The sequence below is a fragment of the Capra hircus genome, chromosome 2, assembly GCF_001704415.2.
Source record: "Capra hircus breed San Clemente chromosome 2, ASM170441v1, whole genome shotgun sequence".
NCBI classification, from domain to species: domain Eukaryota; kingdom Metazoa; phylum Chordata; class Mammalia; order Artiodactyla; family Bovidae; genus Capra; species Capra hircus.
The window spans coordinates 25,484,465-25,556,553 of NC_030809.1; positions in this window are offsets into that span (position 1 = coordinate 25,484,465).

A 72,089-nucleotide genomic window follows, 5' to 3' on the forward strand; every position below is an offset into this window, starting at 1 on the left:
AGCAGACTCTCTCTTCTCTCTATTCATTTGCATGCATGCTAATTCCCTTCAGTTGTGTCCAACTCTGTAGCCCTATGGACTATAGCCTGCCAGGCTCCTCTGTCCATGGGATTCCCCAGATAAGAACCCAGGGATCAAACCTGCATCTCTTACATCTCCTGTATTGGCAGGCGAGTTCTTCACCACTGGCGCCACCTGGGAAGCCCCTCTGTTCATTTAGTTTTTCTTTTCACTCATGAATATCTCCTCCAAACTTTGCATTATGCCTTGATGTTCATTGCTTTATAAATTTTTAAGTAGTTTAGTAATGACTGGACTTGAGAACTTCTACTTCCAATGAAAATTGAATAATAGGGATTGGATTTACCCTCCCTCTTGAAACAACTAAAAACTGGATAGTGAAATGACAACCCTCAAGGTACTGGACATCAGGCAACCAAACCTCCAATACGTGATAGATAGAAAGCAAATAAAATGATCTTTGCAACTGTCCCAGTTTATTTTCTTTAGGAAGTTTCTAGATTTCAGTACACAAATTAGAACACAAGGAGATGTACCCAGTCTATTGTGAGTTGAAGAGGCAGTCTGGGGAAGACAATGCAGCTACAATGGGAAGGACAGAATACCAAACATGAGAGATCCTAATGGGGAAAGAATGCCAGAGGTTAGCAAGCGTGTGGGAGAAAATTCAGGGCTGGGAAAGAACCATTCAAGAGCATTAAAGAAAATAGTGTCTGAGGCTCACACAGGGCCAGGAATAATACCTGTTCCCAGTGGCCAGAGTGGAAAATCTCATAATTCAGGAGGTATCAGTTAGAGTACTAAGAAGGATCTTTTCCTGAGTATCAGAGAAAATAAAATAAAACCTAGACTAAACCCTGTTCCAGTTCTACCTAACTCAGCAAGGCCCGAAAGGCTCAAACTGTTTTCAAGTAATTTATCTACACAGAATAAAGTTCAAAAATATTTATAGGAATACAAAAATAACTAACATCTAACAAAGTGAAGTTCAAAATGCTGGTTCCCATAAAAAATTGTCAAAATGCGAAGAAGCATGCAAATACGGCAAATAATGAGGAGCAAAATCAATCAAAACTGACACTGAAATGACACAGATGACAGTGTCAGTTGACAAAGACATGAAAGCAGTCACTATCACTGTATTCCATATATTCAAGAAGCCAGAAGAATTTATTAAGTAGAAACATGGAAGATATGCAAATCATTCAAATCAGTTTTCTAGAGACAAAAACCATAGTGTCTGAGATGAAAAAAAAAATATGAAATGAGATTAATCATAGATTAGATATTGTAGAAGAAAAGACCAATGAATTTGAAGACACAGCAGTAGAAACTACTAAAAATGATACACAGAGAAAAAAGACTGAAAAGACCAGAACATCAGTGATTAGTGGTACGACTTCGAATGGACAAGCATGCATGTAATTGTACTGCCCATGGTGAGGATGTAGAACGAGGGAGGGCAGAAAATATAGTGGAAGAAATGATGGTTAGAAAGTTTATAAATTTGATGAAAACTATATATTCACAGACATAAACAGATAAACAAATTCCAAGCATAAGAAACTTGAAAATTACATCAAAGCACAAGACAATCTATTTGCTTAAAACCAGAGATAAAAAGAATATGTTAAAAGTAACAACTGAGCTTGAAACTCTTCTGTTTTCCCCAGATCAGATCATATACTCAGATACACACACACATTTTCCCTCTCTCTCCTTCATAACACACACACACTCTTTAATTAATTTGAATGAAGTCCTTCTATCCCCAGCATTTGTTTTGATTAAAACTAAGCATATGCTTTGTGTAACTACAGAAGGACAGCCTTTATTTTAAAAGTTAATTCGTCTGATCTGATTTGGAAATAGCATATCCCCTTAACTATAAGAACTTAAACTCCAGGGAGACAGCTGTTTCCATGTTCTTGCCTGGGAATCAGGCCCCCAGCAAATGTTTCACATGCATGTACATTGCCTTTAAGCTCTTGATCATTATCTACAGCAATTAGGGTGCTTTGACACCTGGTGTCTCCTTGATGAGATCTTTCATGAAAGTTCTAAAGCGTTAAGAAACAAAATGGTAAGGATGAGCAGCCTCTTTGATGGAACAAAGGGCCCTTCATCAGATCAGACAACTGTTTAGGAATATAACAGACATTTCTAACCGTGGATGATACGGGGAGGCATTGAAGAATCACGAAAAGAATGCAAGAGATCAGTTTGCTTTCTCTTGCTTCCCCTGTGGCTCAGCTGGTAAAGAATCCACCTGCCATGCAGGAGACCTGGGTTTGATCCCTGGGTTAGGAAGATCCCCTGGAGAAGGGAAAGGCTACCTGCTCCAGTAGTCCATGGGGACGCAGAGTGGGACATGACTGAGCGACTTTCACTTTCACTTTCCTATAGTTACAAAATAACAACAGAAGCCCCAGGAGTATCTGAAACTTGCCTTGTTTCTAGATTAGAAATCACTGACTGACTTAATGAAATCCCAATTTGACCAAATTATTTGATCATCTCCTTCATATTGGTTGCAGTGGAGCTTGTGCCCAATGTTATTGCCAGGTAAACATTTCAACTTTAGTCCTTGACCACTTGAGGCCCAAAGTCCCTAACAATGGCTCCAAAAAACTTATTCTGAAATCTTCAGACCACTTTTAAGTACTTTGATTCTTCCCAGTCCACACTCTATGTTCCTCCATAGTCTGTTTTCTCCTCATGTCTCTGTACTTTTGCAATAGCTGTTTTCATAAAGCCAAATAACATAAAACAAACGTGAAAATGCCAGCTTATCACTGAACAGCACATACGCCTTCCTTCATTTTGTTGCTTCACAGTTTCTGCTGAGGCTATTATGTGTCCAGGTAGACGGAGTACCAATCTTGCAACCATGGTCAAGATTACTCATCAGGCAAGAACACCACAGAGCCTACTCCCATATCTATTGGTATAAAATCCAAGGAAAATGAAGTTGAGATACTAATAATATCTACAATATGTGAAATCAAAACTGAACATTTCTGTTATTTGGAATCTTTAATTATAGAAGCACCACTTACATGCATTTTGGTCAAAAAAAATTAAAATGATCACCACACCAGAAATGCTTTTTTCTTGAGTGAAGCTTTTTATGACTTCATTTGGAAAACGATTTTAAATGCGTACTTCTCTAGAAAAGTTCTTGGGTTCTCATGTCAGTTGCTTCCTAGAGTTCTCTGATAAGCGTTCTCTGAGATTTGTACCTGGTGGTTGCTGGCTTTTTCTTTGACCTTCAGCAGCTGGGGTAGACATGAGGGAAGATGCATAATTTCACCAGGAAGGGAGTCTTGAGCCCAGACTTGGAAGTAATTAATCCAGAAAACACCACAGTTGTTGAACCCAGAGTCAGGAGAGTTGCCTGAACATCCTCGTCATCTGTGAGGTGGTCATGTCGCCAACATGAGTTGTCACCTCATCCATACAATTATCATTCTTTCTATTTACCCTCCCACTGGCTACGCAGCACTGTTGATGAAATCGCTGCATTTTGTGCGACTGTATCATATTCCCACGCTGCAGTCCCTGGGGTAGCAAACAGTCTGGTAGGACTCGGCCATTGAACAGCAACGTTATACTGCAGCAACTGTCTTTCTGACGCATGCACAGAACTCTTCAGCCCTTAATCCTGGGCTTAGGGTCTTGGTGCTGAGTCTCCCGAGTAACCCAGTCAATTCAAGGACTTCTGGATTGGGCCTCTTCTGTCCAGATTAGGTGGGGGAGAATGATGACATTCACAACAGAAATCTTAATGCTCAATTGTTTTCTATTCTTTGTGATTCTTTTCTATAGTTTTTAATGCTCTTTTTTTTTTTTTTTTTTCTGGACTGGAATCTTCCCAAACTAATAGATCATTATCAAAACATAATTTGAATACATTATATTTTCAAAAGTTGAAAAACTCGTAAGTCCATGTTTATATGAAAGAAAACAACTCGAAACATTTTTGTGCAAAGCTGCAGATGGTATTTTTTGAAAACAGAAACTCTATACATCTGCCTGTAAGAAATGTCCTCCACTAACAATGACTAGGGACCAGGATTATTCTGTCTGTTTTCTTTTATTGCATTTTCCTGTACCCCTTGGAACCACACAAGTGGATAGGAACCATTTTAGCAATTGTGATAGGTACCTGCTCAACCATTCGGCAATTCCTCTAGCCTTGCTCGCTTTCTGTCTGCTTTGCTATATCTCACTGAGGGCTGCTGCGGCTTCTCTCATTGGTTTCCAGCCTTTGGCTCTGCTTCTACTTAGCAAACTTGGATTTGAATCAGTTGGCTTTAGCTTATGTGTGTGTGTGTGTGATGTTCATGTGGTTTATGTGCTTTGTGTACTATAACCCTGTGTAAGAACTGACCCATTTATTTATACCTTTATCCAGACTTAACCTTACCTGTTTTCCTGACAGGAGAAGAAGGCTGTCATAGTGAAGTGAAATGTCTTAAAATACCTGGAAATGAATCAACACTTCTCATATATCTGTCTCAATTGTTTAGAGATATTTTTAAGAACTTTGGTGGATATAGTTATTAAACTGAACTGTAGAATATATCAAATGCAGATACACAAAACAGAAAACAGTTTTGCATTCTGCAGGTTTTGCTGAGTCAACATTCACTTTATCACAAACAAATTGACCCACTCATTCACGGGAAAACCTCTCAAACATGTTTGAGGTGCTGCGCTCATTGTCATGGGATTATGCCTCTCTTATAGCACTTGACTGCATTAAGCTTGCTATTTGTGCAGTGGTCACCTCTGCTAGTCTCTGAGTTCTCCCAGTATTGGGATTGTGCATAAATGAATTTTACAAATTTCTTGGGTTGGTAAGGATATGGCAACCCACTCCAGTATTCTTGCCTGGAAAATCCCACGGACGGAGGAACCTGGTAGGCTACAGTTCATGGGGTCGCAAAGAGTTGGACATGACTGAGCGACTTCAGTTTGTTTGTTTTGGAATCTGGTGTCTAGTTTTCTTCCCAAGTTTCCATTACTATTACAGGTAATCAATTATGATGATCTTTATTTTTTCATGTAAAAATATTTATTGTGGGAGATAACATTGCACGGAAATCTTTGTAAATGGATTATATGTAAGTAAAAATCTGTAATGTATTTAAAAAAATTTTGTTGGCGGATAACTGATTTATAATACTGAGTTAGTTTCAGGTATACAGCAGAGTGAATAATTTATACATATACATCTATCCACTCTTCTTAAGATTCTTTTCCCATATGGGCCATTACAGAGTACTGAGTAGAGTTTCCTGTGCTATACAGTAGGTCCTTATTAGTCATCTAGTTTATATAGAGTAGTATGTATAATTTATCATGATCTTTAAAACCTCTATTTTTCATTAATAATAATCTATTACCCTGATCATCACCTATCTCAAATAAACTCGATGTTCCATCTTCCCTCTTTTTGATACCTAGCATCGTCCCAGCTACTCTGAAGCAAAGACTCAAACACATTCCTCTCTTTCCTCTTCACTGCTTCCTGCTGAGTCCATCCAGTCCAAATAGCAGGGTTTCTTCCACATGATTTCCTATATTTATTCCCTTCCTTTTCATGTCCCTTTTTAGCTCGTTGACTCATCCCTGAGTTCATTCATACTTTCTTGTTTTTTTTTTCTGGAAAACTTTAAAGTGCCTGTGTGTGCTTTGCAGAGTAATCTTGCCACTGAAATGTAAAGATAATTAAGATACAGTTTTCATTCTTTTGGAGTTTGGCGACTAGCCACAGTGACCAGTATATAAAGAGTTACATTCACAGTTCAGTGGGAGATAGAGGCAGGTTTGCAATCCCTGGGTTGGGAAGATTCCCAGGAGGAGGGCATGGCAACTCACTCCAGTATTCGTGCCTGCAGAATTCTGTGGACAGAGGAACCTGGCAGGCTATAGTCCATGGGGTCGCAAAGAGTTGGAGACAACTGAGCAACTAACCCTTCCACTTTTTTTTCTTTGTAGAAATTTAAATGATTCTCCTCTAGGAAGTATCCAGAGTGTTTGCACAATTAAATACAAACTCATCACCCAGGCATCAAATGTTTCTATAATATGGCATCAATCTAATTTTGCAACTCCCATTTTTCCTATGTGGTACCATAGGCTGCAGCCAGATTTTTCCTCTCTGATTCCTGAAAATATCATCAAATATCTGCTGTCTCTCTCTTCTGTGGAATCTCTTCCTCTGCATTTTCTGTGAAAATGCCACCCACAATGCTCCCTTGGAATGCTACCTCCTGTCTTTCCTCCCTTCTTGGTGTGATCTCTCCCTCCTTTCAATTCACAGAGCATATTTTTCACACATTTTTTATGTCATTATGTCATTCCGATGTTATACTTATGTACATGTTGGATTGTAGGTATTTGAAGCTACTTATCTTTGTTGCTTATATGCTCAAAAATGCATTAGATTGAATCATACATTTGAGAAGAAAGAATTATTATATAAAAAGAAGGCTGAAAAGAGTGAGAGTGTTAGAGTCAATTTTCCCACCAGTTTGTGGCACAGACTCCCCCAAACTGCTTAACCTCACAATCTCTATATACTTACTAACAAAATGGGAACATTAATACCTGCCTTATTTATCTTTTAGGATGGTAACACAGAAAAACTTAAAATGCAGATATGAAAATACTTGAAAAGTGTTGAGAAATCTGTTGCTGATGATAGCACCAAGGTTAACAAGGATTTCTATGGAAAGTTTTAAAATATGTCCAATACAAAAACGCATACTTAGTATACTAGGTAGTATACTACTACTTAGTAGTTTTTAACTAAGTCTATGTTTCAAACGCTTTGAATATCCAGGAGCTGTTGTACAGATCCTAAAAGGTTTTTGCAAATAAATTTTGATCTGAGAACTTCTGCAACCAGTTCTTTGTTTCTGCTTAGCTATAAACATATGATCCTTTCTCGAAGTTCAGGTCACATCTTACTTTATTCAAATAACATAAATTGTAGTGTGTTCTGGAGCGGTGTCTCTTTCAACTGGGAATGTTCCATCATCAACTGACTTCTGCATCCTCTAGCATTTGTCATCACTATGGTTATAAGCAAGTTTCTTGACTCTTACTGCTTCTTTCTTTTCTAATCATTTTTCTGGAGCTTAGAGTTTTTGTTTGTTTGAGTTAGCTTTTTCTTAAAATACCCCAGCATTTCCATAGCACTTGCAAGAAGTCTTCCTTTTCATGTCACCTCACCATGGTTACTTAGGTATAGCTAAGATGAAAACACTAATAGCATAATCAAGAAGCAAGGCATTGGCATGTATTGAGTAACCACCGTGACAGAGGCTTCATGCCAGACAATTTACATACTTAATCACACATAATCCTCACACTTACCCCACTGAGTAGGTGTTATTATCCCCACTTTATAGAGGAGAAATCTGAAGCTCAGAGGGATTAAGAGGCTCTCCCAGGGTATGTCTTGATTCGAGTCCTGGTTTGTCCTTTGATGATTCCAAAGCCAGGACTCTTATTTTCTATGGTGCAATGCCTCCCAGATTTTCTTAAACTGCAGAGATACTTCTTCAAGGGCCGTCTTAACTTTAGTCTATTGTAAGTTTGTTGATGATAAACTTTAGGATTTTCTGCTTTTATATCCTTCAAAGTCCTTACTCCCTGGTAAATGTTGAATAAAGTGTGTCAAGGAAAATCTTTCATCTTTATAAGCTGTGCCTCAGCTACATTAATCATTTTGTTAACATTATCTTTTCCTTGATCTGTTCCCACAAACTAATGGATAATCTTTAAGTTTTTCTATGATGACTTATAACCAGTTAACTTATGCGTCGCCTCCTTGGCTTTGTATGCATGCATTGTTGGTTGCCTGAGACCATCAAGAATGTACTCAACTTCATTTGATTTGAAAAAAGTTTCTGAAACGTTTTATAGTCAACTGGCCCTTTGGTACAGGGTTTCTCACCAGTAGCACCATTGACATTTTGGTCTGGACAACTCTTTGTTGTTGGGGGCTGTACTGGCAGGATGTTCAGAGCATCCATGGCTATGCCCACAAGATGCCAGTAATTCCTCCCATGATGGGACAAAAATGTCCCCAGACATAGCCATATGCGCCCTGGGGAACAGCATCTCCCAGCTCCAGTGGAGAACTTCTCCTTTAGTATATTGCAAACACGTAGCAAAGTAAAGGAGAGAGAAAAAAACAACAAAGACTTGGTCTCTACAACAAAACCTAGACTTCCTATTCAAAGGTGTCTTTTAAAGAAACTGAATATGTCAATGCTTAAAAGTGGATTTCATTTGCTTAAATTTGAAGCCTGAAATTAGATCAATAGCCACTTTTCCTTGACTTTGTATGATACTCACTGGATTGAAAATTAGGTAAATTTTTATCTATTATAAATTTAAATCTCCTATTCTGTGATAAATAATCCTAGGATATTTTTTGATTCTGCTACCTCCCCCTTCCAAACTGTGCATTTCAATCATATTATGAGAGTTGAGAATATGGTTGTTACTGACAAACATTCAGAGATACTTAGGTCAAAATGACTGTGATTTGTCTCTTTCTGAGTTAATTTGACTCCACCCACCCCATTTGTTATTCCATCTTATTTTTCAGTTTGAAGCCATTTTTCTCCTTGACATATAAAATGTACTTTACCAAATGGAACAGCTAATTACCCAAAGGGGAAACACCCTACCTGGGCTGAAATCTGGAATGAAAAATGATTAGGATCTATGTTTTCACTAAGCTGTTAAATCTATTTCTGCCATAATTTTGGCAAACCCCTGATTTTCTGCTGAAGTCTGCATTCTGATTGTAAGATTGATAATGAATGTGGTTTCAGAGTATTAATCCTATCTCTTTCAGAGTAGTTGTTCTCAGTGTTTACATGTTTTGATAATAGAGCTGTCTTAATTATTAAGGGATTATCCAATTACAGTGCATTTCTCATTCTTCAAGCGTTCAACATACTTTAAATACAAAGAACATATCTTTAGGGTAGTATTTTAAAATTTGGGCAGCATTATTTCATTTAGTTTTCATAAAAAGTCCTGTCAGATAGATATTTTTATTGTCAAGTCAAATAGTGAAAATGAAAAGAAGTTTAGCCAGTTTAAATGTTGGACCCAAGAAGCCACAGTTTTTATAAATGTGTGAATGCATATGTGTTTAATAAGTATTGGCCACCTAAAATGTGCCAGTTATAATTTAAGGTCAACAATGCTCTATAGAAATAGAATGTAAGCCACATAGGTAATTTAAGCTCTTCTAGTCATATTAAAAAATAAACAAGTAAAATTAATTTAAATAACATCTTATTTAACCTTATAGATTAAAAATATTATCTTTTGTTGGTAAATATTATCGTTTCAACAAGTAATCAATACAAAAATTATTCATAAGATATATTTTATTCTTTTCTTTCTATAGAGTCTTTGGAATTAAAGAGTACAATACATCCCAATTCAGAAGAAGTTGAATCACCATGGATGGTGACTGCAGCCATGAAATTAAAAGACACTTGCTCCTTGGAAAAAAAGCTATGACCAACCCAGACAGCATATTATAAAGCAGAGACATTACTTTTCTTACAAAGATCTGTATAGTCAAAGCTATGGGTTTTTTCACTAGTCACGTACATATGTGAAAACTGGACAATAAAAAAGGCTGAGCACCAAAGAATTGATGCCTTCGAACTGGTGCTGGAGAAGATTCCTGAAAGTCCCTTGGATAGCAAGGAGATCAAATCAGTCAATCCTAAAGAAATCAACCCTGGATATTCACTGGAAGGACAGATACTGAAGCTTAAACTCCAATACTCTGGCCACCTGATGTGAAGAGCTGACTCATTGGAAAAGACCTTGATGCTGGGAAAGGTCTTTACCACCAACCTTTGGAAATGGCAGGAGGCAGGAGGAGAAGGGGACAACAGAAGATGAGATGGTTGGGTGGCATCACTGACTCGATGGATGTGAGTTTGAGCAAACTCCAGGTGATGGTGAAGGACAAAGAAGGCTGGTGTGCTGTAGTCCATGGGGTCGCAAAGATTTGGACATGACTGAGTGACTGAACAACAACAATAATTCAGAAGAGCAGCTATTCCGGTGTTGTAACTTGAGGTTGTAATTTTTGGCAGCACCTCTCCAGGCACCAATCTCAAGGGCTTCCCTGGTGGTTCAGAGGGTAAAGTGTCTGCCTACAATGCGGGAGACCTGAGTTCAATCCCTGGGTCGGGAAGATCCCCTGGAGAAGGAAATGGCAACCCACTCTAGTATTCTTGCCTGGAAAATCCCATGGACAGAGAAGTCTGGTAGGCTACAGTCCACGGGGTCGCAAAGAGTCAGACATGACTGAGCAACTTCACTTTCACTTTTCTACAGGCACCAAGGATGTGGAAGCATCTAAGACAAGCTCTCTGGTTTCACAAGGCTTTCTCTCCCAGTGCAAGAGTCAGATAGTAAACAACAATGAGTGAGCAATTGAAGTAAACCCATATCTTTCCCTGGTGGCTCAGAGGTTAAAGCGTCTGCCTGGAATGCAGGAGACCTGGTTTCAATCCCTGGGTCAGGAAGATCCCCTGGAGAAGGAAATGGCAACCCACTCCAGTACTCTTGACTGGAGAATCCCATGGAGGGAGGAGTGTGGTGGGCTACAGTCCATGGGGTCGCAAAGAGTCGGACACGACTGAGCCAATTCACTTTACTACACTTCACATCTTTTGACTCAAGATCATCAACATTTTGGGAAAGTATGGTGCAGATTTTCAGACTGAGCATCTGGGCTGGGGTTGTCCAGTGAAAAGCGGAAGTGAATTGTCCGCTGAGAAATGGGAGTGAAGAGCTAGGGTGAGTCGAATGGATTGTGGGACTGGGTGGCTTTGGGTTTGGTGAGGAGGGTGCTCAAATCTGAGACTTCAGGGAGCTGACAGATGGAAACAGGAATGGGTATTTAAGAGGAGAACATCCTGTTGGAGGCCACAAAATGTGGGAAACCCTGAAGCTGAGGCCCGGGGGTCAGGGACAGAGAATAAAGACCCACCATGGACGGACACTTTCTCCGAGAGCCTGGCAGGCAGTTGTGGGCTACACTGATTCCCCATTGTCTGTCTGGAAATCCACCAGCTTTCAGTGGACAACCTATTGTTGATCATCTCATTTAAGTGGTTTCAAAAGAAAAGAAAAGGCTACTGAGAGTGTGCCTTCATTTTTTTGTTCAAAACTTTTAAAGTCTCTTTCATTATTTGTTGTTGTTCAGTTGCTAAGTTGTGTCTGACTCTTTGCGACCCCATGGACTTCAACATGCCAGGCTTCCCTGTCCTTCACTATCTCCCAGACATGCTCAAATTCATGTCCATTGAGTTAGTGATGCCATCCAACCATCTCATCCTCTGTTGCCCCCTTCTCCTACCCTCAGTCTTTCCCAGCATCAGAGTTTTTTTCCAGTGAGTCAGCTGTTTGCATCAAGTGGCCAAAGTTTTGGAGCTTCAGCTTCAGCGTCAGTCCTTGAAATGAATATTCAGGGTTGATTTCCTTTAGGATTGACTGGTTTGATCTCCTTGCAGTCCAAGGGACTCTCAAATGTCTTCTCCAGCACCAGTACATTCGAAAGTAAAATTGCTGAAAAGGCACCACTAACTGAGAATGAACAAGGACGTGGTAAGTCTTTTTGTTTATACCTTTTAAGATGCTCACCCTTTCTTTATTCTCTTTCATGCAGCATTTTGTTTCTGATTTCTCCTGTCCCTTGGAAAACCCCCACTTAATACGTGTCTCCTTTTGCTTTGACCACACACGCTTGCATTGACCTATGCAAACTGGCTCTTGAATTGCCACATGTGCTCACCTGCTCAGTCACCTCTCTGTCTTCATTACCCCAGCCTTATCAGAGAGAGGGAAGAGACATGTATCCAATCCCATAGCATCCTGAACACAGGTAGAGAGGGGTGAGTCTCAGCCAAACTGTCAAGAAGTTGCGCTGCAAGTTCTCTTCTTCCTTCCTTACTCAGTCTGCCTCTTCCCCCACCCTCCATGGTCCTTATTTGATGGCATCTGCCCCTTCAGCAGAACAACCTTAGCATTGGCAGAGACTCATCCTTGTTTAGTTCCTGGCAAAACTTGGGCCAAGAGAGCACAGAAGCATGTGGTGGCTAGGCCGGTCTGATACAAACTAAGAAACTTGGAATAAATGCTTGGGTTGATGGGAGTGGAGTTTGGAGGAGAACAGATACATGTATATGTATGGCCGAGTCTCTTTGCTGTCCACCTGACGCTATCACAGTATTGTTGATGAGTTATACTCCAATATAGAATAAAAAGTTTTTTTAGAAAAAGAGACAAAGAGACTTGGATGGAATGTGGAACAGTTGTGAGAAGAGGTCCAGATAAGACCGCCTCTCTTCTCCTGATCAATCTCCATATGGCTGAGATCTACTTTGAGCTCACGCTGAAATAGTTGCACTGGAATATCCTAAGAAGTGCATTTTTACAAGGCTTGTGAAGCCCATCACTTACCTTTTAGAGAGAGATTCTCACTGTCTAGCAGAGCCTTGGGCGGGGGTAGGGGGGGTAGGCTGGGGTGGGGGGTGGGGGATGGGGTACTTCCAACACACAGCACATCTATCATTATGGGCGGAGCTCTTGTGCCAGAGTTGGAGCTGGGCAGATGGAAAGCTGTTTGGTATTGCAGCTGATGGAGCAGGTCCAGTCCTATTTGCATTGCGGGAATGGCAAGGGTGGTCCTGCCCCTCACAGGAGGAGCTTACATGGTGACTTCCCTCTCAGGGACACCTGTGTCCTTTGAGGAGCAGGACCAGTCTCAGGAAGGTACCAGCATTCCTGAAGGGTCTTTGTGCTATTCCTCCAACTTGTTGACAATACTTAGCTACCAGCTAAGGTAGTAGAGAAGAGTTGTCACATGGTACAGATTTCTGGCAATGAGAAACAGAGCATTCTCCATAAATGCTTCACTCCTGATCTCTCCCTGGTGGAGTGGATGCGTGTGTCACATATGTGCACTGGAAGAGTATTTCCACACCAGCGGGTCACTTAATTTCCACTACCAGGGACTCATTTTCTTTTTGTTTCCATGTGCAGCCCTTGGTTGGAAACATTTACCAAAGCAAAGGACCCTCTTGCATGTATTAACGAATTAAAAAATTACAACACAATTGATGCTCTTTGTCCAAATTCAAGCCATATAAGAGTTTAGAGTAGAAAACATAGGCAAAATGCTTTCTGAAATAAATCACAGCAGGATCCTCTATGGCCCACCTCCCAAAGTAATGGAAATAAAAGGAAAAATAAACAAATGGAACCTAATTAAACTTAAAAGCTTTTGCACAATGAAGGAAACTATAAGCAAGGTGAATAGACAGTCCAGAATGGGAGAAAATAATAGCAAACAAAGCAACTGACAAAGAATTAATCTCAGAAATATACAAGCAGCTCATGCAGCTCAATTCCAGAAAAATAAACGATTCGAGTGAAAAATGGGCCAAAGAACTAAATAGACATTTCTCCAAAGAAGACATACAGATGGCTGACAAACACAAGAAAAGATGCTCAACATCACTCATTATCAGAGAAATGTACATCAAAACCACAATGAGGTACCATCTCACGTGGGTCAGAATGGCTGCTATCAAAAAGTCTGCAAACAATAAATGCTGGATAGGGCGTAGAGAAAAAGGAACCCTCTTACACTGTTGGAGGGAATGCAAACTAGCACAGCCACTATGGAGAACAGTGTGGAGATTGCTTAAAAAACTGGAACTAGAACTGCCATAGGACGCAGCAATCCCACTGCTAGACATACACACGAGGAAACCAGAATTGAAAGAGACACGTGTACCCCAATGTTCTTTGCAGCACTGTTTACAATAGCTAGGACATGGAAGCAACCTAGATGTCCATCAGCAAATGAATGGATAAGAAAGCTGTGGTACGTATAAGCAATGGAATATTACTCAGCTATTAAACAGAATGCATTTGAATTAGTGCTATTGAGGTGGATGAAACTGGAGCCTATTATATACAGTGAAGTAAGTCAGAAAGAAAAATACCAATACAGTATATTAACACATATATATGGAATTTAGAAAGATGATAACGATGACCCTATATGTGAGATAGCAAAAGAGACGCAGATGTAAAGAACAGACTTTTGGACTCTGTGAGAGAAGGTAAGGGTGGGATGATTTGAGAGAATAGCATTAAGACATGTATATTACTATATGTGAAACAGAGAGCCAGTCCAGGTTTGATGCATGAGACAGGGTGCTCAGGGCCGGTGCACTGGGATGACCTTGAGGGATGGGATGGGAAGGGAGGTGAGAGGGGGTTCAGGATGTGGGACACATTTATACCCATGGCTGATTCATGTCGATGTATGGCAAAACTAATACAATATTGTAAAGTAATTAACCTCCAATTAAATAAATTAAAAAAAAAAGAATTTAGAGTAGAAAATGAAAGACCCTACTTATCTGTCGTTATTTTCCTTCCTTTCCTGGAAATTACTGCTGTTACCAGTTTAGGTGGTTGTTGTTGATAAGTTGCTAAGTCGTGCCTGACTCTTTGCCACCCCATGGACTGTAACCCTCCAGTCTCCTCTGTCCATGGGATTTCCCAGGCAAGAATACTGGAGTGGGTTGTCATTTCTTTCTCCAGGAGATCTTCCCGACCTAGGGTTTGAACCCACGTCTCCTACATTAGTAGGCGGATCCTTCACCACTGAAATGCAAGGCAAGCCCACCAGTTCCAGTTACTTCTCTCCTTTTCTATTAAAGCAATTTTGCATATTTCTATGGTCAGGGAGGCCTGGCGTGCTGCGATTCATGGGGTCGCAAAGAGTCGGACACGACTGAGCGACTGAACTGAACTGAACTGATTAGTGCACTGGGTATACAGAGAATATGCATATCTCTATCATCTTAACCTAGGGGAGAGCATAAGGCTGTTAGTGTGCAAGGAATAAATACTGTTCTGTGACCTGTGTATTTTATTCTATATTTTTCTATATTTAGTCTATAACATATCTTGAAGTGATGCCTGGCCTTTTTTAGTTAGATAGTATTCTGTTACATGAATAAGCTATAGTTTACATAGTTATTCCTTTATTGTTGAGCATCTAGTTTCCAGTCCCCACCCCTTTTGGTACCATAACTATAATGCTGTAATAAGCATAAACATCTTGGCACATATACCTTTATGATATTAAGTAATCATTATGTTTTTTGAAACTTTTTTATAACCAAAGACATATGCAATTCCCAATCAGTCTTTCAGATCAGGATGAGATCATGACTATTACTGCATTGAGCTGAAGTAATTTTGGTCAAAAGCTTAAGAATGTGGTTATTTAGTTAGCCTGTTCTGCCTTATCTAGTAGACATATTTGATATTTGTTAGACTCTTTGAAATGCTGAAAAATAGTCTTCAGACCTTCCCCTGACCCCATGCACCTCATTACATGACTACCTTCAGTTCAGTTCAGTTCAGTCACTCAGTCGTATCTGACTCTTTGCAACCCCATGAATCGCAGCACGCCAGGCCTCCCTGTCCATCACCAACTCCCGGAGTTCACTCAGACTCACATCCATCGAGTCGGTGATGCCATCCAGACATCTCATCCTCTGTCGTCCCCTTCTCCTCCTGCCCCTAATCCCTCCCAGCATCAGAGTCTTTTCCAATGAGTCAACTCTTCGCATGAGGTGGCCAAAGTACTGGAGTTTCAGCTTTAGCATCATTCCTTCCAAAGAAATCCCAGGGCTGATCTCCTTCAGAATGGACTGGTTGGATCTCCTTGCAGTCCAAGGGACTCTCAAGAGTCTTCTTCAACACCACAGTTCAAAAGCATCAATTCTTTGGCTCTCAGCCTTCTTCACAGTCCAACTCTCACATCCATACATGACCACAGGAAAAACCATAGCCTTGACTAGACAGACCTTAGTCAGCAAAGTAATGTCTCTGCTTTTGAATATGCTGTCTAGGTTGCTCATAACTTTTCTTCCAAGGAGTAAGTGCCTTTTAATTTCATGGCTGCAATCACCATCTGCAGTGATTTTGGAGCCCCCAAAAATAAAGTCTGACACTGTTTTCACTGTTTCCCCATCTATTTCCCATGAAGTGATGGGACCAGATGCCATGATCTTCGTTTTCTGAATGTTGAGGTTTAAGTCAACTTTTTCACTCTCCACTTTCACTTTTATCAAGAGGCTTTTTAGCTCCTCTTTTTTCTGCCATAAGGGTGGTGTCATATGCATATCTGAGGTGATTGATATTTCTCCTGGCAATCTTGATTCCAGCTTGTGTTTCTTCCAGTCCAGCATTTCTCATGATGTACTCTGCATAGAAGTTAAATAAGCAGGGTGACAATATACAGCCTTGACATACTCCTTTTCTTATTTGGAACCAGTCTGTTGTTCCATGTCCAGTTCTGACTGTTGCTTCCTGACCCGCATACAGATTTCTCAAGAGGCAGGTCAGGTGGTCTGGTATTCCCATCTCTCTCAGAATTTTCCACAGTTTATTGTGATCCACACAGTCAAAGGCTTTGGCATAGTCAATAAAGCAGAAATAGATGTTTTTCTGGAACTCTCTTGCTTTTTCCATGATCCAGCGGATGTTGGCAATTTGATCTCTGGTTCCTCTGCCTTTTCTAAAATCAGCTTGAACATCAGGAAGTTCACGGTTCATGTATTGCTGAAGCCTGGCTTGGAGAATTTTGAGCATTACTTTACTAGCATGTGAGATGAGTGCAATTGCGTGGTAGTTTGACCTTAGAGAACATAAAATATCTGACCATGTTTGTGAGTGTATTCTACACACTTGTGTAACTTACAGGGAAATTAAAAATTTAATGAAAACCATAAGCAATTTGGCTGACTTAAAAAAATGTTTTTCTTTATTTTTAATTGAAGGATAATTACAATATTGTGTTGCTTTCTGTCAGATTGGTTGACTTTCTTAATAGACGTTTTGAATTTGCCTGACTGAACTGATTTACTTGATAAGCTTAATCAGCATGGCACCCCACTCCAGTACTCTTGCCTGGAAAATCCCATGGACTGAGGAGTCTGGTAGGCTGCAGTCAATGGGGTCACTGAGTTGGACGCGACTCAGTGACTTCACTTTCACTCTTCACTTTCATGCATTGGAGAAGGAAATGGCAACCCACTCCAGTGTTCTTGCCTGGAGAATCCCAGGGACGGGGGAGCCTGGTGGGCTGCTGTCTATGGGGTCGCACAGAGTCAGAAACAACTGAAGTGACTTAGCAGCAGCAGCAAATACAATAATATGTAGACTTAGCCTCATATGCCCAATATACTACTGATTTTATTATTTTCAATCGTAAATTTCATAACCCAGTAATTTTCATCTTTCAGAACTTTTTGAAAATTATAATTTTATTGGAAACTCTTAATAATTCTGACCTAGTGGAAATAACACTATAGTTTGAATCCTATACACAGGCCTGGGTTTGAATTCTGTTTATATTCTGATTAGTTGCTTGGTCTTGGGAAAAGCGTCTTATAGCTTTGAATCTCACATTCCTCACATGTAAAAAATGGCTCACGTGTTACACATTTTAACATGAAGGTTGAGAATTTATTCAATGATGTCTTTAAAAATACCTAGTTTATTGCTTGACATATTAGAGTCTTGTTGTTTTTATTAAGCTATTATTATTATTAGCTGATAAGCTGGCCATGGGTTTATATATTTAGAAAAGAGATGACTGAAATCAGAAGATGCCTCATTTGGCCCAGTAAGGAGTCTTGCTATGAGAATTAAAACGGTCTTTGCAGTGTCCCTTCATGAATAAAGTGGTTACTATTCCGGTCACTTTACTGAGACATTGTGAGATGAAGCAGGCTCCCACGGTAAAGCAGAGAGTCAGGTGTGGAACCGGAACTGCCATTCCAGTGGGGCTCACCTCAATACTTGGCTGTTAGACACACTACTTTTTTTTTAACCTCTATTTATTTATTTTTCCAAACTTTAAGCTTTTTATTTTATATTGGGGTATAGTGGATTAACAATGTCATGGTAGTTTCAGGTGAACAGTGAAGGGACTCAGGTCTCCATCTACATATATCCATTCTCCCCTAAACTCTCCCTCCCATCAGGCTGCCACATAACATTAAGCAGACTTCCACGTGCTGTACAATAGGTCTTGTTGGTTTTCCATTTTCAATATAGCAAGGCATACTACTTCTTTATAGGACAGTGCTCCTTTGGAACCCCCTTTAAAATATTGGAGTTGGAAGATGAGGTTGGTGACTGTGAAATGGCTGGAGGCAATCACCCTATCATCCACCTTATAGACCTATAGTGGCAGTCTACTTAGGTGAACATACTTAGACTCACAGTGCATCTAAATCTTTGAAATCCATGTGTGTGTGTGGGTGTGGGTGTGGGTGCATGTGTATGTGTGCATGTTCAGTCATGTCCGACTCTTTGTCAACTCCATGGACTGTAGTCCACTAGGCTCCTTTGTCAGTGCAATTTTCCAGGCAAGAGTACTGGAGTGGGTTGCCATTTCCTCTCCAGGAGATCTTACCCAACCAGGGACAGAACCCTTGTCTCTTGCGTCTTCTGTGTTGGCAGACAAATTTTTTTTTTACCACCTGGGTGCTTTAACTAGATGCTAATGTATTTTAGAGTTCTTTTAAGAAGAGTATGATTTTTCTTCTTCAAGTATAATCTTTTTAATTTGCATTTTTAATCTTTTGCATTGAATCTTGCAAACATCTCAAGTGATTCAAATCAGATAACATATCTTTTACTTCTAAAAAAGATTTTATTTATTTTAAAATATTTATTTATTTGGCTACAACAAAAATAGGTTTTAACTTAAGTTTGTGAACCAGCAGTGGTCAAGGAAGTAACTACACACACACACACAAACACACACACACAGATGTTTGCTTATTCCTCAAGCTTCAAGTCCAGCCCAATGTTTTACAAATAGCAAGTATTAAAGGGCTATTAATTAAGAACTAGGTTTGCAGAAAGACAACACTTGGACCAAGGCTTTATACTTGCAGACATCCTGGGCCTCAGATTCTTTAAGGGGTGATGGAATTTGCACCTCTGTGTTCTGGGGTTTAGAATGATGGTGGAGTGGATGGGAGGGAAGAACAGATAAAACTCTGTGGATCAACCTTGGGAAGAAGAACACTTGTATACATACCATTGCTTTGCAAATTGCTTTTTTCTTTTTCATTTTGGATTCTGAATCACATCGCATTGGCTAAGCGTTTCTTATCAAGCTCAGTGTGTACCACATTAGAAATCGGTAAGTATAAAACCTTAATGAGATGTTTTTTCTAAACCACTTTTCAAGATTTTATTGTGGTGCCCAAGAGGACCATTCCTGTGGAAACCATGCTGGTTTCTAGGGTCTCTAATGGGTGTGCTTCAAGGAAGCAGAGTCTAGTCACCCCCAATAAAAGTGGAACGTCACCTTAACTACCACTCTACTGTTTGGCTTGACTGCACATGGGGGTGTTTTTAGGACCAGAACAAATATGTCACCCTTCCTTTCAGGGTAGATTGTATCTTAAGAAAAATATATAATTTTTACTTTAAACTTAAGGCAGGAAATGTTTCTAAAACTAACCAGTAGACAGAACACTATAATCTAGCTTGTTGTATTTGCATAGTTTAGAGAAATTTTGGTCATATGTTACTTAAAATTTTAAGGAGTTGGCACCACCCAAACACAGAACAGATTAATTTCATGGTTTCTATATGCATTTGCACAAATTAAAATATCAATCCTTATTTGGTTTTTTGTTCCTCTTTCTTCAGTTAGTTCTATATGCAGAGCTGGTCATACACGGCTTTTAGCAGCGTTCCAGTTTCTTCTATAAGTTGTTATTGTATAGTTGAATTTCTTTATGTTCTCTATGTCAATGTCATGGAAATGCTGCTTGAACTATGAGTTAATTATGCTCTATTAGTTTGTCCCAGTAGCAAGTCCTGTATCTCCAGAGCTACAAAACTGTGAGAAAACTTTCTAAAGAATTATTCTTTTATATTGAAGAGTGAACATAAACTTCTTATGGATAGTACGAGATTTTTCTAGATCTAAACCTCAAACAAATGATTCTTAACTTTAATCTTTTTAAAAAAGAAAGCCAATTCTTGGTTAGAATATTTAATTTTACATTTTCAGTTCAGTCGTTTAGTTGTGTCCTACTCTTTGCGACCCCATGGACTGCAGCACACCAGGCCTCCCTGTCCACCACCAACTCCTGGAGTTTACCCAAACTCATCTCCATTGAGTCGGTGATGCCATCCAACCATCTCATCCTCTGTCGTTCCCTACTCCTCCTGCCTTCAATCTTTCCCAGCATCAGAGCTTGTCAAAAGAGTCAGTTCTTCGCATCATGTGGCCATAGTATTGGAGTTTCAACTTTAGCATCAGTCTTTCCAATTAATATTCAGGACTGATTTCCTTTAGGATTGACTGGTTTGATCTCCTTACAGTTGAAAGGACTCTCAAGAGTCTTCTCCAACACCACTGTTCAAAAGCATCAATTCTTTGGTGCTAAGCTTTCTTTATAGTCCAACTCTCAAATCCATCCATGACTACTAGACAAACCATAGCTTTGTCTAGAAGGACCTTTGTTGGCAAAGTATTGTCTCTGCTTTAATATGTTATCTAGGTTGGTCATAGCTTTTAAAAAAAATCTTACATTTTAATAACCTTTAAATAAGTTATTGATCTCACAAAGCATCCCAATAGTTAAATAATGGGCCCCCCAAATCAAATCCAGTGGCCTCAACTGATGGTAAGGAAATCAAACTTGGGAGGTTAGGTGAAAATTAACTTAGTCATCAGTAAAACCCATGCTCAGACAGTAAAGAATTTACCTGCATTCAATCCCTGGATTTGGAAGATCCCCTGGAAAAGGGAATGGCTACCCATTATAGTATTCTTGCCTGGAAAATTCCATAGACAAGAGGACACTGGTGGGCTACAGTCCACGGGGTCACAAAGAGTCAACGAGTCAAACATGAATGAGCAACTGACACTCTCACGTTCACTTTTTCAGTAAAAAAACACAGGTTTTACTGAGCCTAAAAACTAGTTATCTCGTTACTGCCCTTGCTATTTCCTCTAATAACGGCACTTTAGAGCCGGAGAAGTGTGTTCTTCAGTGATTCTTAGGGCAGAATAATTAGTGAACTATGCTTAGATACTTTCCCTACTTCACTTTCTCTATGTAATGTTTTTCTTCAGGTACTATTAAAATATTCTTTAAAAAGTACAATCACTTTATTAAACCAGATTTTCAATCATTCAACAACGTGTGTTTGGATCTATAGTAGGCATTATGAAGAGATGGAAGAATGAGTCAGTCTCCTATATGAACTACAAAATTTGGGAAAGAATAATGATTCTCTCTATAAAGTACTTTCACAAACATGATCTCCTTTGAGCCTGCCAGTGTTATAGAAAATCTTTTATGGTTACGGGAGGGTTTTTGGTGATAGTATTTTTTTCAAATTTTAAGTATATTTGATTTATAATATATTAGTTGCAAGTGTATATCTGAGTGATTCAATATTTTATAGGTTATGCTTCATTTAAAGCTATTACAGAATAATGGCTGTATTTCTCCATGCTGTTCAATATATCCTTGCTGCTTACCTATTTTAAACACAATAGTTTGTATCTCTTAATTCCATATCCCTCTCTTGCCCCTTCCCCTTCACTCTTCCCACTGGTAACCAATAACTAGTTTGTTTTCTATATGTGATGATATTATTTAACTAATATTTCAGTCATGTCTCTGTCTATTGGAAGAGAGAGTAGAAATTGTTAGGCTGGTTGACAAATAATTCATTCATTCATTCTCTCATGAGTCAACAAAAAAGATTTGGGTGCTGTATTCCAGATACTGTGCTAGTAACTGGGAAAACAGTTGGTATCAAACAGATAGCATACTACTCTCAGGAACTCAAGGCTGGTGGGAAAGTAAATAGTTTCACAAATGAGTAGATAATTATAAGGTCTGATAAACGCTATGAAGGAAAAGGATGGAATGCCATGGGAGAGTATTACGAGGAGACTTGATTTAGATTGGAGAATTAAAAGAGGTTTCTCCAAGGAGTAAAATTTCAGCTGAGAACTGGAGGATGCACAATGGTTAGGCAAAGAGTGGGGAAAGGACCACCTGTGAAACGGATGCAGGACAGAGGACAACTCCCTTCAGGTACTGATGAACATCAAGTCAGAGCTTGCAGGCCTGGGAGACAGGAGTGGAGCTGAAACTGGGAGGTGGTTACACAGCTTTGTGGTTGGGTTCCCAGTCTATGCAGCCATACAACACTCCTTCACTTATATGCTAGGTCGAATGTCACAGGAAGAGGATCTAAAGAGTTAAGATGTAGGAAGGCTGACACTGGTTATTGTTGGTTTCTTCTCTTATTGTTTTGATGCCATTGTCTGCCTGTTGCTCTGGGTGTTCTTCAAATCTGCAGCTGGACCGTACAGATCTTGCTTCTGTCAATTACCTGTTTCTGTAGTTACCTGGATTACATCAAGTTATGCCTGGATATTTGACAGCGCTAAAGCTCAGACTTGTACTAAGTCAGAAACCTGGAAGCAATAGTGGGTTTCTGCTCTAAAATAAGATTAAGTGGCAATTTTCTTCTTATTTTAACAAGGATGACTAGAGTAGTGCAAATCACTCATCAATAAGAGTATAAAGTCAGGTAACAAATTGTATCTTGGCATCTTTCTCCTGCCTCCTTCTCCTCTTTCCTCCCCTCCCTCTTTTTCTTCTTTCCTTCCTTTAGAAAACATGTACAGAGAAGTTCATAAAATGTAGATATTCTGTTTAATAATTATAGAGCACAATCTTCACACAATCTTTACCCAGGATACAAGATAGAATGTTCTAGCACTCCAAAGTCCCCAGGGGGTCCCTGCCCTAAGTAAGATCCTCCCTCCCTGCCAGAGATAATCACTACCCTATTGTGGTATCCTATTATGGGATTATGCTGCCCCCATACCTACATCTACCATACATCTGCAGAGTTTTACCAAGTTTACCTGGGTGGGAGCTACCTGATGCCAAAATGGTGACCCAGAAGAAATAACACTCTGAATAATCAGTGAAACCCAAATCCACAGAGTGACTGTAATCGCGATTAATTTCCTTGCCTTTCTTTATAATTTTACACCTGATTATGCAGGTTTAAAGAACATAGCTTGACTTTTCTTGGTTTGCAACTTTATTATATAAATGGAATTGGTCTTCCCAGGTGGCTCAGTGGTGAAGAATCTGCCTGCCAGTGTAAGAGATGCAGGAGACATGGGTTTAATCCCTGGGTCAGGAAGATCCCCTGGAGGAGGAAATAGCAACCCACTCCAGCATTCTTGCTTGGAGGATAGTACAGTGATCAGTTTATAAATTTACATTCATGCAATACGATCTACTGCCCACAATACACTTTTATTAAATAATCCTTTATAGCAATTTTCCCCTTCCAGTGAAAGTTTCTCTTTAGTATAGGACATAGTTTAGGGTCGATGCTGCTGTTGCTAAGTCGCTTCAGTCGTGTCCGACTCTGTGTGACCCCATAGACAGCAGCCCACCAGGCTCCCCCATCCCCGGGATTCTCAAGGCAAGAACACTGGAGTGGGTGGTCATTTCCCTCTCCAATGCATGAAAGTGAAAAGTGAAAGTCAAGTCACTCAGCATGTCTGACTCTTAGCGACCCCATGGACTGTAGCCCGACAGGCTCCTCCATCCACAGGATTTTCCAGGCAAGAGTACTGGAGTGGGGTGCCATTACCTTCATTCAGTTGTCATATCTCTTTAGTTTTCTCTAATCAGGGATAATTCCTTTTTTAAAAAATATAAAAATAACTTTTGTAATATATACATTTCCCTCAGTTCATTTCAGTTCAGTCACTCAGTCGTGTCCGACTCTTTGCGACCCCATGAATCGCAGCATGCCAGGCCTCCCTGTCCATCACTAACTCCCAGAGTTCGCTCAGACTCACGTCCATCGAGTCGGTGATGCCATCCAGCCATCTCGTCCTCTGTCGTCCCCTTCTTCTCCTGCCCCCAATCCCTCCCAGCATCAAAGTCTTTTCCAATGAGTCAACTCTTTGCATGAGGTGGCCAAAGTACTGGAGTTTCTGCTTTAGTATCATTCCTTCTAAAGAAATCCCAGGGTTGATCTCCTTCATAATGGACTGGTTGGATCTCCTTGCAGTCCAAGGGACTCTCAAGAGTCTTCTCCAATACCACAGTTCAAAAGCATCAATTCTTTGGCGCTCAGCTTTCTTCATAGTCCAACTCTCACATCCATACATGACTACTGCCTTGACTAGATGGACTTTTGTTGGCAAAGTAATGTCTCTGCTTTTCAATATGCTATCTAGGTTGGTCATAACTTTCCCTACTCCATTTTAAATAGAATTTTCCTCATTTTATGTTTGTTTGGTTCAACATTATTTCTTAAGATTTATCCATGCTGTATTTTTTGAAGTTTCTTCATTTTTATTGCTAAAATCATGTGTATAACATTTTAAACACATGGATGTAAATGTCACAGTTAATAATTATTTCACATGTGTGGTTATAACTTTTGTTAAATAAATTAACTGAACTATTGTAATACTGAATTTTCCTCTTTTGAGAAAAATTCCCACCAGTACATCTACAGAGTTGCACCCAGTTTACCTGGTGGAAGCTACCTGATGCCAAAACGGTGGCCCAGAAGAAATAAACACTCTCTGAATAATCAGGATTGCAAACCCAAACCCACAGAATGATTGTAATCACAATCCTAAGGCTTCAGTTTTAAGTATCTGTTCTGAAAAGACACAAAATTATCAGTCACTGAAGCCATTGAACCAGGATCAGGGGATATTAGGATGTGCAGTTAATTGGAAAATGACTAGTGATGGATAAACCTCAGAACTCTAATATCCAGGGATGCTTATGTGAGACTTTTAAAAATACTTTTAATCAAATGGGCTCAAATCCTTTTGGTTAAACCCTTTTCGTCAATTACAGGTTCTCTTTCTACTCAAACCAACCAGAATTCATATGTTATTTGCCTTGCCTCCATCAAGATAGTCTTTCTCATGTTGAAGAGTGATCGTCTTTGTTGATACTTCCCTTTGAAGTCGGTACAGGGTTGCAGTACATGACGACTTTTACGATAATAACCTTACATTCAAGCCAAAAGAATTCCAAAAACTAATCTGGTTCCAGGAAGTGGTTTTAACTTTCATTCTTCCATGTTCAAATTCTATATTTATCTGTCACTTGCTTTAAAAAAGGTAGATGCTTGTACATTTAATATGTGTATTTCCAGCTTCTCTGGAACTCTAGCTTTCTTTGTAATTCAATTGATTCAGATTTTGGGTTCATAGACAATATTTCCTTCTTTCTGGACTAGATACCTCTCCTTAAGAAATTGATTACTGATGATTAGAAACAAAGTCTGGCGCAGTGCTAGGTAACTCTGACTTGATCCTAACAAAGGTATTGACTGGATTGAGAGATAAATGGAAGGCAGAAGATTATTGTAGCATTTTGGTCATACATAAAAGATTTTGATTTAATGATATATTAGAACTTTGATTATCTTTAGAGATTCTGGAGAGAATTAATAATAATATAAATTGCTGGAGAGAAAAAATAATACAGGTATCTTTTCGCAGTGGGGTGAAAGAAGAAGTAAAACATTGTAATTTGAAGACAGCAGTTGGGCAGGCAAAAGGGTTTCCAGGTCCGCAGATGACTCATATTGGGAATAATGAGATGTAAGTTTTGAACAATGCGGCTATACAAAAGTATCAGATTTCAAGAAAGTAAATTTTGGGGAATTAAGAAATCTGGTGAATAAGGTGCAATAAGAGGAAGTATAAAATTCACGAACATGAAAGCAGCTGAAGAATCTTTTGAGACACCATAATTAAAGCTCAAAGAACCGCAAGCCTTCTGAAAAAAAAAAAGAGAAGAAGAATGTGGGACTTAACAAAAATAGTATGTGCATAACACACTGGGGAAAGCAAGGAGAGTTGTGTAAAGATCTGAGAAAGAGAAACAAATCATTACAGAACGGTTGTCTTGTTTGCTAAATGGAAATGATGGGGGAGCTGGGGAGGGCTGCACAAAAGAGAAATGAACATAGAAAATTCTTTGAAGACTGATAAAAAAATGGACAGAAAGAACAAAAGCTGGGCATTTTTAGTCATTGGTGATGGTTGGGGAAAAGGGTGGTAAAACAAGTTTTAATCAAGAATAGAAAAGGAATTAAAAATAAAAAGATAAGTTTCAGAGAAGAAAAGCTTAAAATTGCTAAAATGATTGATTTTAAGCAATCAGTTTACCTCTTCAAAGGAGAAAGTAAATGAACAACTGGGAACAATTAAATTGTAGCTTAATAAATAAATTACGAACTTTCTAGATTTGGTTAGATGAATGATTCAAGTGCATAAAGCCGTGAAGTAGAGGATTTGGAGAAAAGTTCACGAAGATTCCTTCAGTCCAAAGAAACAAATGGTTTGGGTCTAAAAGAGACCTAAGAGCAGAATCAGCATGGAGAAAGCCATTTGGAAGGAAGCGGGAAACGGGGCATTTTCCCTTGTGATTGAATAAAATAGATGAATACACAGATAAACAGAAAGACATGTAAATAGAATATACAAACCAATTGTTTTTCTTTGTGATGAAATTAATGCCACTCAACATTTGTTGTATTCTCCTTCCTGGTTAGATATTACTCATCTTTAAGCTTTCTGTAATGCTCACTCTCAGAGATATAACCATCAGAGGAAGAATGAGGAGCAGGTGATAGAATCTGGATGGCTGAAAGAAGTCAAATATTATTGAGGAGCCTGGTGGGCTACAGTCCATGGGATCACAAACAGTCAGATGTGACTGAGTGACTAACACACACACAAACACACACACATGACCACGGATCCTGTGGTGTGTGCCAACATGTCACCTAAAATGCCAGCAGAACCAATCACACCTCAGCAGCCACATCTTCAAGGGAGGAGCTCAGACAGCAAATCTGCAGCAAGTCTCTTGGGGAGATTTAGGGATGGGAACAAATTTCTACATGGATGAATGCTATACCTGAGGAAGGCTGAAGAGTTACCTTTAGAAAATGTGTCAATTACTGAATCAGATTCATGTTATTGGATTGAGCTAAGAGTTTCTTCACTAACCAGACTGATGTGTATTCATGAGGAAAGCCAACCACAGAAATAAAGGAGTCATATTCATCTGAGGGTGAGCAAGACAGATCGTGCTGTGCCAGGGGCTGCTTGAAACAGGTGTATTATCTCTGTTCACAGCTAACTTCTTGCCTTGAAATTAGTTTTCAGGTGAAACAAATTTAACTTCCTGAGGCAGGAATGATAGTTTCTTGAAGCAAAAGGTCGCAGTGGAAAATGTGGTTTTAGTAAGGACGTCTCTACCCATGGGCTTCCCTGGTGGCTTAGACGGTAAAGCATCTGCCTGCAATGTGGGAGACCCAGGTTCCATCCCTGGGTTGGGAAGATCCCCTGGAGAAGGAAACGGCAATCCACTCCAATACTCTTGTCTGGAAAATCCCGTGCATGGAGGAGCCTGGTAGGCTACAGTCCAGATGGTCACAAAGAGTTGGACACGACTGAGCAACATCATTTTCACTTTTTCTCTACTCATCTTCATGAGACTGGAAGGCTAGGAGAGACCTCCAAGATCATCAAACCTGTTTCACGTATTGTCCAGATGAGGCTGGGTGTTTAAGTAGTCTGTGCTAGGTCTTACTGATAGGTAGAAGAGAGGCTGAGTCTTGAGCTAGGACTCCAGCCTTAGAATAGTGTGTCAACTCTACTAGGCTGAATCTGCATTCTTATTTTTTTAAAAATTATTTTTAATTAGAGCATGATTGCTTTATAATGTTGTATTGATTTCTGCCATACAACAACGTGAATCAGCCATAAGTATAGATGTGTTTCCTCCCTCTTGAACCTGCCTCCCATCACCACTCCATCCCACCCCTGTACACTGGGTTGAGCTCCCTGTGTTATAGAGCAACTTCCCACTAGCTATTTTACATATGGTAATATATATGTTTCAGTGTTATTCTCTCAATTTATCCTACCTTCTCCTTCCCCTGCTGTGTTCACAAATCTGTTCTCTGTGTCTGTGTCTCTACTCCTGCCCTGCAAATAGGTTCACCAGTACCATTTTTCTAGATTATGCATTCTTTGATTTTCATGTTCTGTAGACCAAGACTTGAGGTCATGGACTTGGTTATGATTTCTCTTGGCATTATATCCCAGTATGTGAAGTATGTGAACTGTGCATTTGAAATAAACTAGCTACTAGGATCTGTTGACAGTGTGTACCCAAAATAGACTTGTGCAATGAAATTAATGCTGTGCAAAATCCTCAGTCCTTTTAAGAATGTTTCTCTGTAAACTCTTTGGAAAACAACCCTCTTTAAAAAAATCAAGTTCAGTCATCACCATTCCAGTTTGGAGAATTCTTTATCTATTAATGTTTTTACAGGGCATAAATTAAAATGCATAAAATAATTGCTATTATTTTCCCACACCACTGAATGGGAAATTAATAGAGTCTAGGTTAGAAAAGGACTTCCCAGTTGGCACTAGTGGTAAAAAAAAACCTGTCTGCCAATGCAGGAGACATAAGAGATGTGGGTTTGATCCCTGGGTCAGGAAGATCCCCTGGAGAAGGAAATGGCAACCCACTCCAATATTCTTGCCTGGGAAATCCCATGGACAGAGGAGCCTGGCAGGCTACAGTCCACAGGGTTGCAAAGAGCTGGGCATGATTGAAATGACTTAACATGCAGAGTTGAAAATGATATAACATGATGCAAACCTACTTTTTAAAGAAAATGAATATAGCAACTGCATACAGTTCTGTATTTGGAAATTCATTAAATTCATTCATACCCCAGTGAGTCTATATCCACTCATGTACACAAAGACAGAGTAGTCTTCCTAAAAGAAGTAAGTCAGATGGAATTGTAGGATGAGGGAAATAGAATGGGGGAGAAGATCAGTGATTGAAAATTGAATAACCAGCTAGGACAAAGGAAATACTAATACATATTTGTAGAGGAAACTTTGAAATTCTCATGAAATGAAGCTTCTCTGGCCTATTTAACCCCTATTCTCAGAGGCTGGAATTTCAAAATGATTTATGCAGAGAGTATTACATCTAGTTAGGGATCTTCCTTATGTTTCTGTGCCTTTGTGCAGACCTGACAAGCATATGCCTATGATACCTGGCAATGTCACTCACTACCTCTCCTGGCTATCATGTTCTAAGTTGGTGAAGGAGATTTCCTTCCCAACCATGACAATAGCTTCTGTAACATCTGAGGTCTAATGAACAACACTGATATATGGAGTCTTCATGGCCTGTGTAATGCTAGTGGTAAAGAACTGGCCTACTCATGCAGGAGATGTCAGAGACATGGATTCAATCCTGGGTTGGGAAGATCCCTTGGAGGAGGGCATTACAATCCACTCCAGTATTCTTGTCTGGAGAATCCCATGAACAGAGGAGCCTGGTGGGCTACAGTCCATACGGTCACAAAGAGTTGGTCACAACTGAAGTGACTTATCAGGTATGTGGCCTATGAAGAGTTGATCACACTGGAAATGAGTTTCACTAAGGAACCATCATAAAGACAACTCCAGTAACACTATAGTTGTTTCTCTCTAGGCAAGGAACAGGAAGTACAGAGTATGATGAGACTTTCTGGCCGCCCATCTCTGGACTCATGGAAACTCTAACTTGCAGAAAAGCCAAGGAAAGCCTTCTTCTACTCAAAGCTTGCCAAACGTGAAATGAAAACACGGTGGCACAAGTGGAAGGAGCCTTGTAACTCTCTTAACTATTTCTTGCCTGAACTTCCGGAAAAGGTTTATGCAAATGCTAATGAATACATACAACTATATCTATGGATATAACTACTTTTCTCTCCATACCTGTTCTTTTCTTTGCTTATACAAATGAGATTGTTGCTGTTCAGTCACTCAATTGTGTCTGACTCTTTGGGACCCCACGGACTGCAGCATGCCAGGCTTCCTTGTCCTTCTCCATCTCCCAGAGCTTGCTCAAACTCACGTCCGTTGAGTCAGTGATGCCATGCAACCGTCTTGTTTTCTGTCATCCTCTTTTCCTCCTGCCTTCAATCTTTCCCAGAATCACAGGCTTTTCTAATGAGTCAGCTCTTCTCATCAGGAGGCCAAAATATTGTAATTTCAGCTTCAGCATCAGTGCTTACAATGAATATTCAGGATTGGTTTCCTTTAGGATTGACTGGTTTGATCTCTTTGTAGTAAAAGGACTCTCAAGAGTCTTCTCCAGCACCACAGTTCAAAAGCATCAATTCTTCAGCATTCAGCTTTCTTTATGGTCCAACTTATGCATCCATCCTACTGGAAAAACCATAGCTTTGATTATACCGACTTTTGTTGGCAAGTAGTATCTCTGCTTTTAAATATGCTGTCTAGTGATTACAGACTACATATTTCCTGTATTTTGATCTTAGGAGTTTTTTTGAAATAACATATATAAATCTAATTACCCTCTTTTAATAGCTGCTCAACATTCTGCTGTAAAGAGGTATCATAATTTTTTGGTACAATTAATTTTTTTTTAGAATTTTGGTATACATTCATCTGTTAATTCAGGAGACTATATCCATTGTAATTGTTGAGTCAAAAGCATGCATACTTAGAATTTTGATAGATATTGCCAAACTGTTCTCTCAAAATGTTGCACTATTTTATATGTTCATCAACAATCAATGAAAAAACCTGTCCTCCAAAGCTATCAGACATGTACAACTTTCATTAAAGTTCTATGCATTTATAAACTTTTATTATATAATTGAGAAAATAAAAGAATCCCACTGTTTTGACTTGCATATATTTAACTATGTGTAAAATTAAGCATCTTTTACATATTTTTTGGCTATTTGTATTTCATCTTCTTTGAACCACCCATTGATCATATTTTTATATCAAATTGTTCATTGTTTTTACTGATGGTGGAAAATCTTGCCTTTTTTTTTTCATTTGTTTTTTGAGCTATGTATCTATCTCCTACCTACATACACGCATAAACATTTCCCTTTAGATGTTTCAAACTTTTTCTTTATGCCTGGTACATTTTGTGGAATGCTAGAAAGTTTTTAGGATTAGTGAACTTCAAAACTGGATTTAAGTTCAATTTTAGTTCGATTTTTTTCTTTGTGTTTTGTAGTTTTTCTAAAATGAAGCATTCGCGGACTTCTCCAACCAATGCCAATTTGATAAAGTTCTAGAGTTGAAGCTCTGTAGAGATGCAGAATGAAAATATCCATCCCTTTTGGGAATGCTGATTAAATTCATAAAGAAAGGGATGCTGCTTTTCTTCCACAAGAGAGAACTCCTCTTTTCTACAGGGGGAAAGGAGTTGGGCATAAAGATTATCATGCTTAACTCTACAAAGAAACATTCAGCAAAGGATTTGCCATCTGAACTTGAGAAAATTTTCAGTATTCCCTCAAGGAAGAATGGCTTGTTCCCAGATGGCAAAATGGGGACAGCAGCATTATTCAGGGTGAAGAAGGTCTCTGTCATACGTCAGGTTTACATACCAGGAAAATATAGGGTATAGTGAGAGACTTACATAGTTGGATATATTCTCATAAGAGCTAATATAAAAAGTTTAAATGTGCTGTGACTACCACCAGGCAACAAACACACATACTCATCCATATTACTCAAACTCATTAAATAACATACAATTTATATAAATAACATACAATTTATATAAATAACAAAAATGTCGAAATTTTATGATTTTTCTTACCTTAACATAGTTGTTTCTGAGCTTTAATAAGGAATTAGTGGGACATCTAAGATGTTGGAACAAAGACAAGGGCTATGAAAGTGAAAGTGAAGTCACTCAGTCGTGTCCGACTCTTTGCAACCCCATGGACTGTAGCCTACCGGGCTCCTCAGTCCATGGGATTTTCCAGGCAAGAATACTGGAGTGGGTTGCCATTTCCTTCTCCAGATTATATTATAAAGGCCAAGGATCATGGAAGGACCATCCACCTCCACCCCCATCAATTCCGCACCTACATCCACATACCGATAGATGAGGAGAGACCTAGGGTGACTGCAGCCTAAAAGTCCTTGCTGTGTCTTCTTTTCACCCTTCTCTGGGTGCTTAAGCAGTTTTCTATAATCTTAAACTGTTGAAAACCACATGCATATATTTTTCCTCTAAGCCAGAGTGTTCTAATCCTTACCAATGCAAAAAACAGTACTTTACTGTAAAATTTGTCCTATGTAATTAAATGATGTAAGTGCAAGACAACCGGTAGACTTAAACATTTTTTATTTCTAATTTTTAAAAATTTTATATAAAAATTGTATGATTTTTAAAGGTTATTTTCTGTTTAAGTTATTGATACTATAAAATATTGGCTGTATTCCTTATGTTGTACTATATATACTTGAGCCTATCATATACCTAATAGTTCATACTTCCCATTCCCCCACCTCTGTATATTACCCTCTGCATCTCTCCACTGGTAACCACAATTTGTTCTCTGAATCTGTGAGTTTGCTTCTTTTTTGTTATAGTCGGTAGTTTGTTGTATTTTTAAGATTCCACTTATAAGTGCTACCATACAGTACTTGCTTTTCTCTGTCTGATTTATCTCACTTAGCGTAATGCCCACCAAGGTATCCATGTGGCTGCAGATGGCAAAATTTCATTCTTTTTAATTGGCTGAATAGTATTCCATTCATCTTCTTCATCCATTCATCTATTGATGGACATTTGGGTTGTTTCCATATCTTGGAAATTTTAAACAATGCTGTTATGAACATTGGGGTGCACATATCTTTTTGAATTAGTATTTTTGTTTACTCAGGACTGGAATGACTGGATCATATGATAGTTCTATTTTTAGTTTTTTGAGAATACTTTATACTGTTTTCAACAGTAGCTCACCAATTTACATTCTCTCCAACAGTGTAGGAGGGTTCCCTTTTTTCCACATCCTTGCCAACATTTGTTATTTGTATTCTTTCGGATGATAGCATTCTAACAGGTGTGAGGTGATATCTCGTTGTGATTTTGATTTGCATTTCCCTGATAATTAGTGACGCTAAACATCTTTTCATGTACCTGTTGGCTGTCTGCATTTTGTCTTTGGAAAATGTCTGTTTGGTTCTTCTGCCAGTTTTTAATAGTTTTTATTTTTTGGCATTGAATGATATGATCTGTTTATGTACGATGGATATTAATGCCTTATCAGTCTTATCATTCACAAATATTTTTTCCCAATAAGTAGCTGGTCTTTTCATTTTGTTGATGGTTTTCTTTGCTGTTTAAAAGCTTGTAAGTTTAACTAGGTTCTATTTGTTTATTTTTGCTTTTATTTTCTTTAGCAGGTAAATCCAAAAAAATAGTGGTGGAATTTGTCAGTGTTCTAAGTTTTTCTCAAGGAGTTTTATAGTATCTGGTTTTACATTTAGGTCTTTAATCCATTTTGAGTTTATTTTTGTGTAAGGTGTTAAAGAAAGTTCTAATTTCATTCTTCTACATGTAGCTGTCCAGTTTTTTTTAGTACCACTTTTTAAAAGACTGTCTTTTCTTCATTGCATATTCTTGCTTTCTTTGTCATAGGTTATTGGCCATAAGCGTGTGGGCTTGTCTCTTGGCTCTCTCTCCTGTCCCACTGGTCTATATGTCAGTTTTCGTGCCAGTACCATGCCATCTTGATTACTGTAGCTTTGCAATATGGTCTGAAGTCAGGGAGTGTGATTCCTCCAGCTGTGCTCTTCTTTCTCAAGGTTGTTTTGACTATTTGATAACTTTTGTATTTGCATACAAAATTTAAAATTAAAGATAAAGAAAGAATAAGAAAAGCAGCAAAGGAAAAGTAACAAATCACATAAAACGGAGCAGATACTATAAGGCTATAGCTGACTTTTAAGCAGAAACTTCAGGCCAGAAGGGAGTGTCACAATATATTTAAAATAATGAAAAGGAAAAGCCTATAACTAAGAATACTCTATCCAGCAAGCCTCTTGTTCAGACTTAGTGGAGGAATCAAGGGCGGGAACGGAGTTGCATATGTAAAGAATGGACATGTGGACATGGCGGGGGAGGAAGGGAGGGTAGGATGGATTGGGAGATTAGGATTGATATAAATGGCACCCCACTCCAGTATTCTTGCCTGGAGAATCTCATGGGCAGAGGAGCCTGGCGGGCTGCAGTCCATGGGGTCGCAAAGACTCGGACACGACTGAGCGACTTAACTAACTAACTAACCATGTGTAGTGTATAGATAACTAGTGGGAATAAATAGCTAGTGGGAACCTTCTATATAGCATAGGGAGCTCAGCTGGGTGTTCTATGATGACCTACATGGGCGGGATGGGAGGTAGTAGGTGGAAGGTCCAAGAGGGAGGGGATATATTTACACACATAGCTAATTTGCTTCACTGCACAATAGAAACTAACACAGTGTTGAAAAGTAATTATATTCCAATTAAAAAACAGCCTTACAGATAAGCAAAAGCTAAAAGAGCTTAGCACCACCAAAGCCCGCTTTATAACCAATGTTAAGGGGGCTCCTCTAGGTGAAAAAGGAAAAGCCATTACTAGAAACAAGAAAATTATGAAATGAAAACTCTCATCAGTAAAGGCAAACAGAAGTAAAAGTAGGAATCAACTGCAAATAAAGCCAGTAGGGAGGGTTAGGAAAAAGGTAGTAAAATCATCTATATCTACAATAAGCAATTGAGGGATACACAGAACAATTAGATATAAAATATAATATCAAAAGCAGTAATTATGAAGGGGAGGAAAGTACAAATTCAGGGTTTTTAAAAATGCATTTGAAATGAAGAGATCAGCAACTTAAAATGATCATGTATACACAGACTGTCATACAAAAACCTCATGGTAACCACAAACCAAAAATCTGTAATAGATATACATAATAAATAAAAAAAGGAATCTAAACATAACACTAAAGATAGTAATCAGATCACAAGAATACAAAAGAAGAAATGGAAAAAAAAGACCTACAAGGCAAATCCAAAAGAATTAACAAAATGGCAATTAGAACATACGTATCAATAGTTACTTTAAATGTAAACAGATTAGAAGCTCCAACCAGAAGACAGACTGGCTGAATGAATACAAAAACAAGGTACAGATATATGCTGCATACAAGATACTCAATTCAGTTCTAGAGACACATACAGACTGAAAGTGAGGAGAAGGAAAAATGACATTCCATGCAAATGGAAATCAAAAGAAAGCCAAGGTTCAGTTCACTTCAGTCACTCAGTCGTGTCTGACTCTTTGCAACCCCATGAATCGCAGCACGCCAGCACTCCCAGTCCATCACCAACTGCCAGAGTTCATCCAAACTCATAAAGCCAAGGTAGCAATACTTATATCATACACTATAGACTTTAAAATATAAACTGTTACAAGAGACGAAAAAGGGCACCACATAATAACCAACAGAGAAATCCAAGAAGATGTAACAATTCTAAATATCCTGGATCCAACCTAACATCTCTTCAATACATAAGGCAAATATTAATGGACTTAAAAGGAGAAATCAGCAGTAACACAATTATAGTAGGGGACTTTAACACCCCATTTACATCAATGGGACAGAAGCTCCAGACAGAAAATCAATAAGGAAAGAGAGGTCTTAAATAACACATAGACCAAATGGACTTAATTTATACAGAGAACATTCCAACCAAAAGCAGCAGAATACATGTTTTCAAGTGTGTATGGAAGGTTGTTTTGAAATGGTAATTCAGAAGAAGTGTCCTTCTTATGTGTAGTTTGTATTGCAGGCACTCTTACAATAATTTTCCCACAAAGTCTGGTTTATTCTCTGTAGCAGAGACATCTCCCAAGATGATTGTGATGGAGAGGGGACCACTGTCAGCGCTGTAAGGAAGAGCCAGATTTCCCAGGAGCACTGGAGCTAGGTGAAGCCTATGGGAGGTATGAGGTCCTGCAGCAGCCAAATAGACAAGGGGGTTGTAACTGGAGGGAAGGAGCGAGGATTGAACAAGAAAGGAAAGTGGTTTGAAAGAGTGGAAGCTGGTTTTAGGCACATGTTACCAGCAGTACTGACTGGCACTGGGGAAGGACAGCAAAGAAGAAAGTTCCCATAGGCCCACCTTAAAGAGATCTTGCTTTGTCCATTCAGTGGGGAAGGAAGAAACAAAAGTATTAAAATAGAAGCCAGAGGGATGAATTGTGAAGGGGAGAGACTGATCTTTCAGGGACTAGAAGTTGTATGGGTGGGATTCGCTGGCCACCCTCTCCCTTGCTCTTAGTCCTTTTCCTCTAGTTCTGACTCTCTCCCAGTGGTTTTCCATATCTTTTCCTCTTTCTAATCCTTTGGCTCTTTTCATGTTCTCAGAGTATGTCTAGCTTTTTCCAATATCTATTAATGGTGCTCTTCTGGCATAAAATATGACTACTTTTGCTAGATTTTCTCATTTTTTTTGCCCCTAAAAATAGGAAAGCTCATCAAAGTTAATTCTAAGTTGCTTTGGCAAGAGCCTGGTTGTTTGACTGCCCCTCTATTTTCCCAACTTTATAGGACAGATCTCTTAACCAAAACTGTCAGCTCAGTCCCAATCTCAGTACTTAGAGAGTAAGTTCAGCAACTAGTCATCCTACTGCTAGCCCTGCTCTTCCTCTGGGATGCTGGGCATGTCCCTGGGTTGCTTTCTGCCTTGTTCTTGAGTTCTACCATGTAACCTGGGTCACACATTCGAGTTCTTATTTTGTTATGTCCAATTCCTGTTCATGATACTCTGACAAGCTCTTTAAGCCTTGCAGGACAGGAGTCTTACTTGGTTTTTGCCTGAATTGAAGGAATGAATGTTATCCCATTTGGGTTGCATAGTAGACTGGTTATCTATCATCCACTTTGGGCCACGCTGTTAGCCTGGCTGCTTATCTTTTCCTCCTCTCCATGTCTAGGTATAATTCCCAGGGCCCCTCTAGCTCCCCATCAACTATTCTGCAGAGTATTCCTTTACTTTTGTCATTTGAAAATGCTAGGTCCGTCTTTGTCTAATAGAAGGCAAGCAATCCCATTAAACACAGTTAGGTACCTTTATTCACAGCTGAATGCATCCATTGATTCATGATAATGAAAAGATGGAATCCCCTCTTCCAAAAGTGGCTTAAAAGGATCTTCCAGAGTTAGCCATGTGTAGGGATCTTTTATCTATTAAGCAAGACAAATACAAATTAGTTGCAATGGGGATCACATATTCAATTATTCTATTGAAAATATTGTTGTAGAAAATATTTCCAAAGAGTACATCAATGTTAACTGTTTTCTTCTTTTTATATTGAATTTATAGAATTTTGAAAAAGAAACAAACCTTTTAATTGATCTAGTATAGGATTTTCATGGCCCAGAAAAGGGAAATGGATTCCAAACAGATTAAATGAATTGTTTAAGATTATGCAGTTTGTAATAAAATTGGGTCTAGAACTTGAATTTCCTGGTACTTTAGTTCTCTTTTTGTTGTCACACTCTTTCTGATCTCATCCCAGGTTAATAGAGGATAATGTCCCAAGAGATATGAGTTGCTCTCTATGCTGGCTACACATCTAGAACCATCAGAGAAGCTTTTAGAAGTACAGATGCCTGGGGCCTATATTCACTGATTCTCACATTTACTTAGTCCAAGCTGAACTCTGAACTGGAGTAGTAATTTTATTTATTATTATTATTTTTTTAATACAAATTTATTTATTTTAGTTGGAGGCTAATTACAATATTGTATTGGTTTTGCCATACATCAACATGAATCCGCCACAGGTATACACGTGTTCCCCATCCTGAACCCCCCTCCCACCTCCCTCCCCGCCGTACCATCCCTCTGGGTCATCCCAGTGCACTAGCCCCGAGCATACTGTATCATGCATTGAACCTGGACTGGTGATTCATTTCATATATAATATTATACATGTTTCAATGCCATTCTCCCAAATCATCCCACCCTCTCCCTCTTTCACAGAGTCCAAAAGACTGTTCTATACATCTGTGTCTCTTTTGCTGTCTTGCATACAAGGTTATCATTACCATCTTTCTAAATTCCATATATATGCATTAGTATACTGTATTGGTGTTTTTCTTTCTGGCTTACTTCACTCTGTATAATTGGCTCCAGTTTCATCCACCTCATTAGAACTCATTCAAATGTATTCTTTTTAATGGCTGAGTAATACTCCATTGTGTATATGTACCACAGCTTTCTTATCCATTCATCTGCTGATGGACATCTAGGTTGTTTCCATGTCCTAGCTATTATAAACAGTGCTGCGATAAACATTGGGATACACGTGTTTCTTTCAATTCTGGTTTCCTCGGTGTGTATGCCCAGTAGTGGGATTGCTGGGTTATGAGGCAGTTCAGAGCTGGAGCAGTAGTTTTAAAAACTTCCCCCCCAATGTAATGACAATTTATATCTGGAGTTGAAGCTCACTGGAATAACAGATCAGGCAATTTTGTACTTTTCTCTTTTAAACTTCATGATTTTTGTTGATATCACAATGCCACAACCATTAAACTTTACACCATGCAAACTTTTTACTTTTAACTAATTTTTGTTTAATATTTTTAAGTATTTAGAAAAATAAAAAGAATAATAATTTATAAAACATCAATGTCTCCACCACCCAGTATTGACACTTGTTCATATTTAACCACATTTGCTGAGTATTTTAGAATTATATTAATAACTGAAGTAAAACTCTGCAGACAAAGTTGAATCATGCCCTTTCGGGCTCTCATTTTTATTCCCAGGTTTTCCTCTGTTATGATTACCTTAAAAGTCCAGACAAATGATTCACTCCCTTGTGTTCCTTTTCCCTCCTAAGAATCCAGAGGAAGGGCTTATTTGCAATAAGGAAAAGACCTGCTGAGTTATCAGAGAGCTTTAAGATTCTCCCAGTAAATAATGATATCCTGATGCTACAGAGTACATCAGCTGAGTCAGGATAGTAAATAGCTCATCCACATTTTGGTAGGAGAAAAGTGGCTTAGTGAGAAGTTTATGGAGGTCAATTTTCACACTCATGAAAGGACTTGGGAATCACAGACCACAGTCATGTATTTAAGAATGCAAAAATCCAATAGCCGAAGATATGCAGAGCTATTATTTTTCTTGGCTGAGACTAATCATTTTCTTCTTTTCCCCATAAATTGGGGTTTTAAAATGTTGTTGCTACTGCTTATTTCTCTTGGCACATGAAATGACTGAGTTTCTTTATTCCCACTGCATTTTCTGTGTACCCTCTTGAGCTCCTTCTCTTGAGTAAATAACCCAGCTTTTCTGTGGCTTTTATAGCAGTTTAGCACTGTTTTGGCAATTTTTCTCCCCCCCTCACCTCTGGCTATGGAGTTCTGTGGATCATAGGTATGTGTTTATCCTTTAACTTCTGAAGTTGAGTGTTTTATTTTATTGTTCTCCGGTGGACAATTGTCTTTTCCCTGTCTACCCTTCTGTAAGCACCTTGACCCAGACTTCTGTTCTGATTTCACACTCTGTCCATTTATAGTCAGGCAGTGGCTCCTCCAAATGAAGTGATTTCCTTGGTATGCTCTGTGTGGGGTATGTTTCTGTTGAATGGCATCGTGTTCTGCACTCTTTATTTTCTGTTGTTAAAAAAAAGAAGACAGGTGAAAACCTCCATCCTTAATACATTTCAGTTGTCTCCTTAGGTTTCACTTCAGATCTAACCTCTTTCTCCCTCTCTCTCAAGATCTTGTTCTTTATATTATGTTGCATACCACCCCAAATGAACTTGGGCTAAAGCTAATTGCTTTCCCCGTCTTAGTTTTTCCACTCAACACTTGCTGCATCCTCCATAGCTGTCAGATCAAATTTTTGCCAAGAAAGAACAGACTTGGAAGATCCAAGAAGTTCCTGAAAGCAGAAACATGTGTTTTTATAGGTTAACATCAAGTACATTGAAACATATGAAGAAGAGGAAGGAGACCATGAGTGTGCAGTAGCTTGAAACACCACATCCACCCATTTAAGAAACTGTAATACTGAAAACTGGAAGGGGGCAACAGAGGATGAGATGGCTGGATGGCATCACTGACTCGATGGATGTGAGTCTGAATGAACTCCGGGAGTTGGTGATGGACAGGGAGGCCTGGCATGCTGCGATTCATGGGGTCGCAAAGAATTGGACACGACTGAGCGACTGAACTGAACTGAATACTGAAAATGCAGAGAACATATTTGTTCTGTTCACAGAAGTGACTGGTTTTCTTTTGAAAGCCTTTGCATTTTAAAGTAAGAGCATTTTTTCTCTGTTCCATAATTGGAAGACTGTGAAAGTGAAAGTGTTAGCTGCTCAGTCATGTCCAACTCTTTGCCATCCTATGGACTGCAGCCTGTAGCCCACCCAGGCTCCTCTGTCCATGGGACTTCCCAGGAAAGAATACTGGAGTGGATAGCCATTCCATTCTCCAGGGGATCTTCCTGACTCAGGGATCTAACCCAGGTCTCTTGTATTGCAGGCATCAGGGAAGCCCAATTTGAAGATTATGGCCAAGTAAATACAAAGAAGATAGGACCTGTAGCGTGAGAATGAGCTCTTTAGGGGAAGGATGGGATGAACTGAGAAAGTAGCACTGACATATATATACTACTGTGTGTATAATAGACAGCTAGTGAGAAATTGCTGTACAGAACAGTGCTCTGTGATGATGTAATGAGTATGATGGGGAGTGGGAGGGAGGCTTGAGAGGGAGGGGATATATGTATATGTACATATATGTACATGTATAGCTGATTCACTTTCTGGCACAACTGAAATTAACACAACATAAAGCAATTATAATCCAATTAAACATAAATTAAAAAAAATAAGCTCCTTTGCTAATGGTTGGGAAGCATTTATTTCCTAGGGAGGTGCAGGAGGCTGAGAGCAGGGCCTCTACAGGCACTTCCTCTTCCTCTGAACCTGGAAGCTGGTTGATGATATAGCTACGAGTCATTGGGTCCCTCTGTTTGTCTTTGGTATGCCTCTCAAAAACATGTCATGGGCTGCTAAATTGGGTTTATACTTTCTGAGATTAAGCTGAGCGGGTTCTAGTGGAGGCTAGTGGAAGCACTTGATGTGTAGGGTGGTGGATTACATCCATATCTGCTTTAGGTTGTTCAATTGTATTTTGAATTCCAGCTTTTAAAATAGCTTACTAATGGCTCCTAGCCATTAATGTTGTTTTCCTTTTAAAAAGTTCCACTGCATGCTAATGAGCAGTTTAATGCTAACAGAAGCTAGTGCATGGCTATGCAAGCTGAATTCTGCCATATGCTTAACTCCTGTTTCACACAAGCACTAAGTTTGCAGAATGCAGGGTTGCCACAAATATCCAAGTGCAGAATTAGGTCCCATGGACAAGTATGTGAGTGAAAAATTTGGCTCATGTATATACCCTTGGAAAAAATTTTCCCATAGTTTTCTTTTCTCTAAGGTATTGAATGGGCCAACACTTGTCCTCATGTTTCAAACATTTCAGCCCCCCTGAAACATTTTGATTGCCTCTAACATTGGCTAGAATTGCACAACATTATGTTCCAAATGATATCTTTTTCACTGGCTTCATATAATTCCAGAATAAACCCTCTGCTTTATCCACTATACCCTTATGTATATGGCTTCTATTTTTACTTTGCTTCTTCCTCTGTTTTCTTTCTACTATTTCATCCAACATGTTTTGAATTTGTGTAGTTGTTTATATTTGAGACAATCATACTTGAAACCAACAATACTTACTTTATTTAAAAAATATTTGTCTTGATGCAATTCCCAATTTGGGGACCTGGCACATCAAACTCAATAGAAAGAATGCAAGTCTTGGGAAGATGAAATAAACCCATGATGTAATTGACAGAGTTGATGTGTTGATTCCACTCTTGTGGAATTAAGATCTTTATTTTATTATCTTCAAAACTCAACAATAACAGAAACATAAGAGTAGTCTTACAATAGTAAAAGCCAATGTTTCTTTACATGAATGAGGAGATTTTGAAAATGCACATTCGTGATCTTGTTTCTTGTTCATTTCATTCAATCATCAAATATGTGCCTTAAGATATGACAAGAGTATCTGTATCTGTGTGTGTGCTTTCATTTTAAAGGACTCAGATGTTTACTGGTAGGTTAACAACATATGTTACTCAGAAATTGGGAGACCTACCTTCTAGATCTACTTCTAAAACACAGAAGCTATCATGCCCCATTGAAGAGAGAGATGCTCATGAAGCTTGGCCTCAGTTCATTAACAAAGTAGAATCAGACACCAAGTTTCTTTGGTGCAGCTTGACTTTCCAGGGAAAACCCAGTTTTATGACCCCATTTTCAGCTAAGCCTCTACTATAATTCTGTGGAAGTGTCATTAGTTTCTGTCATGTAGACTTCAAGGCTGTCTATTAACCTGACTAAATTAACTTCTGCCTCTGGCTTTTTCCTGCCTGGCTCATCTGCTGAAAACTGGCCCTTGTAACTTTGATTGACCAACCTTTCCACAAATCCCTCAGTCTTGATCTTTGATCAGCTGATTAAGTGGTAAGAAGTTCCATTTCATTCCCTTATTGGTCCTCACATGTGTTTTTGACCATGCCTAAATATTTATTGCCATGTCCTAACTTAGCAGCTGGGTTTCTGGAACAGCCCCTTCCTTCTCCTTCTCTTTTTCTACTTAATTTCTGATATTTCCACAATCTATTAGTTTTATCTTTATTCTTTGCTTATCCTGAGCTACTCCACAGCAGATCTCAGACAAAGATATGGAAACAAAAATTAAGAAGGGAGATGATCTCAGGAGGCACTTGAGAGGGAGTTAAGAAGAGAGATGGTGGGGAGGGTGGTGGAAGAGTATTATTGAGCTACTGTTGTGGGAGACAGATCCAATCCCTCTGGTGACCCTATGAGAGATGGTGGTGGGGGGAATACCTCAGGATTATCCAACTAATGAAGTGCGAAAGTTGAAGTATTTACCACTCAATCCCTCAGGGTTTGAGGTTTGTATTTAACTAGGTGTTAACTCCTGACATTTCTAGCCTGCCCTGTGTGCTCTTTTGGTCAGAAAAAGTAAGAAGTTGTCACTACGTTCAGGAAGGGTCTATCAAGCTGCAGGTAACCTCCAGGGTGGGCTGTGTCAGCTTTGATTAGGATATTGGCAGCACTGGCCCCACTAGGTCTCAATATGCAGGCTAAAAGAATTTACTAGAAGGAACTGCTGCCTGGAATTAGGAAGTGCTAGTGATGGAAAATTTGATTCCTGGGGGAAAGATTATCTTTCTGATAGCCCTTTCCCACCAAAGGCAACACCTGAGATCTCTGAGAGGTAACAAAACAGGCTTTCCCACTGTGAGTGAGAGCTGAGGAATTTAGCATTGAAAGAAAAAGTCTAGAAAGAGTGTTTCACCAAAGATGAGCCCACCAAATTCCAGGCTATTCTAAATTATTCTGCGATTTGGATCCATGAGAATGTCTTGTGTTTCCCAAATTTAAGTATTTTGCAAGTCTCAGTCAATCCTAAAGGAAATCAGTCCTGAATATTCATTGGAAGGACTGATGCTGAAGCGGAAACTCCAATACTTTGACCACCTGATGTGAAGAACTGACTTATTGGAAAAGACCCTGACGCTGGGAAAAATTGAAGGTAGGAGGAGAAGGGGACGACAGAAGATGAGATGGTTGGATGGCATCACTGACTCGATGGACATGAGTTTGAGCAAGCTCCAGGGGTTGGTGATGGACAGGGAAGCTTGGGGTGCTGCAGTCCATGGGGTCGCAAAGAGTTGGACATGACTGAGCGACTGAACTAAACTGACTGACTGAACTGAGAGACCAAGTGATTTTGTAAATGATAGGTCAAGCCCACCTTAGTGCTGCTTATGATTCTTGTACGTATTTAACTGTCTTGTTGAAAGAAGCATTTTGTTTATGTCTTAAGCACAAAGAAGTGCTCAGAGACTGAATCTGACATTCAGCTAGCTGATCTCCTGTGAGCACAGCAGAGAGATGAACAAAGTTCCATATCCACTCTGTTTCTAATTCCGAGTTGGGGGAAGTATGCGTAATCTAAATGAAACTCACATACACAAAGTTTATTTGTAGATATGGTTGTAGAAGAGATTTGTAATGAGTTGTATATGCTTAATTTGAATGCTTGGTAAATTTTGGTTATACGCTTGTGTGTATGGTATGTGCATTAAGCCATTCTAAGGGTTGCCTTTGGTTATAAAGTCTCAGTTTAAGTACTCTGGCAGGACAGACCCTGCTACACATCTGGTTGTTTCTTTGTTCTTGGGGAGTGACTAATTTTGATCAGATCTACTTGCACCTCCTACTTTCAAGTAAAGAGAAGATAGATTCCGGAATTAAAACACCAACATTGATGTTTGTATACAGAAATTTAAATTCCTCTATAGGCCATAGAACCATAACATTCTATACTGGAAATGAACTTTAGAGAGATAAAGTATTAAAGGGTTATGGACAAAAAGTGACTTGCCCAAGGTCATAGAGATAACAGCATATCTTTAACTTGAATGTAATTTTGGTGATATACTGCCAGACCATCACAATTTTGATTAATGCTAGTGCCTGTCATCATGTAAAGTTAAGACTCATTTATGGATTCCTTTCAACACAGCAGAAGCTATTGTAGTCATAAATTTCTTCAACTGCGGCAGCTGCTGTGCAAGACAGTAGTAAAAAAATCCAACATTAATCTCTCTTTTTTCTGAAGGTTTCAGTACTTTATAGACTTTTATTATTTATTATAATGTGCTCAGTTGTGTCTGACTCTTTGAGACCCCATGGACTATAGCCTGCCAAGCTCCTCTGTCCATGGAATTTTATGGACTTTTAAACCACCCCTTTTGCCAGCTGAAGTGGGGCCATATGGCAGAAACTTTCCCCAGAAAGCAGCCAATGACAAGAAGAGCCTTGACTGATGCACATTAAGAAAAAATGTTGGAAGAAACAGAAGAGTAAGAGCTGCTAACTTAGGAAAGGGTATTTATACAAAGCTTTCAATGCTAACCAGGCAATGCCGTGGAAGAATGACCTGCTTGGCAATTGGCAAAAGGAAATATGAGGCTAAAAGTCACAGTAAACACTCTTTCTTTGTTTCTCCCCAAAGAGTGCCAACACATTTTTAATTCTCAACAGATATATTATTACCTAGAACTAAACAAGGTACAGATTTATCTTTCTGGGAATAAATATGTATTAACTCTGCAACAGTGTGGAGGAGGATTGAATCACTTATTCCATGGTCAGTAATAAACAAAAACACACAAAGAGGAAATTATTCCCCTAGTACACCATAGACCTCTCACTGTCTGCTTTGGTTTAATAACTATCAACGTTTATAACTATCAAAGTTTTCTGACTTCTTGTCAGAAAAGATGACTATATTGTCGTTAGAAATTTTCCAAACAAATGCAGTGAATTTCTTTGATGCAATGATGGTGTTTTTTAGAAACAGATTCCTTAATGGGTTATAGGCTTCTCTTTTCCTTTGTAAGGTTCTAAAGGCTGAACGAAGTATTTGAAATACAACATGCTAATAACAAACACCACATCCCATAAAGTAAGCAGAAAAACAAAGGCCCTCACAGTAGGGTACAAAAATATGATGATGACTTTAATTTAACAAGGAAAGATAAAATAAATTTAGAGCTGTAACTGATGATTTAATCTAATTTACCTTTAAAATCCATGGAATAGTCAAGAGTTGAAGACACCTGCCACCAGGAGGCTGAAATCTGAGAAACTGTTATGTGCCCTCAGTTGCAATTGGAGGTAATTTAATTGCAATTACTGCACACAATTTGTTGAATGACATTCTCATAAACTCTGCTGAGGTAAATATCATATTATTACAAATATAATTTCTGATTTTCCCTGCTTGAAACAGATGAACGACAAAATTAAATGCCACTTCCTAAACATCTAAACAACAATGATAATCGCAACAGTTTATAACATCCTTAGTCTGGTTTCTGATCTGTGACTTAGAAGTTGGAAAGTCATAAACCTGTGTTCATTTATGACTGGAAAATTAATTTCTCTCCTCTGGAGGAATGGAAGGAAGGCATTTTTCTCAGCTCTTTGACTGTGGTGTCAATGGCCTGAGAAGATAAAGTTCAGAATGGAAGTGATGTCCTTATTAATATCTTAATAATTTAGGTGTTTATGCTCAATGTTGAATCTAAATGTTAGCTCATAAGTGTTAGGTTGAAAAGCTAAACTAAGATTTGAAACTAAACTTCATCTTAGAGTTCCTTTCAGAGAACATTTAATGGACGCTGATATATTGAGTGCCCATTAAATGTTCAGGCTATACTTTTAAAGATGAAAACAAGGGGAAAAATGATAGAGGCATAGGATGTGGGGGTGGGGAAAGTATAACAGGTTTCTGCCTTGACCAAATTAACCTGGTGACTGTAAGGAGCACCTGTGTGAGCACAGAAGTGCGTCAGTCTTTAAGAACTATTGCCCATGGAATAATATGGGATTTCTAGCTCTAGAAATTTGTAAAAAAGCTGAGCCATTAGATCATTGTTTGGGCTAAAAGCAAATGAATAGTGTATTAGTTTGCTAGGGCTGCCATAACAAATTACCATAGCCTGAGGGACTTAAATGACAGATATTTATTTTTTTCTTCACAATTCTGGAGGCTAGAAGTCTGAGATCAAGTTGTTGGCTGGGTTATGTCTTCTGGGGCTTCTCTTATTGTCCTATAGATGGCTGTCTTCTTTCTGGTTCTCCATATCATCTTTCCTCTGTGAGTGTCTTGTGTCTTGGTCATGTCTTCTTATAAATTTACCAGTCATACTGGATTAGAGTGCACCTTAATGACCATTCTATAGGCCATAGACCCTTTTTAGCTTAACCTCATTTTAACCTTTCACCTCATTTTAGCTTAATGACCTCTTTAAAGACCTTATTGCCAGATATAGTCACATTCTCAGATACTGGGGGGTTAGAACTTCAACATGTGAATATTTGGGGACATAATTCAACTCACAGGAGATGGGTTGTGTGACATGTGGAAATTTTGTTGAGGCTGTCTGATAATTCTCTGAAATATCTTGAATGACTGAATAATGATATTCTGTGTTGTGGATATTCTGAGAGAGGTAAGTGGAGAGCTAAGGCAGAAATTAATTAATTTTAACTATTCTCTATCAGGGAAGGTGGTTTTGACATTTGTCCTTAGAATTTCCCCTTAACACACAGCCCTGTCCTTTAGGGGGCTCCAGAAAGAGGAAGGTAGAAAAATAGAGCTGTCTTAGACTTCTGTGCTACCTATAAAGTGAATGAGATGTGTCATCAATATTATGGAGAGTCATGTTTTGTCATGATTGTCAAAACAGAAAATTTACTACTTCCTAGTGTTAGTTTCAGAGAAGAGAAAGTAGCCAGCACTCCTAGTTTATTTTCAATTCTTCCATGTATAACCAGCTAAGCCACTAGTCCTTGGGTTGATGCTTAGAATTTCATATTTTAGGAGAAAGCTCTGTATTAACCCTACTTGCCCAATTAGTTAACTTCCTCTAATTGTTCTATCAAATCACTTGTATCAGATATGTGCCTTTTGCCACCAAAGGAGAGTTCCAATCATTTTTATAGTTTTCAGATGAGACAAGCTTAAATAGTATAACTGGTGGGTTCTTTTAGCATGAAATAACTTTCCCAGTGGGGCTTCCCATGTGGCGCTACTGGAAAGACTCCTCTTGCCAGTGCAGGAAATGCAAAGATGTGGGTTTGATCCCTGGGTTGGGAAGATCCCTTAGAGGAGGAAATGGCAACCTACTCCAGTATTCTTGCCTGGGAAAGCCCATGGACGGTGGAGCCTGGCAGCTACAGTAATAGCATCGCAAAGAGTTGGACATGACGTAAGCAACTTAACATGCACACAACTTTCCCACTAGGTTTTCATTCTTCAACTTTTAAAATCTCCAGGCCATTGCTTCCCATGCTGTCAGGAATCCAAGAAGTAATACTTCCAACTGCTTATTTTAGAATTTTTGTTAAGGTTGACTTTTAGGTATATGGATTTATATCAGTGCAGTTCAGTTGCTCAGTCATGTGAGACTCTTTGTGACTCCATGGACTGCAGCATCCGAGGCCTCCCTGTCCATCACCAACTCTCGGAGCTTGCTCAAACGCGTCGGTGATGTTGGTGATGCCAGCCAACCATCTCCTCCTCTGTTGTCCCCTTCTTCTCCTGCCTTCAATCTTTCCCAGCATCAGGATCTTTTCCAGTGAGTCAGTTCTTCACATCAGGTGGCCAAAGTACTGAAGTTTCAGCTTCAGCATCAGTCCTTCCAATGAATATTCAGGATTGACTTCCTTTAAGATTGACTGGTTAGATCTCCTTGCAGTCCAAGGAACTCTCAAGAGTCTTCTCCAACACCACAGTTCAAAAGCATCAGTTCTTCAGTGCTCAGGTTTCTTTATAGCCCAAATCTCACATCCCTACATGACTACTGGGAAAACCATAGCTTTGACTAGACGGACCTTTGTTGGCAAAGTAATGTCTCTGCTTTTTAATATGCTAACTAGGTTAGTCATAGCTTTTCTTCCGAGGAGCAAGCGTCTTTTAATTTCATGGCTGCCGTCACCAACTGCAGTGATTTTGGAGCCCCCCAAAATAAAATCTGTCACTGTTTCCCCATCTACTTGACATGAAGTGATGGGACTGGGTGCCATGTTCTTAGTTATTGAATGTTGAGTTTTAAGCCAACTTTTTCACTCTCCTCTTTCACCTTCATCAAGAGGCTCTTTAGTTCTTCTTCACTTTCTGCCATAAGGGTGGTGTCATCTGCATATTTGAGGTTATTGATATTTCTCTCTGAAATCTTGATTCGAACTTGTGCTTCACCCAGCCTAGCATTTGCATGATGTACTCTGCATATAAGTTAAATAAGCAGGGTGATAAGATGCAGCCTTGATGTACTCCTTTCCTGATTTGGAACCAATCTGTTGTTCCATGCCCAGTTCTAACTGTTCTTGACCTGCATACAGATTTCTCAGGAGGCAGGTACGGTGATCTGGTATTCCCATTCTCTTGAAGAATTTCCCACAGTTTGTTGTGATCCACACTGTCTGGCATAGTCAATAAAGCAGAAGTAGATGTTTTTCTGGAACTCTCTTGTTTTTTTTGATGATCCAATGGGTGTTGGCAATTTGATCTCTAGTTCCTCTCCCTTTTCTAAAACCAGCTTGAACATCAGGAAGTTCACAGTTCACATACTGTTGAAGCCTGGCTTGGAGAATTTTTAACATTACTAGCATGTGAGATGAGTGCAATTGTGCGGTAGTTTGAGCATTCTTTGGCATTGCTTTTCTTTGGGATTGCAATGAAAGCTGACCCTTTCCAGTCCTGTGGCCACTGCTAAGTTTTCGAAATTTGCTGGCATATTGAGTGCAGCACTTTCACAGCATCATCTTTTAGGATTTGAAATAGCGCAACTGGAATTCCATCACCTCCACTAGCTTTGTTCATAGTGATGCTTTCAAAGGCTCACTTGACTTCACATTCCAGTATGTCTGGCTCTAGGTGGGTGATCACACCATCGTGGTTATTTGGGTCATAAAGATCTCTTTCATATATTGTATATTGTATATGAAGATCTCTTCTGTGTATTGTTACCACCTCTTCTTAGTATCTTCTGCTTCTAGGACAAGAAATCTCACATTACCTGTTTTGAGACTCAAAGCATCCGTATGAGTGGGAGGAAGAATTTGCATACAAAGACATTTTGCTCCAGAAGTTAAAGATTTGTCCAAAGCAATCTATCTATTGTTGAGTGGAGGTACCATGACCAAGCTTGGTGTTCTATTATCCTGTACTTGTAGAGAACCAAGGCAGTCCTTTAAGCTCAATTCACTGTGTAATGGAACAATTTTGATTAACCACAAAAAGTAACACTGTATGTTGAAGGATACTGACTCAGCCTTGTGTTCCTCATAATATAGGGAAAAGAATCATTGTAGGTCTTCTACCTTTATTTGTAAACTTTAAAAATAATGTCCTTGCCTATTTCTCAGGTCACCTGTGGAAGACTGATATAATGATACTCAGAAATCTCAAAGAAATTAAAATTCTTTTTCTGCTTGAATGTATTTCTTCTTAGTTGATTATGGCTGGGAATCACTTAGAAGGAAAATAAATCCTCAAATGCTTTAGGTTCAGAAAACACCTGGAGGAAGAAGAATGAAGTGGGAAAGATTACTCCATAGGAGGTAATTCTCAAACGTTATAGAATGTTTTAAAATTTGTTAAAATCTTGCTTTACTATCCATTCATTTACTATTTCCTTTACCATATTTATTTTTCATTCACAAAATTTATTTCCTAGGTTTTTTAAAGCTCTTTCTCAGAGGTGTCCTATCCTCTGTACTACTGTTTATTCAATAGTTTAACTGAAGTGAAAAAGATGTCATGGATCCTTTAAGGTGGATCAAAGGTCAGAGGCCAGACTTTCTAGTATAGGGTCTTGGTTTATTTCTAGATGGGCTAGATTTAGATGTTTGCCTAAACCTGGTAGTTTTCTGATTCTAATATTTATTTTTCCCTTGTTTTAATTATTTTATTTTCTGAGAGATTTTTAGTCACATTCACAGTATATTTGACAGCACACTAACAGACATCAAGTACCAAGCTGTCTCAATATTTTATGTGTCTTCTCTTTAAATTTTCCTTGTCTGCATGATAATTAAAGGCTATTGTACTCAGATTGTTTAGGTTGGAATTGACAAAAACCCAAATTTAAAGTAACTTAGGCAAAAGCAAGAATTTGTTAGTTCATGTAACTAGGATGGCTGACATCAAGTCCATCTTGATTGAGGCAAGATTTAAGCTAAGGTGTCTAAGTAGAGTAGAAGGTGAAATGAAGTTCATTTGCTGTCTTTCTCTTCTATCTCCTAGCTCTATTTATTTCTGGGTTGGCTTCTGTTCCAATTACGATTGTCACAAACAAACCACCCTAAATCTTCCCCTAACTTCATGGTATTTTGTGGGTCAGGAATAAGAGAGGACAGAGCAAGGAGGGCTTTTCTCTGCTACACAATGTCTGAGACCTCAGCTGGAAAGAACTGAGTGATGACCGGGGGCCAGAATTGTCTGCAGACTCATTTACTCACATGCATGGTGCTTGATGGTAGAGGCCTGGCTGGGACATCAGCTGGAGCTGTTGGCCAGAACACTGACATGTATCCTTTTCCTGTGACTGCTTGGGCTTCCTCAGAGCATGGTGACTGGGTTCCATAAGTGAACATCCAAGAGGATCAGTCAACCTGGTTTGCCTTTTATGTCCTAGTCTCAGCGTCACTTCTGCCATTTCCCGGATTCAAGAAGAGGAAACATAGACCCCCATTGCTTCATAGGAGGCATGTCAAAGGAGATCATGGGGAATGGGAGATATCCCATTTTGTGGCATTCTTTGCAAAAATATGATTGGCCACACCTTTATTCTCAGTCTGGCTCTGTCCACATGATAGTAAAGATGGTCCACAGAAGCTTCAGGCATTTGTGGCCCTTATTGCTGGGGAATCTCAGAAGGAGAAAGACTCTTTCTCTCTCTCAGGCTCATTATCATTCCCAAGAAAAGGGCCAGTTGGGTCATGTGGCCCCTAGTGGCAAGAAGTAGGGACATGTGATTGGCAGCAGATATTGACAAGCTTATAGTAAGCCAGGGACAGGTTTTCAAAAGGAGAACAGTTTTTTTTGATACAGAAGGAAAAGGAGTACTGACCGACATAAACAACCAATGTTCACTATGATGGTTTCTTTAATCACTAAATATTATATGCTCTTCCCTTCTTCTTAATCTAAATTAGCTCATGTACTCTAGGAAGCTAGTATTTTCTCTGTGATAGCACTCACCAGTCCCACAGTTGTTGATTTGCCTTTTTATCTTCCATGCTAGAACCCAACATTGTATGGTAATGATCATGTCTTATTTAACACTATGTCTGCAAGGGCTTCCCTGGTAGCTCAGCTGGTAAAGAATCTGCTTGCAATCCAGGAGACCCTGGTTTAATTACTGGGTTGGAAATATCCCCTGGAGAAGGGAATGGCTACCCATTCCAGTATTCTGGCCTGGAGAATTCCATGGACTGTATAGCCCATGGGGTTGCTGAGTTGGACACAACTGAGAGACTTTCACTTTCAGAGAAGGAGATGGCCACCCACTCCAGCATTCTTGCCTGGAGAATCCCAAGGACAGAGGAGCGTGGCAGGCTATAGTCTGTGGAGTCTCAAAGAGTCGGACATGATTGAGGGACTAACGCTTTTCCTTTTACTACTGACAAAACTAAAGGTAATCATTGGTGTGAAAAACCTAAGTACAATTCAACTAGGAAGAATTTGACAATCTTTAGATAGCTTCCATAGCTAAAACAGATGTTCCCTGTTGGTTCAGCAGTAAAGAATCCACCTGCCAATGCAGTAGATGTGGGTTCGATCCCTGGATAAGGAAGATGCTCTGCAGAAAGAAATGGCAACCCACTGTAGAATTCTTGCCTGGGAAATCCCATGGACAGAGGAGCCTGGCAGGCTATGGTCCATGGGGTCACAAAAGAGTCAGACATGACTTAGAGACTAAATACCAACAACAATGACAACAGCTACAAATTCTACAAACAAATTCTACAACAGTGGTTCTTAAAGTATGGTATCTGGACCAGCAGCATTAGCATTATCTAGGGAGTTAGATATGCAAATTCTCTGGCTCTCATCCCAGAATCAGAAACTCTGGGGGTGGACTGACCAGCATTCTGTCTTTTTAACAAGCCCTGCGCATGATTCTAAAGCACCTTGAAGATGGAGGACCAGTCTTCTAAATGCTCACAAAAGTTCATTCACTGTTGAATGAGCAAAGTATATCCCCCAGGACTTTCTGTAAACATGTCCTCTGGCCAGTGGTTTGGACTGTGTGTGCCTTGGACATTTGTTTGTTTGGTCAAAAGTGAACATTCTGCCCGGGAAAACAGTTGTCTACAGCATAGTTGGTACCAAAACCTGACGTTGAGGCACTGGCTTTCCAATCAGCTGAAAATAGAGGAGGGTCCCAGCAGTGGATGAAGTAGAGGGGGCTAGGCAGGACCTTTTTCATAGTTACTGAGAGGAGCTGCAACCCTGAACTGCTTCTGATAGGTGGTTCAGGTTTGCCAGGAACCACCAGGACACTGAAAACTACAGCAGGAAATGCTGGTTGTCCTTACACTTTCTTTCCATCATGTTGACATGAATCCAGTATGGTGAAAAGATAACTTATTCCAAATAGTGCAAGATGTTTCCCTCTGCAGCCCAGCCTCTGTGCCTGCACTTGCATAGAGACACAGGGAGACGAAAGCACACGTGGACAAATTATCTCCTCAGTTACACATGTACAACTACTAATGATTTCAATGGGAGTCACTGTAATAACCACGGGTCGGATTTGGCCCATGCAATTTAAATTGAACTAAAGCCCAATTTGTAATACTTTAGTTGAAAACCAGCAGTGATTATAAGACTAGCATGTGATTAAAGCTTCACCTTCAAAATCTGCTGCCCAGAAATAGAAAAAGTTTAAAAAATCATTATGTATTTTTTTTTCCAACTTGTAGTAAAGAATGAATTGTTAAAACTTCCAGCCTAAGAAAAGAATTAAAGTATTGGGGGAAATTGGATATTCAGGATGGCTGTTTTTCATTACTCCACAGCTAATGAAAAAAGTGAGACTTCAAATAGGATTCTGCTTTCATTGTTTCTGATTCCCCACAAGGAAAATTTTTCACGTTTTTGGAAACCATATCTATAACTTTGATCCCAAAGTCAATCTAATCCTAGAAAACATTTATGAGTTTGCAAATTATTAATTTTAATTACTTTAAAATTCTCTTTTTTTGAAATTTTCTTGGGCTCCAAAATCACTGCAGACAGTGATGGTAGCCATGAAATCAAAAGACACTTGCTCCTTGCAAGGAAATCTGTGACAAACACAGACAGAATATTAAAATGAATAGGAATCACTTTGCAGACAAAGGTCCTTATGGTCAAAGCTATGGTTTATGATCAAATCGCCAACATTCGCTGGATCATAGAAAAAACAAGACAGTTCCAGAAAAACATCTACATCTGCTTCACTGACTAACTAAAACCTTTGACTGTGTGGATCACAAACAAACTGTGGAAAATTCTTAAAGAGATGGGAATACCAGATCACCTTACCTGCCTCCTGAGAAACCTGTCTGCAGGTCAGGAAGCAACAATTAGAACTGGACATGGAAAAAGGAACTGGTTCCAAATTGGGAAAGGAGTATGTCAAGGTTGTATATTGTCACCCTGCTTATTTAACTTATATGCAGAGTACATCATGAGAAATGTCAGACTGAATGAGCAAAAGCTGGAATCAAGATTGCAGGAAGATATATCAATAACCTCAGATATCCAGATGACACCACCCTTATGGCAGAAAGTGAAGAGGAACTGAAGAGACTTTTGATGAAAGTGAAAGAGGAAAGTGAAAAGGCTGGCTTAAAGCTCAACATTCAAAAAAACAAGATCATTGCCTCCGGTCCCATCACTTCATGGCAAATAGATGGGGAAACATGGAAACTGACAGACTTTCTTGGGCTCCAAAATCACTGCAGATGGTGACTGTGGCCATGAAATTAAAAGATGCTTGCTCCTTGGAAGAAAAGTTATGACCAACCTAGATAGCATATTAAAAAGCAGAGACATTACTTTGCCAACAAAGGTCCATCTAGTCAAAGCTATGGTTTTTCCTGTGGTCATGTATGGATGTGAGAGTTGGACTATGAAGAAGGCTGAGTGCTGAAGAATTGATGCTTTTGAACTGTGGTGTTGGAGAAGACTCTTGAGAGTCCCTTGGACTGTAAGGAGATCAAACCAATCAATTCTGAAGGAAATCAACCCTGAATATTCATTGGAAGGACTATTGCTAAAGCTGAAGCTCCAATAGTTTGGCCACTTGAAGTGAAGAGCCAACTCATTGGAAAAGACTCCGGTGTTGAGAAAAATCAAAGTCTAAAGGAGAAGGGAGAAACAGAGGATGAGATGGTTAGATAGCATCACTGACCCAGTGGACGTGAATTTGAGCAAAATCCGGGTGATAGTAGAGGACAGAGGAGCCTGGCGTGCTGCAGTCCATGGGTTCACAAAGAGTCAGACATGACTTAGAGACTGAACAACAATAACAATTGTTGTGTAATAATCTACGTTGGACAGTTAGTGGTTAAGTACATCCATTTATTTTGCTCATGGTTTTGTGGGGCAAGAATTCAAGGGGGCTCACATGGTCACTTTCCACCTGGCATCAGCTGGGGCATCAGGGGCTGGAAGGGCAATTCCACGATAGCTTCTTCACTCACTTCAATGCCACTCTCTTCTAGTGTGGTTACTCCACCTGCTTGGGCTTCACATAGCATGGACTTCTTGGGAGGTCTCCTTTCTTCCCCACTGGCTGTCTTCCAAAAGACAGGAAGTGGACCCTGCAAACGTAGTTTTAATGCCTCTTGTAAGACTGGTGCAATATCATCTTCATCATATCTATTGGACAAGCAGTCACAGGACCCGTCCACACTAAAGGGGAGGGAAAACAGATTCTACTTCCTGATGGGGGAATGACAAACCTCCAGTGCGAACCCATGTGGGACATGGGAAATATCACTGTGACTGTCTTTAGAAAATATAATCTGCCACATTCTTAACCTGAATTCACTTAATATATCCTAAACAGCCATTTTAAACTTCTCCATTCAGTTTAATTGGCAACCCACTCCTGTATTCTTGCCTGGAGAATTCCATGGACTGAGGAGCCTGGAGGGCTACAGTTCATGGGGTCACAAAGAGTCTGACACGACTGAGCAATTAACACTATGATGCCATATCCGGTAAGCACAAAAGCCAAGTAGCATATCACTTCCTATCATTAAATATGCAGAAACCATTCATTCTTTGTACAAGAGAATGTGTAGCTATATTTAAGTGTTTATTAAAATTACTAATTTGATACAGATTATACCTATAGGCTAGATAGAAATGTGGCCAAACATAAGTAGCCTAAATTTTGAATCATGGAAGTTGACTGCTTAAGCATGCCTTTATAGATAAGAGGGCCTAGGAGATTGCCTAAGTACACACAGCTGAGTTTGCTTTAGTTGGGGTTTCCCCAGAAGTAGACTCAATGACAGGTATCTCAGTCCTAGTAACTTATTTGGGAAGTGATCCCAGAAAGCAGGTGTGAAGAAATGGGGAAAGTGACAGGGCAGGATTCAACTCAATAAATGTGAGTCAGTGAGTGAATTACCCATGCAGGCAACTGAGTCTCACCAGGTACACCCTTCCCCAAACCTGCATGAAATACACCTTGAAATCTGCAGCCAGAAGATGGGGAGCCTGGTTAATTTACTGACTGCCACCTTCTCTGAATTGATGGTTGCCTCTGGTCGGGTACTTACTTAAAATCCTTCTTGCTGTTGAACAAGTCTTTGTGATGCTAGAGGAAGCTGTTCAGGCAATGAGGAGAGATTAGGTGCTGAAGGTGGGAAGTTGACTGTGTTGGAAGCTGTCCACTCTACCTGCTGGTGGATTCAGATGTCCCAAGAGGATATGGGGCAGGGCACGAACAGCATCTGCTACTTGGTTGAAGATGGCATAATTAGCAGAATAGAGTTTCAAGGATCATAATCCCTATCATTTGGGGAGGCACTTACTGTATTCCAAGTGCTTTACATGTATTTCTTAGTTGCAGTATAATTGATTTATAATGTTGTGTTAGTTTCAGGTGAACAACAAAGTGATTCAGTTATATATAGATAATCAATATGGATCTACTGTATAGCACAAAGAAATATATTCAATATCTTGTAATAACTTATAATGGAAAACAATTCTTTTCTTTTTTTGTGCTATACAGTAAGTCCTTGTTGATTATTTGTTTTATATAGTGTGTCTCTGTTAATCCCAAACTCCTAATTTACCTCCCCACCTTTCTCCTTTGGTAACTAATAAATTTGTTTTCTAAGTCTGTTTCTGTTTTATAAATAAGTTCATTTGTATCATTTTTTTTTAGTTTGCATATGTAAGTGATTTCATGTGATATTTGTCTTTCTTTGACTTACATCATTTAGTATGATCATCTCTTTCACAGAGTCATCATAACAATTGTATGGATAAATATTAATATTACCTCCCCCCTTTTTTTTACTAATTGCTGAAGCAATTGAGGCTTACAGAGGTTTAATAAGTTCTCCAAAGCCACTTGGATGGGAAGTGACAGAGGGTTGAAATGGGAACCTCCATCATTTTGTTGCCATAGTCCTCACTCTTAACAATGATACTACCCTAAAAACACAGCCATGCTGTCAGTATGATATCTCATCAAGACTCCTGAAGAGTTCTCCCAACTCTTCCCCAGTGGTCACTCTTGCCTCTTATAGAGCAGCTAAAATGCTTTTAAAAAAGAAAAAAAAAAGGTCTCTCTCTCTCTTCCACTAGCTCCTCATGCTCTTGGAATAAAATCCAAAAACTGTAGCAAGGCCAGCATGATTTAACCCCCTGTATCTCCTCAGCTTCCCCATGCCACATTCACTCGGGCTGCTCATGCTGCGGTTGCACTGGCTTAACTTCCCTCTGACCTCTGACCCCTCCACTAGTTCCTACTTAGAGTCTTCACACATCTTCTTCCTTCAACATGGGATGCTTTTCTCCTGGATCATTTTAGAGCTGGTTCCTTCTTATCATTTCAACATCAGCTTTAATGTTGCTTCCTCAGAGAAGATTTCTGGCCCAAGTTATGAACACAGCAAATCAGATTTCTGGAAGACTGAGCTGTAAGGTGTTGGTGGCTCCCTCTAGTTTTTTTCTGGTGTATGTGCATGCATGCTCGGTTATGTCCAACTCTGTGACCCCATGGACTGTAGCTCTCCAGGCTCCTCTATCCATGGAATTTTCCAGGCAAGAATAATGGAATGGGTTACCATTTCTTACTCCAGGGGATCTTCCACCTCTAGCCTCAGATAGGTGCAGATCTACTTTATGTCTATACTTTTGCTTTTATAGAAATTTCATATAAATAAAATCTTACTACATGTAGTGTTTTATGTCAATTTCTTCTACTTGGCATAATGTTCTCAGGTTCACCCAGGTATCGATAGTTTATTTATTTATTTATTTATTTTTGGTCTTACGTTTAGGTCATTGATCTGTTTTGAGTTAACTAATTTTTGTATATAGTGTAAGATGTGTCCAGCTTCATTTTTTGGCATGTCTTAATTAATTTTTGTTTTTATTATTTTTAATATTTATTTTCATTGATTGATGATTGCTTCACAGTATTGGTTTGGTTTCTGTCTTATATCACCATGAATTAACCGTAGGTGTACATATGTCTGCTCCCTCTTGAATCTCTCTCCCACCTCCCATCCATTCCCACCCCTCTAAGTTATTACAGAGCCCCAGTCCGAGTTCCTCGAGTCATGCAGCAAATTCCCGCTGGCTGCCTATTTGCATATGTTAGTGTACATGCTTCCATGGAACTCTCTGCCTGTGAGTGAAGAGTTTGTTTCTTTTTATTGTGTGAAAGAACTGCATTTTTATCCATTTATCAGCTGATGGACATTTTATTTTCAGATTTTAGCTAGATTCATAAACAATGCTAATATGAAAATTTGAGCAAAAGTTTTTTCTGGGAACATATACTTTAACTTCTCTGAAGTAGATACAAGTAGTGGAATTGCTGGGTATGTGGTTAAAAGTGTAAGTTTAACTTTTTTAAGAACCTGCTTATTTTCCAAGATGACTGTGTCATTTTACATTCACACCAGCAAACTGTGTTTTGAGCTTTTTCATATCTTTGCCAACACTTGAAATACTGTTGGTCTTTTTGATTATAGGTATTCTAATGATGTGTCCTAGTATCTCCTTGTGGTCTTAATAATCGTTTCTTAATGACTAATGATGTTGAGCATCTTTTAACATACTTATCAGTTACTTGGATATCTTCTTTGGTGAAACATCTTTTCAAAGCCAATTTTTACTTGGTTGTTTGTCTTATTAAGTTTTAAGTGAGTACAATATTTTAAAAGCTCCTTTGCGGCTTTTCAACAGCATCACAATTGTCTCTTGAATGACCGTGTCACGGTCAGATAAGAGTAATGCTTTATGTGATCTTGGAGATGACTTCTAGTACCTCCTAAAGTGGTGTTTCAGGGAAGAATGTCTTCGGAGCCATTAAAAGTGTTCCTTGGTCAAAAGTTTCTTTGGAGGGTTCTACTTACTGTATACCTCCTCTTGGAGGGTTATAACATATGTCAGTATCTTAAAGATCCTGAGAAATTCTGGAATAGCAGCCTATTAGTTCTTTAATCCAAACATCTCCTAAACTCATCTGAGCCTAGATAATGTCAACAATTAAGTAAGACTAGTGATAGTAACGCATTTGTAAAGCAGAATTTTTCCAAGCTATGTTCCATGGATCTCCTTAACAGACAAAATGTGAAAAAGGACATCCAGAGAGTTTGTTTTTTAATTGTTTATTTAATTATGGACAGGTAAGCTTGGTGGGCTACCGTACATGGGGTCGCAAAGAGTTGGACATGACTGCAGGCACACCAAACACACCAAGTTGTAGTTGCAGCATGTAGCATCTTTAGTTGTGGCATACAAACTCTCGGTTGGGGCATGTGGGATTGAACTGGGGCCCCAGCATTGGGAGTGCGGAGTCTTAGCCACTGGACCACCAGGGAAGCCCCCAGTGGGTTTAAAAATTTGTTCAATTTAGTGGCAAAGCTGGTGGGTAGAACACAGTTATTTGGACAGCCACCCTAATCCTCTTCCTTCACTGCTCCCTTAGGTTGCCACCAACTACTGTCAAAAACCAAAAGAAAAGAAAACAAGTGAGGTTGAATTACGTATGATCCAGCCACTGAGTTAACACAGGATGCCTTCCAAAAGACCTTCTTTCACGTCCATCTGGTCGGGTACATGCTATTCTAATAAAATGCTTTGTTTTCATTATCTTTTGTTTTCAAAGGTAAATCTTTAATTTAAAAATTATATAGTCATCTGTGAGATAGGACCATGGGGACCTTAGTCTGAAGCTCCTTTAATAGGACTGATTATAATACAGTCAAAAGTTGAACTTCCCTCTGCTTCCTTTTTTCTTGTAGGATTCTTTGGTTTATTATTTCAGTAACTACTTATTTATATACAGTGTGGTGCAGTGGTAATGAATCCACCTGCCAAAGCAGGAGATGCAGGTGACATGGGTTCGATCCCTGGGTTGGGAAGATCCCCTGGAGTAGGAAATGGCAACCCATGCCATTATTCTTGCCTGGAAAGTTTCATGGACAGAGGAGACTGATGGGTTACTGTCCGTGGGGTTGCAAGAGTCAGACACGACTGAGCACAGGTGCACAACATTTGCACAAATGTAACAGCAAGGCCTTGGGGACTAGGAGCACAGCAGGGAACAAAGCATAGTCCCTGTGCTTACGTGGCGGGTGTGAGGACAGAGGTAATCAAGGAGTAGGTAGATGGATGATGTAATGTCTGATATTTTTAAGTCCTGTGAAGAAAAAATAATCAGGGAAAGAGGAAAAGGAATAATAGTAAGAGAGGGAGTGATTTTAGTAGAGCTGTGGATGAAAGGAGGAAGACAGATAGTCATGTGACTTTCTTTAGGAAGAAGGTTTAAAGCACATGAATGGGAAATGCAAAACCCTGAGCTGGTACTTCCCTGGTGGCCAAGTGGTTAAGACTCCATGCTTCCAATGCAGGGGGTGCAGGTTCCACCCCTGGTTGGGGAACCAAGATCCCACTTACTGCAGAGAGTGGCCAAGAAATTAAAAAGAAGTCGTGAGCCAAGGTTGGGCTTGATACCCTTGAAGAGGCTTACAGGAGTGAATGAGAAGGAGGATGGAGAAAATGAATGAGGTTGGGTGGGTCACTAGAGGCACAGTGGAGGAGATAAAGAATTATAAGGTGCATCTGCTGCCCCCAAGATGCTGATAAACCTGGAGGGTGGGGCGAGCATTGTTTAAAAACATGAAAACAAACTTTATGATTGAATTAAATTAAAATCTATCTGGTTTTCTTCATGAAGTTTTCATGATTAATAGTTGCTCCAAAAAAATAAAGGTGTTATAGGAAGGAAATCTTGAGATAAATTTGGGCAGTTGCTGGTTTAGACACTAAGTCATGTCTGACTTTTGCAACCCCACAGACTGTAGCCTGCCAGGCTTCTCTGTCCATGGGATTCTCCAGGCAAGAATACTGGAGAGGGTTTCCATTTCTTTCCCCAGGGGATCTTCCTGACCCAGGGATTGAACCTGGGTCTCCTGCATTGCAGGCAGATTCCTCACCAACTTAGCTATGAGGGAAGCCCGTATACTCATCTTGGAGATTTACAAGATACTAACACACCCCATCACACACCCACACCTTCCCCTACCACACACACTCACACACAGAGACATTGAATAGTGAAGAAATATCTTGACTTCTTAAAATTCCATCTGTTTTACTTTTGAATATTTTATTCAAATGTCTTATTACTGAAACATTTTTCTCCTGAAAGAATGCCTATCAACATTCTGAGAAACTGTAGGGTGAGGTAATTTATTCATAGACTGATGATGTCTCCTTGGATGATCCAAATTCCCAAGGATTGTTTTCAGTAGATGTATTCTGTTCTGCTCACAGAAGTTGTTGAATGTAGCACATTTAAAATGTGCTTGGTCCATGGGACTGGAAAGGTATAGTGAGGAGTTTAAAAACTTTATCTTTATTTAAAATTAGACCGCTGACACTTTTCACTTTGATGTATTCTCCAAATTTTTATCATGGCAACTATAAAGAAAGACCAAACTTGGTAAAGATGAAAAACATCCAGTCTTACTGGATCCTGGCTCAACTGTTTGGCTCCTCTAAAGTCTAGTCTCCTGATTTATGACTCATCTGAAACATAATAATTTTAAAAATTCATCACAGCAAAATTGTTAAAATGCTAGGTAATTCCACTGCGGATATCAGATAAGAAATATACCCTCAATGAATGATATACTTCAAGATGCCGAAAAATGGAATTCACATGAAATGTTATGTGCTTCAGAGTGAAATAATCCCTGATTCGTGCAGGGGGATCATAAGCACTAATGTATGCATATTTATGGATATAAAACTGTGGGACTTGGCACACTGTTCCTATTCATGACGGATCTTCTGCAAAGAACAATAATGTCCACTTGTTCAACTTCCATATAGACCTTCTGCAAACATAAGGCAGGCCAACGGGGTCCTGAGGCTGCCTTTAAATGTGACTTTTGCAAATTGGTCTCATTACCTTGAACCCGACATCAGAGGAAGTGCAACTACTCAAAACAAATTTGTCAGAAAAAGCAGACTAGGGCATAAAAGTTCACTTAACCAAGTCAAGATCCGGCTTCCCTTCACAAGTACTGATGCTCCTTCCTTGGGTACGTGGTAATGGTCAGGGTGTGGTCTCTGCCTGGGATATTTTGGGAACAGTGTTTGTAGACAAACTGAGCTTTCACACTGAGGGCCTCAGGGAGGGTGTGTCCTTACACACGTGACAGAATGGGTGCTCTTTTGAAGTCCTGCAGCAGAAAGAACACTGTTCTGGGAAGGAGTGGACATGGATATTTGATAAGACACTGGATTTAAAGCTGTGTAAAGTTAGGAAAGCCATACCTTTCCTCCCAACTTCAGTTTTCTTCTCTGAAGGGAAATTTTGAGTTCTGAAAGCTTGTAAGCCTACATTTTTTTTTAATGTTAAAATTATTTTCAAATCATTGTTCCTTTCAATGACTTAAAGGCCAAGTAAATAAAAATAATTAGAAAATTTAGCCTGGCAAATATTTCATGTTTTTATATTCAGTATTGCATCTTTTTGAACCAAAACCCCAAAGCCTCAAGTTATTAATTCCCCATTTCCTCCCACTACCCTTTTAGGCCATATAGGAGTTTAAGAGTGCATACTCTTAGATATGTGTGGATCTCCTTGTGCTTTCTAGATAGTTCTTCCAGCTCTCAGCAGGACCTGAGAATGGTTTACTTCTCCTGTTTCTTCCAAATCAGGGCCACATGGCCTTCTCACAGAGTTCCTGTTGGAGGAAAATGAAATTATAATCTATGAGAGTTAATTGCTATCAAGGTTAGTCTGTTCTGCTGAAATCAGAGTCCACTTTTCTCAGTTTCAGCTTTTCCAAAAAGCCCCTCTACTGTAATTTGAGGGTAGGACCTCTGTGCCTGAAATGCTTGTGCTCCCTAACTTAATCTGTTACTTCCCCATTTCCCCCTGATTGCTTCCATATCTACCACTTTCCTAACAACTACATTTATATTTTTACATCTCTCTGTGTGCATGAGACAGAAAGAGAACCAGAATCACTATCAGCATCCTCTGAGCCAAATCTGCCCACCAGGATCAGTTTCATGAACCCTCTTATTTGAAACATTCAGGTTAAATATCCAGGTGGAGAGACACCATGACTGGAGTTTGGTGCGTCCGTGCTAAGACACTTCGGTTGTGTCTGAGTCTTTGTGACCCTACGGACTGTAGCCTGCCAGGCTTCTCTGTCCATAGGATTCTCCACACAAGAATACTGGAGTTGGTTGCTATGCCCTGCTCCAGGAGATCTTCCTGACCGGGGTGTTGAACCCATATCTCTTATGTCTCCTGCATTGGCAGACAGGTTCTTACCACTAGCGCCACCTGGGAAGCCCTGATGGGAGGTTGGACGACAAGTTAAATCATTTTATAGTGAACATCAAGAACTGCTCTCAGTTCTTTGACAACTTTGCAAGTTTGTTTTACTGCTTCTTGACATTTTTTCTGCTTTCATAATTCTGCTTTATTGGAAATTTCTCAAAGTGAGTACACTGCCAGTCTTGGTGACATTTTGATTGCATTTAGGTTTTTAGGACAAGGAAATTTTCTTGTAATGTTCATGAGCTTGTGGATATGAAAGTGAGAATCTTCTTATGCACTGTCTTGTGTTTCCATGCTGGGGGAATCGTGGGTTAGAGGAAAGCCTCTATTGCTCACTGTTCAACTTTCATTTGTCTCCAGGGTGAAAGAGGGACTTTCTAATGGCTTAGTTTGGGAGAAGAAACATGATACAGCCCTTTCCTTCTCTCTGCTCTCCTGTCCCTGTCTCTCTTTTTCATCTATCCCTCATATTCCAGACGCCATGCATTCTGACCTACTGCTGGCTGTTGTATTGTTGTTGCCCAGTCTCTCAGTCATGTCTGAGTCTTTGCGACCCCATGGACTGCAGCATGCCGGGCTTCTCTGTCCTTCACTATCTTCTGGAGATTTCTCAGATTCATTTCCACTGAGTCAGCGATGTCATCCAACCATCTCATCCTCTGTCGCCCCCTTTTCCTCCTGCCTTCAATCTTTCCCAGCATCAGGGTCTTTTCTAATGAGTCAGCTCTTCACATCACGTGGCCTTAGTCCTGGAGCTCCAGCATCAGCATCAGTCCTTCCAATGAATATTTAGGACTGATTTCCTTAAGGATTGACTGGTTTGATCACCTTATTGTCCAAGGGACTCTCAAGATTCTTTTCTAAGAAGAGGTGGCAAGAATACACATAAGAAATGTATGCTAGGAGGTTTTTATTACATTTGCCCAGCTCCAGAGATCAGAGAAATGCATAAGCCTGTTAAATTCAAAGGTAAATATCAGCATTTTCAGTCATAAATTTGAAGCCACATCCTCCCATTTACCCTTTCTTCTGTCTCCTTCTCTTTTTTCTTTCTCATAAGTAGTAAACCTAATATTTTGGTCTCCAAGTCTCTGATTTCTGTGTCTTTCAGTTTTCTCTGAACTCTGGAGATGTGCTTGTCTCTCCGTCTCTTTGGAGGTTGATGGCTTTCCTGCTCCTACATTTTCCACTTTTTGGAAGGTTTCATTAGACTGAAAGAAACTTCCAGAAACTTTTTACAAATAGAAACTAGATTAGCCTTTCAGAATCAATTAAGACAAATAATGATGATGTTAGGGAAGTTTACTTAGCAACATAACAATCATCAGGACAGAATGATTTAATCATCTCCACCTAAAGTGGAAATGGGAATAATGACCCAGCCTCAATTTTCAGAAATGTTGACATGCATAAACACATGTCCTTTTGGGCTACAGTTTTCCAGCAATCATTTTCTGCTTCTTACCCACCTGTGCAACAGTAGGGATTAGTCAAAAACCTTCAATTATACATCCTACCACACACATGCTGCCTGGGAAATGCAACATATAAAAAAACACAATTTCTAGCTTTCAAAACAAACATGAAAAGAGATATTAAACAGGGTGGCTCTGGAAAATGGAAGACTGAACATAATGGTTATGAATGCATGGAAAATTGTGGATGTTGAGATGAATAGAGAGAAAACTGGCTTCAGACAAGTGAGAGAGAGGGTTTCAGATATGGTCCTTGAATGGCCAGCTGATTGAATAGGGCATTCTGGAATATTTTTCCATGAGCACCCATATTATATACTGATTTTTGGTTTTCAGAGGCAATCCCCTCTGCCCAACACTCCCATATAGTATTGTACTTTGATAAAACTGAGATTGTTTGACCCCTAAGGAAAAATAGCAGCTAATAAAGGTCTCTTACAAGAAACTTTTTCTATGAGGCTTTAAGTTGACTTAAAAAGTCCAATCTTTGTTAAGATGGAACCATTTAAGAAATGGAAATGTAATATTTAAATGTTTCCACCTTCCTTACAATTATGAAGATATGTATGAATGGAAAGAGTTTTCAAAAGCTTCGAGTTTTCTCATAAATATTTTACATGGCTACAGATAGAATATTTTTCTTTCTCTAGTGCTCCTGGAAAATCTTTTCAGTCCCTGGAAAAAAAAAGTAGAGATTAAAAACATTGGGGTAATGCCTTCTCTGGTTGTGTAGGTCAAGACAGCTTTATCCAGGGCATTTCTGATAGCAGGTCCCCCCAGATGAATGTCTTTTTGGTTGGAGGTTGCAGTTTGCTCTCTCCATTTGGCACCTCCCACTCTGCTGGCCTGGACTCTTTCCTGTGCACCTGTGAGAATGCTCAAGGACACAATTCACAGTTGTTCTTGGCCTTCTTGGAGAATTCGCAACAGCCTGATTTTAAAAACATGGGTGCTGGAGTACTGCCTGATTGTGAAATGTTTTTGAGGTGTTACGATATGTTTTGCAAGCCCCACGTGTCAGACATAGAAATAAAGAAAAAGTTCAAAATGGAGCCGTGCATAGATAGAAAATAGTTGAAAACAGTAATAAGTTAAAAGTAATGGGATGTGTGGAGAATTGTGTCTTGGAGAGAGAAGTAGAGTAAACACATTTACACTGACTTTCTCTAGCAGTTTTTCTAAAAAAAATTATTGGAATAAAGTTGATTTAAAACATTATTTTCTACTGTACAGAAAAGTGAATCAGTTATACACATACAAGAGAAGGGGGTGACAGAGGGTGAAATGGTTGGATGGCATTACTGACTCCATGGATGAGTTTGAGTAAACTTTGGGAGATAATGAAGGACAGGGAAGCCTGGTGTGCTGCAGTCCATGGGATCACAAAGAGTCAGACGTGACTTAGTGACTGACCAACAACAATATATATATATTCACTCCTTTCTAGATTCTTTTCACATATAGTTCATTACAAAGTCCTGAGAAGAATTCCCTGTGCTGTACAGTAGGGTCTTTATTATTCATTCCATTCTATATGTGTATTTCAGGCTTCCCGGGTGGCTCAGTGGTAAAGAATTTGCCTGCAATGCAGGAGACCCAGGTTCAATCCCTGGGTTGGGAAGATCCCCTGGAGGAGGGCATGGCAACTCACTCTCACAGTCTTGTCTAGAGAATCCCATGGACAGAGGAGCCTGGCTTGCTACAGTCTATAGGGTTGCACAGAGTCGGACCCGGCTGAAGAGAGGAACCAGCAGAAGCAGCAGTGTGTCATTTGCAAATGTAGATGGACCCAGAGACTGTCATACTGAGTCAGACAAAGACAAATATGACGTTACTTACATATGGAATCTAAAAAGTAGTGCAAATGAACTTATTTACAAAACAGAAATAGAGTCATAGATGTAGAAAACAAACTTATGGTTACAGGGTTGTGGAGCAATAACTTGGCAGATTGGGATGGTCATATACAGCAGATTTCTTTATAGTCAACTCAAATAATTCATGCAGGTTTGACTGAAATAGTTCTGTGTATCTGGGAAGGGTATGTTCTTCAAGGGAGCATGCATCTGTGGGAGAGGTGCATGAGAGACAGAGGAGGGGCAAGGTGGTTCTACTTGCAGTGGTTTTGTATAACAGTTGCAGAATTAGAAGCATCTTCTAAATGGGTGGTCTATGGATGTGAGGCTTAGAATTGCTATAACCATTTTGCTACCATGGGAGAGAAAGACAGCTTGAATACAACCCAATTAGGACTAAGCCAACCAACGCACGTCATTTTCTTGGTCACTGAGATTAGTTCAGAGGTGGACACATGATTAGAGTTGGTCCCTAAAAGAGAAGATGATAACTTTTGTTCAATGATTGGGAGGACATAAAATCTCATTTCTGGTGGGTGATGTAGTTTGGGAATCCAAGACCATTTCACTACGTGGAAGAAGGTGACCTGAAAGCAAATTCAGCAAATGGAGAAAGCAAAGTCTGAACAACTGTGCAGAAATGGGCTGAAACCTTGATCAAACTTCTCCTGAAAGTTTTTAAAAATTTAAATATATTTAGCATCAATATGATATCAGTTTCAGGTATACAATACAGTGGTTTGACATTTGTATACATCATGAAATGGTTATCGCAGTAAGTTTAGTCGTGATCTGTTACTGCACAAAGTTAATACAATGTTAGTGGCTTAATTTCCCAGACTGCACATTAATTACATCCACATGACTTGTTTTACAACTGGAAGTTTGTACTTCTTGATCTCCTTCACCGAGTTTTGTACTCTTCCAACTTTCTTGCCTTTTGAAGAGCAAACACCAGTTTGTTCTCCCTATTTATGAGTCTTGCTGTTGTTCAGTCACTAAATTGTGTCCGACTCTTTGTGACCCCGTGGACTGTAGCATGCCAGGCTTCCTTGTCCTTCACTATCTCACAGAGTTTGCTCAAACTCATGTCCTTCGAGTCAGTGATATCATCCAACCGTCTCATCCTCTGCTGCCCCCTTCTCCTCCTGCCTTCAATCTGCCCAGCAACAGGTCTTTTCTAATGAGTTGGCTCTTTGCATCAGGTGGCTGAAGTATTGGAGCTTCAGCTTCAGCATCAGTCCTTGCAGTGAATATTCAGGGTTTATTTCCTTTAGGATTGACTGGGTTGATTTCTTTGTTATCCAAGGGACTTTATGGGTTTGGGTTTTATTTTGTTGGTTTTATTTTTTAGATTCCAAATACAAGTGAAGTAATCCAATATTTGTTTTTTTCTGTCCATGTTATTTTACTTAATATCCTCAAATTCCATCCATTTGGCAGCAAATGGCAAGATTTGTTTTCTTTTTTTCTTTTAATGGCTGAGGTAGTGCCTCATTGTATATGTTGCCCCATCTTCTTTAGTCATTTGTACCTTGATGAACACTTTGGTTGTTTCCATGTCTTGGCTATTGAAAATATACTGCAGTAAACATGGGAGTTACATATATCTTTTTGAATTAGTATTTTGTTTTCTTGCTATAGACATCAATAGAAATGGAATTTCTAGATCATATGTTAGTTCTATTTTTAACTTTTTGAAGAAACTCCATACTCTTTCCATAATGGTTGCACCAATATACATTCCCACTAAGAGTATGTGAAGGTTCCCTTTCTTCACATGTTTGCAACATGTCATTGCTTGTCTTTTTGATAATAGCCATTCTGACAAGTGTGAGACGATGTTTCATTGTCATTGTTCTTTGTTTTTCCCTGATGATTAATGATGTTGAGCATCTTTCCCTGTGCTTGCTGTCCATTTGTATGTCTTCTTTGGAAAATTGTGTATTCAGATCCTCTGCCATTTTTTAATTGAATTTTTTTTTGTTATTGAGTTGAATGAGTTCTTTACATATTTTGGATATTAACTCCTTATCAGATATATGACTTGCAAATATCGTCTCTGTACATTTGGAAAGATTGCCTTTTCATTTTGTTGATGATTTCCTTTGCTGTGCAGAAGCTTTTTAATTTGATGTAATCTCCTGAAGATTTTGCTTTTCTCCACTTTGAGTTCCGTGAGCCAGTAATTTCTGTTACAAATAAATGCATTGGTGGAGTTGGAAACATTAGTTGATTGAAATGAACTTGAATCTATTATACTCTGTAAAGAGGAGTTAATGCTCTATATTGTCATATGCTATCGTACATACGAAACTGCACATTACTTTCTTGGGTGTCTTAAGAAGAATATTAATATGTAAAGCACAAAACCCAGTAAAATATGCAAATTTAAATCCACACCTTCACTATGTAGGTCAAATGTCATAGTCACTTAGTTTCAACTGATTTACTGGCGAAAACACAAAAGCATTTAATAAGAATCAGATGTACTACAAGTTGCATATAACTAATTGGATCCAACAAAATCTTGGAGATGTTTCTGTTTGTTTTTTTGAGCAATCCAGCAATTTAGTCAAAATAGAAACTGTTTTCTTTCAATTCAGAGCAGCAAATGAAAAATATATAGTACAACAGAAGAAAATGATGCAATTTTGTTCAATTGAGAGACACACACACACATACCAAGAAAACAACAAACATATATACAAGCACACAGAAAAAAATTATACAGTGACTCACACATACAAATAACTTACCCAAACACAAAATGAAACTATTTGCTGAAGTCCAGGGATACTAACGCACAAAGAAAGGGTATCTTTCTTATCTCAACAGCTACAGTTTGCTTTAAGGTGACAGCCCAAATAATTGAAATACCCAGTGGTTATTAAATTTAGGGTACTTGAATATTTTCATGTCTTTTCCTTCTTTATAAAAGCAAAAGACAAGGATATTTCATAAAATTGTCAAGAAGCAAATGAAACTCTAAGGCAAAACTAATGGAATTAGAAAGTGGCTGGAACTTCCTTTTTTTGTTTGCTTTGTTTTTAATCTAAGACCACAAGACAGGTAGAATAAAGGAGGAAAGACAGAGGGCTTCATAGGGTACAGAAGAACGAAGACAAAGAAAGAAGGTGAGAATGAGAACTAGAATTGTTACTTAGCAAGTGAATAATTAATAAATTAAAGAGTCAGAGGAAAATGCATAGATAATAGTTTCAGGATCTTTAAATTCCATCACCAGCATTGTAATTATCATCTACCAATCTATCAGTTTAGCTATAGCCATGCTTATGTCAAAAAGGTCATATGAGTTGGTCAAATCAGCTATATTAATAACCAGTTAACTTGATAAAAATTAAATCAAAGTCTTTTGGAATTGTCAGAGCAAAACCAAAAATCATTCTGAAGATGAGAATTACATAACTGTTTTGCTCATAGCCTCATCTAAGGGGTAAACGCCCTGCCCACAGTGCCTGTTGGACTGGCTGTCATGTTTTCTAGTTTATCTGGACCCTGCACTCATAGACTGTTAAACTACATATAAGCATCTGATTCCAGGGTAGCAAAAACATAAGCTCTCCAGCAAATCTGAGCATAATCTGGTGCTAGGAGACAAACTGGACCAATCAGATTTTCCATTTCAGGATTGAAATTAAGAAAGACAAAGGAATCTGTCACTTGACAATAAAGCAGAAACTGAAAAGTTGCTTTGAGGTGAACTTGAGGCCTCATAAGCCAAAATCTTGTATAGCCAGAAATATGAAGCAGATATTTGGAGGAAGGACAGAAGGGATCAGACTGTAGAGTGTATACAGTCCTGTAGTCATAAAGCTTAGTCACACTGAGGGCAGAATAGAGAGTCAAGAGCCAGGAACTTCTTGCTGGTATCCTTGGAGATAGTATGATCTCCCAGTTCTTTCTGAGATGGGGATCTATTACAGCACCTGTTTTGTGAAAGATCTAATTTCTCCCAGTGGTGCCAAGTGTATTTTCACAATAAACTCCCCTATTACTTGAACTAACTTGAGTGTGTCTCATTACCAGAGGAGAGGTTGAAATAATTCTCAACTCATTTATGGCATTTTTGCCCCTAAGGCTTTGATTATACATATGCAAATTAGCTGGGGATCTTGTTAGAAATATAGTTGCTGGGACAGAATTCTGGAAATTCTGATCCTATGGTATAGAGAAAGCCCTGAGTCTGTTGTTTTTTTCTAAAGTAAGTTCAGGGCACTGGTATTTGGAAACCACTGCATTTGTCCATGTTGTCCCTTTACTGGGAACCCTTTATCTTGTGGTCCTCAAACTTTTTTGATCTCAGGAGCTTTTTCTCACTCTTAAAAATTATGGAGAACACAAAACTTTTGTTTATGTGCTTTATGTGTATCACTATTTATCATATTAGAAATTTAAATTGGGAAATGATAAACATTTTTAAAAGTGCATGCAGTCCGTCGGGTTGCAAAGAGTCAGACATGACTGACCAACTGAACAACAACATTAAAAAAAATAAATCATTGCATGTTGTTAATGTCCTGGGCTTGCTATAACAAAGTGAGTGGGCTTAACAATAGAAATTTGTTGTCTCACAAACTGGAGACTGGAAGTCCGAAATACAGGTGCAGCTAAGGTTGATTTCTTCCAAGGGCTGTGAGTAAGAATCTGTTCCATGTTTAACTTCCAAGAGCCTCAGTTGGTCCTTAGCTTGTAGAGATATCCTCCATGTGTCTTCCCATCATCTTCCTTCCTTTGCAGGAAATGCAAGAGAGGCAAATGACTGTCTGTCTCTGTGTCAAAATTTCTCCTTTCTACAAAGACACCTGTCAC